This window comes from Musca vetustissima, unplaced genomic scaffold, assembly GCF_032173495.1.
Source record: "Musca vetustissima isolate MV318-11 ecotype Yass unplaced genomic scaffold, APGP_CSIRO_Mvet_v1 utg5393, whole genome shotgun sequence".
Lineage (NCBI taxonomy): Eukaryota > Metazoa > Arthropoda > Insecta > Diptera > Muscidae > Musca > Musca vetustissima.
Window position 1 is genome coordinate 91655 of NW_026882147.1, and position 72089 is coordinate 163743.

General features: G+C 33.0%; 7 protein-coding genes across 7 annotated transcripts; 2 read left to right on the forward strand and 5 right to left on the reverse strand.

Moving 5' to 3' along the window:
* Positions 1-14715: 14715 nt before the first annotated feature.
* LOC133328350 (uncharacterized) lies at positions 14716-17083 on the reverse strand. Its single transcript, XM_061536920.1, has 4 exons — positions 16982-17083; positions 16658-16929; positions 15907-16595; positions 14716-14912 (listed from the first exon to the last, which is right to left on the reverse strand). The coding sequence occupies exons 1-4, from the start codon at positions 17081-17083 to the stop codon at positions 14716-14718; spliced, it is 1260 nt and encodes a 419-aa protein (XP_061392904.1).
* Positions 17084-18560: 1477 nt separating this feature from the next.
* On the reverse strand, positions 18561-34940 carry LOC133328351 (uncharacterized). Its single transcript, XM_061536921.1, has 4 exons — positions 34839-34940; positions 34388-34662; positions 33538-34232; positions 18561-18757 (listed from the first exon to the last, which is right to left on the reverse strand). The coding sequence occupies exons 1-4, from the start codon at positions 34938-34940 to the stop codon at positions 18561-18563; spliced, it is 1269 nt and encodes a 422-aa protein (XP_061392905.1).
* LOC133328360 (uncharacterized) lies at positions 31017-33404 on the reverse strand. Its single transcript, XM_061536932.1, has 3 exons — positions 33358-33404; positions 31291-31982; positions 31017-31213 (listed from the first exon to the last, which is right to left on the reverse strand). Exons 1-3 carry the CDS (start codon positions 33402-33404, stop codon positions 31017-31019), a joined length of 936 nt encoding a protein of 311 aa, XP_061392916.1.
* A 3288-nt stretch (positions 34941-38228) lies between the features above and the next one.
* Positions 38229-41062, reverse strand: LOC133328361 (protein unc-45 homolog B). Its single transcript, XM_061536933.1, has one exon. The coding sequence runs from the start codon at positions 41022-41024 to the stop codon at positions 38229-38231; it is 2796 nt and encodes a 931-aa protein (XP_061392917.1). The 5' UTR covers positions 41025-41062.
* Positions 41063-43302: 2240 nt separating this feature from the next.
* Positions 43303-45165, forward strand: LOC133328359 (zinc transporter 7-A). Its single transcript, XM_061536930.1, has 3 exons — positions 43303-43493; positions 43612-44046; positions 44637-45165. Exons 1-3 carry the CDS (start codon positions 43307-43309, stop codon positions 45134-45136), a joined length of 1122 nt encoding a protein of 373 aa, XP_061392914.1. The 5' UTR covers positions 43303-43306; the 3' UTR covers positions 45137-45165.
* Positions 45166-48694: 3529 nt separating this feature from the next.
* Positions 48695-49462, reverse strand: LOC133328362 (translationally-controlled tumor protein homolog). Its single transcript, XM_061536934.1, has one exon. It carries the CDS (start codon positions 49303-49305, stop codon positions 48787-48789), a length of 519 nt encoding a protein of 172 aa, XP_061392918.1. The 5' UTR covers positions 49306-49462; the 3' UTR covers positions 48695-48786.
* Positions 49463-51883: 2421 nt separating this feature from the next.
* LOC133328352 (succinate dehydrogenase cytochrome b560 subunit, mitochondrial) lies at positions 51884-52433 on the forward strand (the record flags this gene model as incomplete). Its single annotated transcript, XM_061536922.1, has 1 exon — positions 51884-52433. A coding segment is annotated over one exon (543 nt), but the record flags the coding sequence as incomplete, so codon positions are not given.
* Positions 52434-72089: the final 19656 nt, after the last annotated feature.

The window sequence follows — 72089 nt, forward strand, 5'->3', positions numbered from 1 at the left end:
ACGCATGTGCGTATTATGGCAAATCAATCATTTCATGATCGGTGTGAATTTGATCGATCTTCCCACTCCATCCATACACCCATCCATTGGCCAGCATCGTCATCTTCCGCAGCCTCAGCACCATCTTACATAAGAGTCAACCATGAAACATAGGTATTTAAGTAGTTTATGCCTGAAAATAATTTGCGTATTTCTTCTTCGAATATGGCCTTATGGAGGAATGTAACAATCGTCAAAAATTATTTTTGCAATTACCATTTAAGTAACAATGGGGAACAACAATAACAACATGAAGATGAAGTTGGTCGGATATGGTCAAACAACTTTCTAAATACAAACAGATCGTATTTTTCGAGATTTAAACAATGATATACATATAATTGAATATTGACCAGCCCCATTCTCATCATCATCTTCATCGAGCGAAGCATCACCACCACCACCACTGGTATGATGATTCAAATTTGTATTGCGCTATCATCTACAAAATGGCAATTGTTTTAAGTTTGAGGTACTATGTTGAGTATGACAGAGAGGTATGATGAGATTGTCAAAGTGTTTGCAAACACCATAGAAGAGCTGGAGGTATTCTTCATAGAAGCACTGGAGGTCTTCTTTATAGAAGAGGTGGAGGTATTCATCATAGAAGAACTGGAGGTCTTCTTTATAAAAGAGGTGGTGGAGGTATTCTTCATAGAAAAGCAGGAAGTTTTATTCTGCATAAAAGAGCTGAAGGTCCTCTTCTTGATAGAAGAGCTGAAGGTCCTTTTCTTCATAGAAGAGCTGAAGGTCTTCTTCTTCATAGAAGAACTGAAGGTCTTCTTCTTCATAGAAGAGCTGAAGGTCTTCTTCTTCATAGAAGAGCTGAAGGTCTTCTTCTTCATAGAAGAGCTGAAGGTATCCTTCTTTATAAAAGAGCTGAAGGTCTCCTTCTTCATAGAAGAGCTGAAAGAGGTCTTCTTCTTCATAGAAGAGCTGAAGGTCTCCTTCTTCATAGAAGAGCTGAAGGTTTTCTTCTTCATAGAAGAGCTGAAGGTCTCCTTCTTCATAGAAGAGCTGAAGGTCTTCTTCTTCATAGAAGAGCTGAAGGTCTTGAATTTAAAATATTGTTGGAACACCAGAAGAAGGCCTTTGTTATAGAAGATCGTATTGAAATGCGAAGGTCTCTTCATAAAATAGGGTCTTCATTGAAGACCAGAAGATGATATGATTAATAGAAGACCAGTTCGGCCCAATATTGTCGTGGGACTAAAATCTTCTTCATTGTCGATTTCAAAGTCGCATAAAAAACATTTAGTGTCTTTCTTGTATATCTTCTTTTTTTATTATATGGTAACAAAAAGTCGACGAACTTCTTTTCAAAATAAATGTTGATGATTTTTTTTTCTTCCCATGCCTCAGAAGTTTTTGTACATTTTCAAAACTAATCACTTGTTGCCACCTAATGTCAAACACTGCTGTGCTGCTAGGGTGTAATTAACCATTCAATTGTAAATATTTGCTAGCTTATGACCAGTAGAGTCTCTATGATGATGACTTATGTCGGCAAGTGTAGTAATTATGTCAAGGATGTGTGAGTCTGAAAAGACTACATTTATGTTTTCAATAACCACCACCATATTCACTTCCACTACCACACATTATTATTATTCCATCAATATTCAATTGAATTCAATTTTGAGTTGAAGTTTAGAGCAGCTACGTGTTTGCAATATTTGAAAATTCAAAATAATGTGGCTAATCGGATGATGGCTTTTGACCGGTTGCTATTTTTTCGCTGTTTCGGTTGTTCGTTTATTTATTCAGCCTGTCTTGGGCACTTGCAATGCGGAAATCTTTTTTTATTCGTACATATGGTTATCATCTTTTGATGTTGTCGTTGTGGTGGCTATAATCGAATTGGTAATTTGTCAAGTTCCGTAGCATTTTGTATTTTATTTATTTTTTGCTTTTGTTGTTGTTGGCTTGATTTCCTAGTCAACGACTGCAGTCCAGTTGTTTCTTGACCATGACAATGGTTATCGGGATTTTCTGGTTTCAGTTGCAAGTTTGTATGCGGCAACCATTCATTTGTAAATCGCTTAAAATGTTGCAGTTGGCTGAATGGTTGGAAAGAGAGAACGAGAGGGGGAGTGGAGTGTAAGCATCAACATTTTATTAATATTGTCTGTTGTTGTTTCTGTTGCCCAATCCGGCTGTGGTAATGATATCAAGATTCCTGCTTTGGACCGCCTTATGTGATTTTTGATCGATGTAATAATTAATGGTCATGCTTTTTTACCAGTTACGAGGGGGGAGAGAGAGATAGGTGATATGTTGCAGGATATATAGGTAATGAATCGAAAAATTGATAAGGAAGATCGTCTATCTTCTTTGAGGAAGAGACTTTGAGTTTTGAGAAGGTCTCATTTAGCTCTTCTTTAGGGAGGAAGATAATCTACTCTTCTATGAGGAAGAAAAATACTTCCTGTTTTTAAATGGGTAAGAAGAAATTCAGCTCTTACCTTCATCTGTTATATGAGAAAGACAATTTTTCAAAAATTCTTCAACGAAGAAGACCTTCGGATCCTCTATGAGGAGAAGTCCTTTAGGTTTCCATGTCTTCTTCTTTTCTATAAAGAAGGCCTTCATCTCCTCTATGAAAAAGAAGTACTTCAGTTTTCTATGAGGAAGAAGACTTTCAGCTCCTCTATGCAAAATGAGACCTTCTATGAAGAAGACCGTCAACACTTGTTTGACTAAAATCTTCAGTTTTTCCATGACGAAGAAGAACCCCAGTTCGTCTGTGAAGAAGACCTTCAGCTCTTCTATGACCTTCCGATCTTTTATGAAGAAGAAAAACTTCAGCTTTTCTTTTCTAAGGAAGAAGTAGACCTTCAACTCTTCATTCTATAAGGAAGAAGAATGCCTTCAACTCGTCTATAATGAAAAAGAAGACCTTCAGCTGTTCTATAAAGAAAATCTTTAGCTCTTCTATGAAGAAAACCTTCATCTCTTCTATAAGGAAGAAGAAGACCTTTACTCTTGTATGGACCTTTACTCTTGTATGGGGAAGAAGAAGACTTTCAGCTCTTCTGTGAGAAAGATGAAGACGTTCAGCTCTTCTATGAGGAAGAAGAAGAGCTTCAGGTCTTCTTTAGACCTCCTTCAGATCTTCTCTGACGAAAAAAATGTCTTCTATGGCGAAGAATATGACCTTCTGCATTTTTCTGACGAAAACCACTTCAGCTCTTCTATAAAGAAGAAAAAGGCCTTCAGCTCTGTTGTGATGAAAATCTCCCGCTCTCCTATGAGTAGGAAAACCTTCTACTGCTTTTTCTTCTTATTTCTGCATTTTTCTTTATAGATATCCCTCCCAAAAGCACTCCACATATGGTATTGTCTCTAACATACCAACAAAAATAATAGAACCGTATCTTCATTCTAAGGCTGGATTTTTGTTAACTTTTAACTGTTACACTGACATTAAATTGATTGCTGTTATGTTAAGGACCGTAATGCAATAATGCTGACGAGGATGGCGATGATGCAAACAAGCCGCATCCAGCCAGGACTGGAAACATTGATAATAGGCAGATGAGTGAAATATGTTTGCGTTGCTACATCTGGCTGCCGTCGTCATCGTTGCGATGCCGTGATGAAAAGCACATTGACAAATTGTTAAATCAAAGATTTTGCCACACACACACCCCGACATACACATCACAACATACAGTAGCTCTTCTATTGGCCTGTCAGTTTAAAGGTAAGAAATGGCAAAACAGTTGACTTAGGCCACATGGGATGAGATGGGCCACATTTCCAAGGAAACTGTCTCCAAAGATTTGGTTGTAGTTTTCTTTTTTCCCTACCCAGCCAAGGCAATTTACATGAAGGTGGCACTTGACATATGCTTTCCGTCATTTGTTCGGCTTGTAAAAGGACACATTTGTCTGCATGTCTGTCGTCTCTATTGAACCATGGTTTATGTGAGAAATCATTGAAATCGTTGTTGGGATAACACGCCATCTGACAACGGCAATAACGACAACAACAATGACAGAGGTTAAATAAATCACACATTTGTCTTTTTCCAGGAAAACGAAACAAACAGACAGACAGACATACGCTCACACACATGACAAAAAAATAAGGTAACTGATTTGCATAGACAAATATTTTTTTATTTTTTTCGTTTGCGGGTGCATTTTCCAACCCAAACAGTAAGTTTACAGTTATTGTCAACATGACAGAGGATATCAAGTGTAACAGCTACACATACACACATTACCATCCTTTATATAAATAAACACATATTACTATTTCTAAGTGTGTGTGTGAGGGTATATGTTTTCCATTGTGGTCATGTTGTTATCCTGCCTCGATTTAATGCCTTTGCTTGGGATGTTTTGCGGTGATAGCGTCGAAATGAGAAAGTTCGTTGCCTAAGTCTTTTGTTTTGTGGTGTGTCATTTTTCTGTTTTTATTTTGGCAAATGATATAAGTTTTATGCTAAAGCCACTAAACAGGTGGTACTGTGAAGGGTCATTGGCTAGCAGTATGGGGAATATATCGTTTAATTTATAAAACAAAACTAGGACCAAAAAATTGAACTCTATAGCGTGAATTATTTATATTCGACCTGTTGGACTTCTGTAGGAAGACTTGAATTCTTTCATGAAAAAACTAAGTCTAATTTTAAAGAAGGACTCATTCTATAAAAAGGTCTGTTATTTTTCGAATAAGAAGACTTTTTTGGCTATTATTAGAAGACCTAATGATACTCTTTGGAGTTCTTCTTCTATAGTATTCGGTATTCTTAGAGAAGAAGATGAATTTCAGCTATTCTATTGAGAAAATAGTCTTCCTCGAGAAAGAAGACCTTCTACTGTTCTATAAATAATAATGAGACCTTTAACGCTTCTTTGAAAAACATCTTCAGGACAAGAAAGATGTTCCTTGATGAATAAAATGAGGAAGCTCTTCTATGAGAAAAAACTTTGAGCTCTTTTTTGAGGAAGCCATTGAGCTCTTCCATGGGGAAAATTTAACCTCTTCTAGCAGGAAGAAAACATCCGACTTTTCTGTGAGATGCCATCAACTCTTCAATAAGGAAGAATACTTCAACTTTTCTTTAAAAAAAGGAGGAAGAAGTCCTTCTTCTCATCTATGAAGAAGAAGTCCTTCTGCTGCTACACGAGGTAGACCTTTAGCTCTTGTATGACGAGGTCTGCAGCTGTTCCATGAGGAAGACCTTCGGAATAAAATCTTCAGCTCTTCTTTGAGATAGAATACCGCCAACTCTTCAATGAGGAAGAGTACTTCAGCTTTTCTATGAAAAGAAAATCTTTTGCTCATGAATGAGGAAAAAGACCTTCAACTTTTCAATGAGAAATAAGACCTTCTGCTCAGCAATGAATAAGAAGACCTTTAGTTTTATCTATGAGGATGAAATCCCTCAGCTCTTCTATTAGGAAGACTTTTTGACTTTCGTCATATAGGAGACGGAGACCTTCAGCTATTCCATGAGGAAGACCTACATCACTTCTTTGAAGAGGAAGGTCTTCATGACGAAGACCTTCAGCTACCCCAATGACATTATACATTAAATACAGAATATATTTAGCTCTCTTATTAGAAAGAAGAATACCTCTTGTGAAGAAGTAGAAGACCTTCAGCTCTTCTCTCAAGCAGAAGAAGAAGAACTTCAATTATTTTATTGGGAAGACGAATATTTTCTGCTCCTCGGTAAATAGTATAACCTTCAGTCCTTAAGCTCTGATGTGAAAAATTTCTTTCAGCACTTTTATGAAGGGTCTTCTTTGAGAAGACCTAATGATCCTCTATGAGGGAAACTAACAAAATCTATTGGTTTCTTATGAAAAGTCCCCATCGATATTTTATTAAATTATAGCAAGTACTACTTTTACTACAACATTTTTTTCAGATGTTTTTAACAATTCCATTAATCATTTATTGAAAATTTCATCTCACAAATTTTCCATTGTCTATATGCATCCTCGGGTTATTAAACTCGCATAAAGTTCATTTATTATAGTTTTTGTTGTTCCGTACATATCATCTTCATCGCCATCATCATCACTTGTGAAGATTTTCATTCAATGAACTTTTTAACCTCAGTCTGTCAAGCGGTCTTTTCTTCCATAAGTTTGTCTGTCTGTCTATTATTTAAGTTGATTATAAAGCTACGGCTATGGTTTGGTGGGCCTATGCAATTGCAATTATGATTATTTTACCGCACATGCATACTCGCGCACACACACATTTACACCAAATTTCACTTTCTATTTGCATGCAATAGTGAAGAGCCCCACAAACCGTGTGCATATCTCAAACCTAGCCAACGACGTTGTGGTTTTCCTCACGTTTCTCACTTTTTGGGGGAAGATGATGCTTCTTCTTTTTTCCATTATTATTTAGTTGGTTTTATTTTCCCTCAACTTTTACCAGAAATAAAAATTACATTACTGTGGAGCTTTATTCACTTTTAAACAGCCACAATACTTGGATAGCGAAAAATCGCCCCAAAGCAATGGGTACGCGTGCCCATGCATCCAATCCATTTCTCAATTTTTTTCCAATCATTTGAAATGTGTTAGAAATTGAAATGAGTTATTGGTTTTTCTGAACACACGCGCATGTGCAGCTACATTTGCATATGAAATACAAAAAACGGGCAGCAACATGAAATAATTATTTTCTTCTATTTCTATTTCAATTGATGATTACATATACACTCGTCGCCTGTCTACGCCGGTGATCCACATGTCAGTCAGTCTGCCTGTTTGTCAGTTTGCAAAATCACTATTTGTCTAGGCAAAATAGTTTTTATTGTTGTTGTGGGAAAACAATGAAACGTAACAAACTAAATTCCTAAAATTGCATGCATAGTTGGATGGACGGATGACTGGCTGGATAACTCATCAGGTAATTCAACAAAAGATAGATATCTGATCTGATCAAATGTAAGATACGAATTTATGTAATTGTGTTGTTGGAAACGCAATGGGTATTGGGTTTATAGACAAACTGCTGATTAAAAGTGGACTTTGATGATGACATAATTACGAAATGATAATAATTTTTGCACACGAGGAATTTGTTACACAAAATGAAAGCTTTTTGATGTTATGCAAATTTATTTGGTTGCTAACGTTTATTTTTCTATTGGACAACAGCTGGTAATATTACTCATAATGTATATACAATCGAAATCGTGAAGGGATCGACAAATTGGTCACATTAAGCCATAGTTATTATAGACCCTAATATTAAGCTCATAACCATCCGCCGCTTTTTAGGCATGCTAACGTTTCTAACTAATTATTCGTAGCGAAATTACTACAATTTTCCATTTCGTTTTAAAGGATAAAATACTTTAATTTCAAGGATCCGATAAATGGTTTTAAAAAAGCTCGTATATAAGGGCTGAAAGGGTGGAAGATCAGAAGTTAAAAAAAAAACATACTCCATTATATTTTTATTTACTACAAGCATATGCCTGCTACTTCGTTGGCGAACGTGGGAATTATTTAAAAATGTCTAAATACAATATTTTGTTTTCACAGAGAAATGCATAATCAGAATAGCTTATCTCCCTCTACACAAATATTGACCATAATTAAAATTTTAGGACCATTTAGTTCCTTTGTTCTCTTACAGTACGTACTTCCAAAACCAATACTGACTGCAACAGTAATCTAGTGCTATATTATTTTTGGTACCATTTATTATATATCGTACTCTTGAAGTATTTATTTCCAAAACTAATTCAAAATTTCATGATTCGAGCTCTTTAGATTAACCCCAATCTTAATTTTACCAAATTTAGTAGCTTTTAGTGCACATATTTCCCAATTCCAGGATTGCAGCCCGATCGCGTCATCCAAATATAATTGTACCAAATTTAGTATCATTTAAAACACATTAGTATGAATTTTCAAACATCATATATACTACAATTCTACACCCCAACAATTGTCCTAACTCCAAATTTTAGGATTCCAGCGCTCTATCGGTTAACCCAAAATTTGGTACACATTAGTATGAACTTCCAAAAATTCATACATAGCCCAATCGTGAACCCAAAGAGTGATCCTAACATTAAATTTTGAAATTTCGCCTCTATCGGTACACCAAAATCCACATTGGTAACATTTAGTGCACACTAGTACAATTTTGCAAAACTTCCCACATATCCCAATCCTACACACCAACAGTGATCTTAACTCCAAATTTCAGCAATCTAGTTCTATCAGTTCACACAAAATTTAAATTGTACCAAATTTTGTACCATAACCATAATTATGAAATTTCCAAAACTACATCCACAACCATATCCTACACTCCAAAAGTAATATTATTTCCTAAATCTAATTTAAAATTTCAGGATTTCTGCTCTATTCGTTTACATGCAACTAAATTGTACCAAATTTAGTACATTTCAGTACTTTTGGGATACTTTTAGTTCGAATTTCCAAAACCCTTTGGTATATCTGTCCTACACTTTATCATTGACCCTCAATTAATACGATTCGTCAAATACAACTAATACCACAATTAGTACTTATCGTTACGTTCTAGTACGAATTTCCAAAAACCCAACCTTATCTGTCACCTTTGGACCAAATTTTAGCTCCAGCCTTTTCGTCTGGGCGTTGATGACATTTTATTATTTAATTAGTATAGCTGTCGGTTTTCTTGTTTAAGATCTGAAGGTACACTTTTATTCCTCATAAAAGACCAGGATATGTTCATAGAAGACCTGTGTTCTTCTTCACAAACGAACTAAACGGGTTTAGTCCTCATAGCAGAGCTGATGACTTGGAAATTAAGACCATCAGCTCTTCTATGAATAAGCCGAACTTCACAAAAAAAAGCTTAGGGTCTTATTTTTCTTCATAGAAAACCTTTATCTTCTCCACAGAGGAGCTGAATGTCTTATTTTTCATACAAAATATTCATAGAAAAGCGGGAGAAAAAATAAGGATCAGACTTTCAAATGAATACTCTTATTTGTAGGAAAAAATCTAAGGAATATCTCTTGGAAATACGGGTTTCTATAGGAAAAAATCGAACTATGAATGGTTTTCTATAGAAAGTAAATTATTTATTTATCTATTTATTTTTTTTTACTGATGAATACTTTTTTCTATATGAAAAACGAATCATCGAGCGATGAATACTTCATTCATTTTTGATAGGAAAAAATCACCGGGTTATGACTTTTTTTGCGAAAGAACTGTCTTGCGATGAATACTTATTTCTGTCAACTATTTTTTATTCCTTCTTTCTATTCTTTAAAGAAAAAATCTTAATTTTTTCTATAGGAAAAACGAATCTTCAAGCGATTAATACTTCATTCATTTTTGATAGGAAAAAATCACCGGGCTATTGTTTTTTTTTTTTTTTTTTTTGCGAAAGAACTAACTTGCGATGAATACTTATTTCTGTCATCTAATTTTTATTCATTCATTCTATTCTTTAAGGAAAAAATCTTAAATTTATCTTTTAGGAAACATTTTTTAGAAAATTTTTCGTAAAGCAAAATATGACATTGCATTATGATTTCGTTTTTTTTTCCAATGACATATGATCACATTTTCCATAGTTTCAAAATGCCCACCACCTTTTGCATTGACAGCTGTGTGTGGTGTGGGATTGTTGATGAGATCTGCTGATGAACAACTTAATTTGGCATCTTCGGAAAATTGCTTTCTAAGAATGTTGTCCATAAAGTTATTTGACTGCGGCAATGGACCTGAATGATGCATCGGCTAATAGAGCTTCTTGTGTTTTGATAGAGTGCAAATAAACATGCAATGTACAGTGGTTAGGAAGGCAAACATTTCTGCATGAAAATAGGCTCATTGAAAATCTCTCTCCTATCAAAAGTTCTTCACTACAACTTTTGATAGGAGAGAGATTTTCCATTCTACACAGATGGGTATATCTCAATTTTTGGTTTAGAATCTTCCAAAATTCATAAATTTTTAATTAAATTACGTTCCATCCACTGTTCACCGCATGTAATTTTGTGTATATTGAAGTTTATGGTGAAAAATTGTAAGCCGTTAATTAAGGGCTCAAATGCCTCAATGAATGAATGAAATGACTGGCTGGTTGACTAACAGTCGGACAAACCGCCTCACTGATTGAATGCAAAATTGCATTCAACACAAAATATGACCATAGTACACTGACACCAGCAGAACATTCATCATTCAAATCATGCCATACAAAAATCAGTTGGCTAGGCGACGGCGGCGGCTTCTTTGGTTACTTTAACGCGAGGTGAGGCCAACTAAGAATCTGCAAGGCAACTAATGTGCCTTAATTGCCGGTCATAACAATAAATGTTGGCATAAAAATGCACAGCAGACCTTTTGCATAATAAAGAAGAAGCTTTCACTTGGCCAGCGAAGAATTCTTCGTTACACTTCAAAGTCTTTGTGGAAGATGTCCAGCCAAGAATTTTTCCAATCAGATGATGTTCATCGTGTTGTGAAAAGGGCCAATGCGGATGTGAATACCCCTCCTCTTGGGTACATACCTAACCTACCTATGTGGTATTAGAATAATAACCATTAATTTTATGCCAATTTACTTTATAGTTGTAGTTTTTTCTGTTGTTTCCTAGAACCCCATGCATAAAATTGGATGTTCAGTCATTAGATTAATACCGGAATTAGTTATGGCTGGTTGATCAGCGACTAGAGCGAATGGAGGATTTAAAATTCTAATAAGATTTATTGTTTTTGTTCATTTCTTGGATTAATTTTTATCTTCCTCAAACGCTAATGAAACAAATTGCAAGGTGAGAGCTCAGCGAAATTAGATACGTTTTGTCGTTCGGGAAAGGGCATATGTGGTGGCATGTTTAAGGGCAATTCGGAAAATGAAATGCAGGCTACAGCTACAGTGAGAGATGTCAATAAAATTTAATGACATCTGCAAATGTTATGGGAATGAACAAAAAAATGGGAAGGGTCTCACAATCATTCTAATGAATAGCAATTTGTATACAGTGGCTCAAATGGAGGCATGATGTAGAAAAGATCATCACACGATTAGTAATCTTGGCCACTTGGAGAACTTATTTCTATCTGAAAAAAAACTTCCATAGGCCAATGACTTTCTTCTGGGGAAAAAGTCTATCGATTTATAAATTAGTTTATATAGAAAAAAATGTATCTCTCGATGAATTTTTTCCTATAGAAAAATTCAGCGAACGCTCAATGAATTATTTGATATTATTATCTCAAAGATTTTTTTCTATAGAAAAAATTAATCTTCGATCGATGAATGTTATCCTAAATGGTATAGAACCGAAAAAAAGTATTCATTGTTCGATGGAAGTCCCCGATGATCGGTAAATTTTTTTCTATAGAAAATAGACTCCATCGATCGATGAAAAATTTTCCTATAGAAAAAAGTCTTCGTCGATCGATGATTTTTTTTCCTATAGAAAAAAGTCTCTATAGACCGAAAAAAATTTTCCGTATAGAAAAAAGTCTTCGTCGATCAATACATTTTTTTTCCATTAATGGATTTTTTAAAAAATTTCTATCTGTAGAGGGACTTTTGAAGGCCTTTTGTGTATGAAACTTATTGTTCATACCGCATACAATTTAAATTTGTTCACAATTTTTCCCATAACAACCATCCCTGCCCATTTTCTTCTCTAATTCAATAAATTCCATGAAACCCCCTTTATAATTTTTCCGATATTTTTATTTCTTATTAGTTATGAAGATGATGGTCATGTCAATAATTGCCCAGATGTAGATGATAATGATGATTGGAGTTCTCCTCCCATAACTTCACTCAATAGCCCCATACATGGGCTACTCTAGAAGTTTGCCAACCATTTGATTAGGTAATTTGAAGGCACACCACATTGTTCGAGTGACTGATTATTGTCAAACGTCATCTGCCGTTCCATGTCCATCATCATCAGCATTGGAACATCCAAATGGAATTTAAATAAAGTGCCGACGCTTTTAACAAGCTGCCATAATGAGAGTTTTGCCGATGACGTTGATTCGCACCATTTCAAATGCCGTTGGTCGGCCTCAATGCAGACCGAAATATGCTAACCATTCGAAAAAGGTGTTGATGGTGATCAACACGTAAAGGCCGCAGCTAGGGTTGCGATGATGTGATGTCCAATTTATGACAGAATAATGACGATGATGTTTAATGTTTTATTATATAATAAATTGTTATTACAATATATTAAAATGATTTAACTTGGCGGGCACGATATGAAAGAAGGGAAAATATTTTAAATATTTTTCTTTGAGAAAAAAAAAACATCTTTTGATTAGAAATTGTGGTGGGAAATGGGTAAGAAATGTTCATACATCGATGGTTTAACGATTGATGAACTTTTTTAGAAATCGTGTTCGACAATGTTTTCACAGAGAAGTATTTTAATAGAGTTTTCATTGAAAGTAGCCAACTTTTCTATATAAAAAACATTTATGCACATTATATATGGATACATATATTGTTCGTATTAATTTTTATAGAAAATTTTAACCAATCATTTTCTTCTTTACAAAAGTCCATTCTAGATTTTTTTCCTTAAAATATACATTTTTGCCACTTTTCAATTCAAAAACGTAAAAAAAATGATACCAACAAAAATACCCACCAACTGCTCAGCTCACTTCACACCACCTAGCCAGCAGCAAATCGGGTTCCTCTCATGGTATTACCAAAAGATTTACTGGTGTTAACACCGATATTTATGGCAAATAAATAAATAAAAAATAAGCAACAAAATCGAAAGCTAATCAATGTAGTCATTTTTTCCAGTATCCTTATGGTGGTGGCCACCATGTTGTCGTTGTCCAACAACTTGCCTCAATAGTATCTGTTGTTGTCATCATCAGAGCCTGAAAAATCTGAATCTGAACCAAAATCTCACAACTCATAGTTTGTGTAACTGGTAGTGGTAGTTTTTAACTTGACCGGTATGGACACATTGCAAAGTGTGAGTTCGTCTGTCTGTCTGTAACTTGTCCAGGTTGTATGCAACACCAAACAAATGAGAGCGAAAGCTGTCTGACTTAACAACAAGTATGCAAATGTTTTAATGGTGTTACCAGTAACAGAGGGAGGGCAGTGATGAGAGATCAAGAAACTTTTATAATTTTGGAAAAAAGAAAGAAGAATATTTTTGTTTGTATGGAAAAACCTTTCATTCACAAAATAATGAAAATTGAAATATAGAAAAAGCATTCATCCATAGAATGACATTTTTTTCCAAAGAGAAAAACATTCATCCATAGATGAATGAAATTTTTTTTCTATAAAGAAACAACATTCATCCATAAATGAATGAACATTTTTCTATGGAAAAAAATTCATCCATAGATCAATGAAATTTTTTTCTACAGAAAAAACATTCTTCCATAGATGAAAGATTTTTTCCATAGAAAAAAACATTCTTCCATAGATGAAAGAATTTTTTTCTATGAATGATTTTTTTCCAATAGGAAAAACATTCATCAATTGATGATTGGATTTATTTTCTATAGAAAAAACTACAGAATAAAATCCATTTTTTGACCCGTGGCTGTATTGCAGCAAACCTTTTTTCCCGCACCGCGCAAAACAAAATGACCAGACTTGTTTCTCATCCCGTTATTGATATCTGTTATGATTCTTTGAAGCACGTTTTCTTGCACTTGCTGCTACATACATTGACAAATTATCCAGCTTCGGTGGACCAGACGCACCAACCATCACCACAACCACAGTCAAATGGTGATGGCGGTGATGATGGAAATTGCAAAACATATTGAAAGTGCAAGTAAAAGTCAGTGAAACAGTAAATCTTGTTGGAAGCGAGAGTAGACAAAAAATTATGATGATGATGATGAAATATTTCAAGTTGTATTATGAATCAATCAAAACGATTTTAATGCAACCCACATCTCACTCCCCCACAAATACAGTAGACAAACAAAAGACTTAAGAAACAAACTTGCAGGTTGTCTTTTGAAGTTTTGGTTTTTGGGATTTTTAGTTTTTTGTTACCATTTCCAATTATTGTTTTCCATGACCCAAATATGTCTCAGTAATCTATAAAATACCAACAAATAATAATTGCATTTATGCCGTTTTACTTTCTTCAAAAAAAAGGAAAATATTTTTTTTTTCTTTTAATGTGTCAACATTCACCTGAACCAATCATCATCAGGTTAATGTGATTTTTGTTTTTATCTTTTTTCTGTTTTTTTATTCTCTTTTCTTAACATTACCTTTTCTTCTTCTTAACTTTCATCACCTGTCAGTCATTGTGGTGGAGATAGTTCGGCTGCACTCTGTGGTGCTCTGGTGTTATTGTTATTTGTCAGCCAACCACTAACCAAGCGAACGACCAAAAAATGAAATGAAATTAAACGACATGGCCTTTTTAGCTGTTGTTGTTGCATTTTTTGATTTTGTTCTGCTGCAGCTGTTGCAAGTAGGTTTTATTTTTGGCCGACATATGCATGCCTCAGTTTTCTGTTTGAAGGGCAAAATCACTTTAACCTAGTTTAAGGCCTGTCACTAATTTCAATGTGAAACAGTTCACTGGCAATAAATACCTTCAAAAGATAATATCTTGGGCCGTTGAGCTGATCAAAGGCTTACATTTCAATTTATATTGTATAATTATTTTAATTATAAAAAAATTAAAAGAATTTTTTTTCAAATCTTCTAATCAAAATATCCTTCGTCCAACAATATTGGCAAGAATGTGCGCATTTCTTCCACAAATTCAGGCCTATTGTAATTGGCCGCAATCAGATCCGGATTTTCAACCATTTCAGTTGTATTTGTATCCTTTAATTCCTCAACCGATTTATCCCAGAATCCGGCAACCAAGGGATATATAACCACAAGAACATAAATACCTGTAAATAAATCATTCATTGATCAATGCATATTTTTTCTATAGAAAAAAAAATCATGTAGGAAGAATGTTTTTTTTCTGTAGAAAAAAAAATCTTTCATCTATGGAAGAATATTTTTTCTATAGGAAAAAAATTCTTTCGTCTATGGAAGAATATTTTTTCTATAGGAAAAAAATTCTTTCATCTATGGAAGAATATTTTTTCAATAGAAAAAAATTCTTTCATCTATGGAAGAATATTTTTTCAATAGAAAAAAATTCTTTCATCTATGGAAGAATATTTTTTCAATAGAAAAAAATTCTTTCATCTATGGAAGAATATTTTTTCAATAGAAAAAAATGCTTTCATCTATGGAAGAATATTTTTTCAATAGAAAAAAATTCTTTCATCTATGGAAGAATATTTTTTCAATAGAAAAAAAATCTTTCATCTATGGAAGAATATTTTTTCAATAGAAAAAAATTCTTTCATCTATGGAAGAATATTTTTTCAATAGAATACAATTCTTTCATCAATGGAAGAATATTGTTTCTATAGGAAAAAAATTCTTTCATCTATGGAAGAATATTTTTTCTATAGGAAAAAAATTCTTTCATCAATGGAAGAATATTTTTTCTATAGGAAAAAAATTCTTTCATCAATGGAAGAATATTTTTTCTATAGGAAAAAAATTCTTTCATCAATGGAAGAATATTTTTTCTATAGGAAAAAAATTCTTTCATCTATGGAACAATATTTTTTCTATAGAAAAAATTTATTTCATCTATAGAAAAAAAACTTTCATCTATGGAAGACTATTTTTTCTATAGAACAAATTCTTTCATCTATGGAATTTTTTCTATTGAAAAAAATTCTTTCGCCTATGGAAGACTATTTTTTGTAGAAAAATTTCTTTCATCTATGAAGGTATATTTTGTTATAGAAAAAAATTCGTTCATTTATGGAGGAATATTTTTCCTATAGAATTGGTAATTGGTAATTTGTTTTTACTTACAAAAATGTCGATATTTCAAACAGTCCATTTGAAATTCTGAATATTTCGGCATGTCTCCATTAAATTTGATTTTCTTTAAAATCCGACAAAATTCCACAAAATAATGACGCATAAATTCTTTGCGTTTCATTCGCAATTCAGGACTCAGCAATAAAAATTGTGAATACAACAAATCAATATTGGAAGGAGCAAAACAGCTAGCCTGATAATCCAATAAAATAACATCCTCCATTTCTCCCGAATTTCGATCCCATTTAAACATTAAATTTTTCATATGAAAATCACCATGATTTAACACGAATATGCCCTTCTCTCCATTGACATAGGAATTGAATAAATTCTTACACGATGGGAGCACATACTTTTGCATTTCCGTTAGTTTTTGATGATAAATTTCAAATTCAGGATATGATGCCAATAATTGTATGAAATTTCGGAAACCATTGTCCATGTAATCACTGAGTGCTGGAATACTAATGCTCATAAAGCCATCTTGGAATTTTGTAACCACTTTATGGTCTTCACTTTGACCCAATGCAAATGAAACGGCATGTAGTTTGGCCAATTTCGTATAGACAGCTTTAACTTCTTGGACATTTAAATGGCGACCACGTATCGCGTCATAACCCAATTCACAAAGGTCCTCCAGAATTATAATTTTGTGGGGTGTCAATGAGTGATAAATTATTCTGAAAGGGCATTCAAAATTAGCTTCACAATTTTTACTGGTGATACAAAGCCAACAACTTACCCTGCTGTTAACAAAGTTTCCTCACCATGTTCTTTCAAAATCTGACAAATCTTGGGCAATGCCTCGGTGTACATGCCAATTTCCGTTTCAAATACTTTGGTTTTCTTTAGAATTTCTTGTTTCATACCCTCAGCACTGGGTATGGTTTTCATTATCAGAGATTTGTTTAGCAATGTCGTGGCATTTAGGCGATATTCCACTTTACAACGAAACATAACACTGGCATAATGATCACCTTTCATACTTGCCGGACTAAGTTCGAATTTCACAATCTAAAATCGATTTATTAGTTTGGAATAGATTAAAGGAACCTTGAGTACCTACCTCAACTGCAACATTGTTATGGTATTCCTTTAAAACCTTTTCCAAAAATTCTTTATTTATCCAATCGGGTGCAGCCAGCTCATCGTCATTGTAATAACTCATTGTAAACTATTTGTTTTCCGATAATGACCGTTTGGGTTGAAAAATTATTTTACACTAAATAGTAAAATCTATTGTTTATATAATATATATATATATATATATATTGGGACGAAATATCTCAAGAGTTTAACAATTGATAAAATTTTACTGATAAGATATAGTTGGCGATTTTTTTTATTATAGTGATAAAAAAGACACTAATGTTTTGAGTGTTCTTCCGAATACAATTATTAAAAAATTAGAAACAAAATATTCTTTAAACATCCACGCCTATATGGGTCTCGAAAAAAGATATTCTCTAAAAATCCAGGCATGTATGGGTCTCCAAAAAACCACGCCTATATGGGTCTCGAAAAAAGATATTCTCTAAAAATCCAGGCATGAATCGGTCTCCCAAAAGACACGCATATATGGGTCTCGAAAAAAGATATTCTCTAAAAATCCAGGCATGAATGGGTCTCCAAAAAAAATCCACGCCTATTTGGGTCTCGAAAAAAAATATTCTTTAAGAAAATCCACGCCTATATGGGTCTCGAAAAAAATATTCTTTAAGAAAATCCACGCCTATATGGGTCTCGGAAAAAATATTCTTTAAGAAAATCCACGCCTATATGGGTCTCGGAAAAAATATTCTTTAAGAAAATCCACGCCTATATGGGTCTCGAAGAAAATATTCTTTAAGAAAATCCACGCCTATATGGGTCTCGAAAAAAATATTCTTTAATAAATCCACGCCTATTACGATCTTGAAAAAAATATTCATTAAAAAATCCAGGACTATTAGGATCTTGAAAAATATTACATTAAAAAATTCACGCCTATTAGGATCTTCAAAAATATTATTTAAAAAATCAATAAATCCAGGCCTTTATGGGTTTCAACAATTATTCATTAAATCTACGCCTATATGGGTCTCCAAAAAATTATTTATTAAAAAAATCAAAGCGTATATGAGTCGCAAAAAATGTATTATTTAAAAAAGATGTATTCTTTAAAAAATGCACATCTATATGGATCTTCCAAAAAATATTCTCTAAAAAATCCACGCCTCTATAGGTCTAACAAAAAATTTTCCTAAAAAATCTTTTTCGATATAGGTCTGTCCTCGACAGTTTGGGTCTCGAAAAAAATACTTTAAAAAATCCACGCCTCTATAGGTCTAAGAAAATATATTCCTAAAAAATCTACGCCGATATAGGTCTGTATCCGACAGTTTGGGTCTCGAAAAAAATACTTAAAAAAATCCACGCCTAAATGGTTGATGATAAAATAATTTTATTCAAAAACCGCGCCCAAATGGTTGATGAAAGAAATATTTTTTTTTAAATCCATGTCTCTGTAGAAAAAATGTTTTTTTTTTTAAATCCACGCCTCTGTGGATGTTGAAAAAATATTTTTTTAAAAAAATCCACTGCTTTGTTATTATTGACATGCTTTGTTTATTTATTTACAAAATTAATTTACAATAACCCAACTTCTAATCCAAATATCCTTCATTTAATAATATTGGCAAAAATCTCTTCAGTTCCGCAACATAGGCGGGTTGTTTATAATTTGAAGCAGCAACTTCGGGATTTTCAACCATTTCATTGAAGTCGCTGTCCTTTAATTCCTCCACAGTTTTGCCCATAAAATCAATGACCATGGGTAACATGACGGCCACTAAAAAGATGACTGCAGAACAAAAACAATAAAAATTAAATAAAAACTATAAAAAAAAAAACAACAAATTTTAATACTCACCAAAATGTCTATATTTCAATGAAGAAATTTGAAATTCTGAATATTTTGGCATTTTTCCTTGATAATTAATTTTTTTCAGAATCCTTGTGAATTCACTAAAATAATACTGCATAAATTCATTACGTCTCGAGCGCATTTCCGTATCCAAGAGCATAAATTGTGAATACATCAAATCAATAATCGATGGCGCGTAGCAACTAAGTTGAAAATCAACCATTATCAAATTCTCCATTTTATTAGCACCATCAAATTTGAACATTAAATTTTTCATATGGAAATCTCCATGATTCAGTACGAAAATATCTCCTTGTCCATTATTTAGGCGATAGGCATTGTAGAGATCTTTACAGGCTGGATCAATTTCATTTTCTAATGCTTTTACTTTATCCGCATAAATTGCCAGGTCATCGTGGGAGGACAGTAGATTTATGAAATTTTTCAAACCATTCGTTAGCAATTCCTTCATCACGGGCAAACTAACAGTTAGAAGTCCATCTTGATATTTAGAGACAACTTCGTGGCTTTCACTGTGTCCCAACATAAAGGAAACAGCATGTAGCTTGGCCAATTTGCTATAGACACCTTTCACTTCGTCTTCGGTTAGATAGCGACCTCGAACCGTATCGAAACCCAATTCACAAAGGTCTTCGAAAATTATGACTTTGTTGGGGCTCAAGGAATGATAGATGATTCTGAAAAATAGAGAAATATAATTTTTTAAGCATATTTATCTAAAAAAAATTAAACTACATGAAGTGGCCGTAGTGCGTAGTTTAATTTTTTTCTTTTCAACAGAGATTTGGATTAAAAAAAATAATTTTTTTCACATCCTCTGAAGCGCGTTTTTTTAACATCCATAGAACACCCACAGAGGCCTTTGTTTTTAAAACACACATTTTTTCAACATACATAGAGGCTTGGGTTTAAATATATATCTATTTTTAAACCATTCACAGAGTGTTGGAGTTAAAAAAATAGCATCTATGGATGTTAATATTTGTATATTTGTTGAGATTTTTTGGCACTCAAATATTAAACAATATTCATTCCTTTTTTAATTATTTGTCCTTGGAGAAAATTCAACTTACTCTGCTGATAATTTGGTTGGCTCCCCACATTGTGCCAAGATTTTCGAAATCTTTGGAATGGCTTCGGTAAACATTTGTATTTCGGTTTCAAATACCTTTGATTCCATCAACATTTCACGTTTCATACACTCAGTAGCTGGTAGAGTTTTTATGACCAAGGAACGTTTATGGATTTTGGAACTGGCCTTATCATTTACGAAACGATATTCAGTTTTGCAACGAAACATGGCACTGGCATAATGGTCACCCTTCATGCTGGCTGGACTTATATCAAATTTAATAATCTAAAAACAATTCAACAAACTATTAATATCTTTTAAAAATATAAAACATTTGCGTTTTACCTCAACTGGTCCATTATGTTCATAGTTCGTTAAAACTTCTGCCAAAAACTCTTTATTAATCCAATCGGGTGCTGTTAATTCATCATCGTTATAGACGCTCATTTTGTTCTTCGTTTTTGGTAGTTTTATTCCGCGCGCACGTTCTCCGTTCTAAAATGAAATGAATACGAAAAGTTTGCTACGCCTTAAGTTGTCGTTTATATACTCGCAAATTGATATCCGTGGGTTCTTGTTTTTGTTTATTAACTATTTCATTTGACTCTTTAAAAAAATTCGTTCTCCAATTGATAAGATTTTCATCAATGACGTATAGATTTGTTTGTCTCCCTAGCGAGTTCTTAGAAATCGAGCCAAACTGATTATAGTTTAAATTTAAGTTCTACATATAGGAGCTATCAGAGAAAACGATGAGAGCAGAACCAGCTTAATTAATTTATAATCAGTCATAATTTTGCTTTGTCATGCTATTAAAGTTAAGTGTGGCACACGTACATATAGAAGCGACATTTGAATTATTAAACTGAGATAAAAAAAAACATTTTGTTTGGTGGAGTAGAACCTCTTAGGGGGGATCATTTTGTTCTCCTATTTGTAAATTACTCTCTTACTCTTATTGCTATTTGCTTCTTTTACGAAAATATTATTTTATTTAAACAACTGTATACACACTGTTTTATTAATAATTATTTAATTTTATAATTTATTCAACAATAGCACAGATCTACATGTATCGAAACCGCGTCCACTATTCACTCTGCTGAAAATTTTCTCTCAAATCAAAGTATTTGTAACAATTAGTATAGCACACTGAATATTTGCACACGAAGAAATTATACATGGTTCTATAATATATTCCAAAAAATATTCTTTAACAATTCTACATCTATATGGATGCATAAGAAAAATGTTGAACAAATTTCGTGGTTCTAAAGAATATATGTTTTAAAATTCACTATTCCATATTTGATATATCCACGCCTCTTTGGATGTTGAAAAACATTTTCTTAAAAAAATCCACGCCCCTTTGGATATGAAAAAAATATCCTATAAAAAATCCAAGCCTCTGTGGATGTTAAAAAATATTCTTAAAAAAATGTACGCTTCTTTGGATGTTGAAAACTTATTTTCTAAAAAATCCACACCCCTGAAGATTTTGAAAAACATGTTTAAAGAATTCAGGCCTCTGTGTATGTTTTACTTTTAAAAAATGCCATGTCTTTGTGGATTTAAATTTTTTTAATGCACGCATCTGAGGATACTAAAAAATATATATAAAAGATAAAAAATGTAAAATCTTAAAAAAAATTTTTGAGATTTAGTTTTTAACCAAAAATATCACACACTTTGAAAATTTCGTGCTCGCATTTATTAGCTTGTAATCCCAAACTAATTTTTCATTAAGTTTTCCACAAAAATTAGAAAGTAATTTCACTTTTATTACCTCAATAATCAATCCGAAAATCGAAAGTAGTTTTTGTTTTAATACCATTGTTCTTTTCACGATGCCATTGTGTACTAATTAATAAAATTAACAACTACCGCTGTGACATGCAGTTCTTTTTCCACAGCTAAGAAAAATTTTAACATTTTCAAAAAAACAAAAAAAAACTTGTTCTTAAAAAAAATATCATCTTTGTGGACGAATTTGGAAACAATTTGTTGACAAAAATCACCAAAAACAGAAACCCATTTGTCATGGCTAAAGTCTAGAGTTTTGTTAATTGTGCAGTGGACATAAAACAAAAACTACAACACAAACAATGAAAAAAAAAATGCTACTGTCATCAACATACCACCATCATCGTCGTCATCAGTAACGCCATGATGGACTACATGGCAAGTCATGTTAAATGTCCACTTAGTCGTCTTTAACACACTGACTCGGTCCGGTATCCGTCCGCTTGCCACACACTTAACACCCCAACCTATCAATAATGACGGCTAACATCGACAGATTTTGGCCACTCGTTTTTCCGTTAACATGCCACTATTGTAATTTTTGGCAAATACCAGGCGTTGTTTTGCGTGTGTGTGTGTTTTTTATTTTCAAATCGAAGGAGTTAACCGTATGTTGGAGTGTGTTTCAAATCGGCAGCTTGTAATTGCGTACAAACATAATACAAAATTTTCAAAATGCCCATAAATGTGTTGGTCGGTTTGACACACAAAATCATATTGGTCAAGTAGTTTTTGCTGCTGGTAACTAATTTCAAAAAAAATCGCAATGTTGAAATGTCATTTCATTTATCAAACTGTGATTTTTTCTAACTGCAATTCAAATCAAAAACAAACAAAACAAAAAGTGATGAAATCTTTTTTACAACTCGAATAGGCATATTCAAGTCAATTAAAATTCTGATAATATTTGCAAACTTGATATTGGAAAAAATTAGAAGTGTTAATTGATGCTACGCACGTTGTAAAAATCAAAACGATTCGCAGACTTAAAAAAATATATTTTTTAATAGATCCACGCTTATAGAGAGGTTGAAAAAATATTAAAAAAATCCATCCATCTATATATATATATATATATATAAATATTAATTTCGATAAGTAATATTTTTTATTTAAAAAAATTTTGAAAAAAATATTTTTTAAAAAAAAATCCAGGACAGAACGGGATTTGAAAAGATTTTTTTTCTTTTTTACAACTTGTATAGGCATATTTAAGCCAATTAAAATTATGATAATATTTTCATACTTGATATTGGAAAGCATAAGAAGTGTTAATTGATGTTACACACGTTTAAAAAAAGACTGATCTGTCCACAGATCCACCCTGTGTAAAAATTCAGACCTTTATGGAAAAATATTTTTTTAATTTCAATAAAAAATATATATATTTTTAATCTATATGAATTTTAAAAAAAAAATTATATATACATATATATATATATATTTAATCCACTGAAATTGAGCGTTGAAAAAATAGGATTTTTTGGGTAGTACAAAATGAAAAAATTCGCTGTTGCAAACATAAATTTACTGTGAAAAAAATTCATTAAGGGGGGGGGTCCCCCAGGGCTCCCCCCCTGCGTACGTCCCTAGTACAGGGTATTATGTCTTTGTACATATGTTTGTAACAGGCAGAACGAATCGATATAGATCTATGGTTCCTTTTGAGAATATGCATAGAATAATTTGCATGTACTTTTGTGAGCAAAGTACAGGTCGCATTTATGATCCGATTTGGATGAAATTTGGCACAGGTCACTTATTTGACCCAAGGCCTAACCCTATTGAAATTGGAGAAAATTTGTTCAGATTTATATATAGCACCCATATATAGTTTCGTCCGATTTTATGTAAATGATGTACCAAACTCCCAATATATGTTCCGATAGAGACAAAACTTTGTACAGCGTACTTAATTAGGTCCAGATTGATGTATGCGAAGTTGTGTTGGAATCAATTCAGATCTAGATATAGCTCCCATATATAGTTTCTTCCGATTTTATGGTATGTGTATGGGTTGTTTCAATTTAGTTCAAATAACTGTTTACTTCACACAATTAATTTCGTCCGATTCCAAAGATGCTATGTCTATTCTATCTACAGGATATTGTTCCTATGAGCATCTCTTGTATGTAACCAAAGTGGTTAAGGGTATCGTTTTGCCGGCCAGTCCAACTTTTGAACTTTCCTTACTGTTTTTTTTTTTTAATTCTAAGTCAACATTTTTTTGATTTAAAATTTCATGTGAAAATCTCAAGAACTCTTGAAGATATAGCCGATTAATTGTGTCAGCATCAAATAACGGCTAAAGAGCTTTTCAAACTTTAAACGCGTTTTTGTATTTTGCGAATGGCGTGCACGATAACTCAAAAACTAATAACCCAATCGATTCCAAATTTTTACACGTTTCTTTGTGAGTGTATAGCTATCGTATGAACTAGGATAAAGCCAATCGGTGAAGATCTTCCTTATTTTTTAACTTTGGTTTTGGTAAAAAATTGAAGATTTTCAAAAAATATTTTTTCAAAGGTCCACCATTTTGTTAATTTTAGAGCGAAGTCAATAATCCTAGTTTTTCTAACACCGTTGGAAATTTCGGATTCCGACGTTCCAGTGAGGAGTTATCATGCCCGCCATCAAAAATAAGGACTTCTCTTTAATTACAAAAAACAACAACAAAACAATTACAATATTTTTTTGTAAATTATTTTTCTTCTCTTTTAAATCTTCAAATATATATGTGCAAGTTACAAACCTTAACAAGCATTGGTATTGATTTACCAACTCATTGAAAATCTTGAAAAAATAAAATCGAGAATGGGGGGTTCCCTTAATTAAAAAAAAAATTTATGTGAAAATATTAAAATACGCAACAATTGATATATTTTTTTTAAATAATAATTGCCATTGTTTTGTATTATAATTGTCGTAATATAAAACAATTTGTTTGTGTACTCAGTCAATACAATACTTGTGAAGCATGTACTTTGGCGCCCAATCTAAAATTTATCATCATCAATTGTGAGTGCTGCACACAAAAATGTATTTGTTCAATTAATGAAACACCGTGGAACAAAATAATTTTTGTTTGACATTTAAATGTGCTGATCGTAAAAATAACCTAAGTCATAATATATAAATATTATAAATACGTATATGGATTTCCTTATTTTGTAAATTATTTTTGAATACCTCTCCACAAATTAATTGTTTCTGTAGCATGAAATTTATAAATAAAACTTATAAACTCAACGGTTGTAGGCCTAAAAGTATGCAACACACTTCTACAGTTGTCAACATTACCAGCTGACCGATTCTAAATAAAATGAAGTTTCTCCGAAGAGAATACGATTTTTTCCCTTCCCTTAACATTTCAAATTTCAAACTCAGAAAATCAAAAATAATTCAGGCTGATTTCTTTGTTATTAGTAGATTTGTATTTACAATTGTCTATATAAAGTTATATGTACATAAATATTTTTTCACTGTTATCGTGCTATATTGACAGCGCTGCAAGAAAATTGTTATAAAACTTTAAATAATTATCATTTGATTAACATTTACTAAACACTCCACACTTTCTGTTATCTGTGCTACTAAAATTAAAAATAAAACTTCTCCAACTAATCAAGATAACCTTCATTCAAAAGTATGGGCATAAAATTACGAATTTCTTCAATGACATCGGCACTAAAATACAAATATGCATTCATATCGGGATTTTCTGGTAATTTTGTGGCGTCAATATCTTTTAATTCCTCAGTGGGTTTTGCTAAGAATCCCAAGACCAATGGCAGCAAGACTCCAAAGCAATACATGACTGGAAAAAATTTAACAAAATTTTAATTTAGTTTTAACATGAAAAAATTAAGAATCTTACCAAAATGCCTATATTTCAGTGTGGATCTCTGGAACAGAGAATATTTTGGCAAATCTCCCTCAAAATTCAGCTTGTTTAGAATCCTTAAAAATTCCGTAAAATAATAAAACATAAAGCGATGACGTTGTAATCTTAATTCCGAACTCATGATCATAAATTGTGAATAAATCAAATCAATACAGGATGGAGCATAACAACTTATTTGATAGTCGACCATCATCATATCTTCTATGCGAGCATTCTCCTCCTTGTCATTAAATTTAAACATCATATTACGCATATGAAAATCACCATGATTTAAAACAAATATTTGCTCCGATCCATCATTTAATTTATAGGCATTGAAGAGATCCTTACACGACGTTTCCAAGTCATCGAATATCTTCTGGACTTTATCCACATAAATTGAAAATTCTTCCTTGGATTTTAACACTTCCATAAAATGTTTCATACCATATGACATCATATCTTTCATCATTGGTCCACTTATGCTCATAAAACCATCTTGATATTCAGCGACGGATTCGTGCTCCTCTTTGCTTTGACCCAACATATATGAGACAGCATGTAATTTTGCTAATTTTGTATATACGATTTTTATTTCATCTTCGGTCAAGTAACGTCCACGCAGGGTGTTATAACCCAATTCACATAGATCTTCCATAATAAGGATTTTATGGGGCTCCAAGGCGTGATAGAATAAACTGTAATGGAAAGGGGGAAACATTTACATGCATTACGTCATTTGAATAGTACTAGCCTAAAAGTATGCACTACACATAATTAAAAATATTTTTTCCCAATTAATTGTTTTTGTTTTCCATAGATAAAATAGAGGTTTTGGAGAGTGATAGAGCAAATTGAAATGGTAAGGTATATTGGACATAAATTGAAGAGTTTGCTTGATTTGAATATTGTTGGTCTAAAAGTATGCACTGCACATCAACTATTATTTTACGATTTTTGTTTTCTATAGATAATGACGGTTTTTATTATTTTCAGCAGACAGAAGAGAGGCAATTGCAGGTAATGCTTTCTGCTTTCTATAGGCTGAAGGACTTCTACTAAATTATAAAAATTAATCTTAAATAATAAATTGAGAAGGAGTCTGCCAATGTGGGTCTGGCAGTATACGGCGAGAAGTCCAAGCTGATGGTATCAACGCGCAAGTCGTCCAGTAGACTCGGACTATTTGTGGAACTTGAGAACTACAGCTTCGAGGAAGTCAACGATTTTATATACCTTGTCACCGTCATAAATAAAACTAATGGCATAAGTTTTGAAATTCGGAGAAAGTTAGTGATGGCCAACAGATGCTACTATGGTCTAAGTAACCAGTTTAGAAACATGGTCACCTCCCGCCAGATCAAACTCACACTCTACAAAACGCTGATACTACTCTTATTGTTATATGGATCTGAAGCATGGGTATTTACGCAAGCAGATGAGGACGATGCTTTGATGGTGAATATCGCCGGCTATTCTCGGACATCGGCATTGTTAAACGTATCGAGCTGCATCGAATGGATGAATGTTGTGAGAATGGATGAAGATGCCCCAGCCCAAAAGGCATATAAAAGCGAACCAGCTAATGGTTCACGTAGAAAGGGGGGCCACGAATTAGATGGAGTGATCAAGTGGAAGACAACATTACCGAACATGGTCTTTCAAATTGGAAATCTTTTTTAAGCTCGACTTATGGAACGAGGAGAAGTTTCGATTTAAAGATTTTTATTAAAGCCTCATGGTCTTATAAAGGAATATTGAAATACCTTATAAAGAAAACTGAAAGGTCTTCTTTAGAAGACGAAAACAATCCTCGAATGGAGTACTTACAGGTCCTCTAAAGGACGACTAAAAATCGCCTAAAGTAATTTACAGAATATGCAATTTATACTCATTTTCTTTTCTAAATAATTTGCCTAAAAGTTTGCATCACTCACTGAACCTTAATATATTCGGAGATAACCGTAGATGTAATCTATAGAAGGCGAAAAAATCCTCGAATGGAATACTCACAGGTCTCCTAAAGGACAACTGAAAATCGTCAAAGAGTAATTAACCGAATATTCAATTTATAGTCCTTCTCCTTCTTAAAAAACTCCTAAAAGTATGCATCACTCACTGTATCCCACTATACTCGATATTAATCATACATCCACTCTATAATCTTAATCACCTTCTGTTCTATTTCCATTCCATGATCTTGTCTTTGAATTGGTATTTACACATCGTCATGTATTTTCCACGCTTTGTATCACACACAACAATTAATAAATAAATATATATTGAAATTGTGGTTTGTCTTACCTTGCCGATAGTTTTGTTGGTTCACCACATTCAGCTAAGATTTTCTCTAATTTCCGTAATGTCTCCGAATACATTTTAATTTCGGTTTCAAATAATTTTGAATCCATTAGTAGTTCACGTTTTTTACTATCCTCTTCGACGGGTAATGTTTTCAGAATTAGAGAGCGTTTTTTCAGGCTTCCACTCAGGCGATATTCCACTTTACAACGAAACATAATACTGGCATAATGATCACCCTTCATGCTGGCCGGACTCATTTCGTAAGTAATTAACTGGAAATGAAAGGTTGAATTTTAGGAAATAAAAAATATTTTTAACAGCAATTTCAATATCTAATTTCCTGGAAGGTGACAAAATTCCCCTGTAGACGCTTAAAAATGTGTATTCAATTTCTAATTGTTTATATTTACTTTTTTTATAGTTCCATTAGTCCAACTTACCTCCAGATCGTTGACCTTTTCGTATTTTGCCAAAACCATTTGTAAAAAATTTCGATCTATCCATGCGGGGGGTGTCAATTCATCTTCGTTGTATAAACTCATTGTGAGATGGCGTCTATTAATATTTATTGTCTCGCCCAAGAGATGTTGTCACATAGAAATGAAAATAGTAAATAGAAAATTATTATTCTATATTCTGACTGAACCTAACAAACTAGTCGTCTGAGTGGCACACGTCTTCGCTCGATAGTAGCTATATAAGCTATATAAAAAAACAAAACAAATGTTTATCAATTTGATTACACCGATTGCCGAACAGTGCTACGATCCAACGAACGAACAACGAAACTAAATTGATGCTTATTCTACTACACGTTACAAACGAATGGGTTCAGCAATTGAATTGTTTTTTGTTTATACGCCGTTCTAAATTAAAATGAGATAACTCATGATACAAATATTTGTTGGGTACAATAAAAAAATAAATGTAAATACAGTCGAATTCGCTTATAGACATGGTGAATTCATCATGCGATATAAGCAATATTAAAAAATGGCAACCTTTTTTTACACTTATGGGTGTAAACGATTCCGACATGTTACACCATGCTAAGCCAAATATAGATGTTTTTTTTTTTATTTAAAAAAGACTTAATCATATTTGTCATGTAACAAGCATTTCTAAGTTTACGCTTCGTTTAGTATAATAATAACTAATAAATTATAATAAATAGCTAGTCAACTCTTAATGAAAAAAATACACTGAGAAAATAATTGTGAACTGGTAGTAATATCGTTAAGTCCTGCGGGACCGACATTTTTTGATTTGCCTATATTGAAATTTTTTCGATACTTTCCTCCCTCCCAGAACTCGTAATGCTAAAATTGCAACCACTTCAAGTGATGTGCATTAAAAATTCCTTAAATCAGTCGGGATCTTTATATGAGGGCGAGAGTCATTGAGTCATCATAGGGATTTTGTTAAAACATGGACCCATACCGAAACCTATAATGCCAAATTACAGTCACTTCGTTAAGAAAATGTGATTTTACCTTCTAAAATGGGGCGGAACCTTTCAATGAGGGCTTCAAAAATCATAGGCCTATATCGAAAATTTTCTGCGAAGATACTTTTCAATGATTTTCACCTTCTCAGAGCCCGAAATGCCATTCAAAATTTCTTAAACCAGTCGAGATAATTGTTTATGTACTGAGAATAATACCAAAGACTCTGATCAAGAATTACAATTTACCGAAAATGTTGCAGGATTTTTGCATGGGGATTAAGGTTAAAACCTTCAAATAACTTTTATATAGGGGTTTTATAAAAAAGTGGACCCATATAGAAAAATATTTGTTGTATCTTTCAAAACCTGGAATGCCAATTTAACTTTCAAATACTAAAAATAGGGCGTAAACTTTATATGAGGGCTTCTAAAAAATAATGGACCTGTATAGAAAATGTGCGAAGAATTTTTTTGGATGCTTTTCTCTCTCTCGCAGAACATGAAATGCCAAAGTTGCAAACACTTCATTGGGCTGCTACCTTCAAAATACCGAAATTGATGCGGGGTTATGAAAAAATTGATATCGGGGTTATGACAAAGCGAAGACCTATATCTATACCCACTAATAACGTAGAATGCCAAATCACATATTGTCATATTTTCAGCAAATCTAGATCACGTCCGAAAATGGAACCCATCGATCCACACAGTTACCTCCTCACAAAGGGTGAAGATTTTTTGAACTTATTACTCTTCGTCAGGACCATAAAAACCCTTTAAAATTGAGTGGATCCTTTATATGGGGGGATCATTTTTCTGATCATACACATTGAAAATTTCCTCAAAAATGTTTATCAACCTCGAAGAAACCGAAATGCTAATTTACAGCCACTTCGATCTTTATATAGACAATGCCCGGAAATCAAAATTACAGCCACTTTGGTGTAAAAATTCGTCAGTAAAAAAACGGAATAATACTATTTTGTCCTTTATACCATCCTTTTAAAATCACATCTGGTGGGATCAATTGGTACAAACTAACCCTAAAATCAGTTTTCCAATTTTTTAACGTTTAGGCTGATTTTCGAGTTTTGGTACATTCTGATGTTTATAGTAAAACGTTATGGCGAACATTTTTGTAGAATATTCGGACCTGTTACAATCCCATTTTGATTGAGTTTTCAATCATTTCTGGAAAAGGGGACAGCGCCCGCCTGAGTATTTTATTCGGTTCAAGAAGAAGAATAACTTATAGGGTCCGGAGAATATTTCGATGTGTCCAAAAAGGCGGAGTATATAAAAAATGGATGGGGAATAGTGAATCTGGTTTTGTCTAAATTGGAAACATACAAATATTAATTCGAAACATAGATTTATTTCAAATATAAGTTATATTACTACATTTCCTCTGTTTCATATCCCCCACAAACCATCACAAATTTGAGAAATCATAATCTTACATATGCCATCGGATGAGGATATGTATTTGGTATATTCCCAACTAATTTAAAATCGCACAAATAATCGATATAATACGTATATCCGAATGTGGTGAAATTCAAACGTCTGTTCCATCCGCTTTATTGTTTACATTAATATTTAATTTGATTATTTAGTAATAACGGTATTTTAAAATGTATATTTTTATCATTTTCCTTAAAAGCTAATCCAGATAACCTTCCCTCAATAAAATCGGCAACAATTTGCGATATTCTTCAACAACAACCGGAAGATCATATAATTGGACTTTGGCTGCTGGATCTTCCAACAATTTTGCCAAATCAATAGTATGTTGTTCTTCGGCTGGGATCCCTGCAATAACCTGCACCATTGGTAGGAATGAAGCAATCAAAAATAGAACTAGAGAAAAACAAGAGAAACACAAAAATATAAATCGTCTTCAAAGAAGTACTTCACAAAAATAAACCTGCACTTACCAAAATGGCGATATTTCAAATTGGCAATTTGGAAATCCGAATACAATGGCAATTCGCCTTTGAATTGTATTTTCTTTAATATCCTTAGAAATTCTTCGAAATAATACAGCATATATTCATTGCGTTCCATACGCATTTCCGAACTCATCATCATTATTTGGGAATACAACAAATCAATATTCGCCGGGGCATAACAGCTACCTTGGAAATCCACCATAATCAAATCTGCCATTTGATTCTTTTTATTGAATTTAAACATCATATTTTTCAAATGAAAATCGCCATGTATTATAACGAAAATATCGCCCACACCCTTATTGAGCGTATACGAACGATACAGTTCTTTACACTTGCGGTCTAAGTCACTTTTCATGGCAGAGATTTTCTCATAATATAACGCAAATTCTTCATGCTTTGAAAGCATTTCAATTAAATTATTAATACCATCTGAAATCATTTGATTTACCATCGGTAAGCTGGTACTTAAAAACCCCTCTTGATATTTTGTAACCATTTCGGATTCATCACTGTGTCCCAGCATAAAGGAGACAGCATGGAGGCGGGCGATTTTACGATAAACCGCTTTAATTTCTTCATCGGTGAGGAAACGATCACGAATTGTATTGTATCCTAATTCGCAAAGATCCTCGAAGATAATTACTTTATGCGGGTCGAGAGAATGATAAATGAGACTGGAAAGAGAGAGAGAGTGAGAGAAAAATTTGGTACATTAGAAAGTGATGCATACTTTTAGGTATAATATAAGAAAACCCGCTTAAATGTGAATGAAAATATATTCGTATATATCAGACTGTAAATAATTATTTCCTATTTACTTACTCTGCACACAATTTTGTTGCTTCACCACAATTTTTTCATGGCCTCATCATAAGGCGTGGATTTTTTAAAGAATATTTTTCATGGCCTCATCATAAGACGTGGATTTTTTAAAGAATATTTGTTCATGGCCTCATCATAAGGCGTGGATTTTTTAAAGAATATTTTTTCATGGCCTCATCATAAGGCGTGGATTTTTTAAAGAATATTTTTTCATGGCCTCATCATAAGGCGTGGATTTTTTAAAGAATATTTTTTCATGGCCTCATCATAAGGCGTGGATTTTTTAAAGAATATTTTTTCATGGCCTCATCATAAGGCGTGGATTTTTTAAAGAATATTTTTCATCGCCTCATCATAAGGCGTGGATTTTTTAAAGAATATTTTTTCATGGCCTCATCATAAGGCGTGGATTTTTTCATGGCCTCATCATAAGGCGTGGATTTTTTAAAGAATATTTTTTCATGGCCTCATTATATGGCGTGGATTTTTTTTTTTAAGGATTTTTAAAGAATTTTTTTTCATGGCCTCATCATAAGGCGTGGATTTTTAAAGAATTTTTTTTCATGGCCTCATCATAAGGCGTGGATTTTTAAAGAATTTTTTTCATGGCCTCATCATAAGGCGTGGATTTTTAAAGAATTTTTTTTCATGGCCTCATCATAAGGCGTGGATTTTTAAAGAATTTTTTTTTTTTTCATGGCCTCATCATAAGGCGTGGATTTTTAAAGAATTTTTTTTCATGGCCTCATCATAAGGCGTGGATTTTTAAAGAATTTTTTTTCATGGCCTCATCATAAGGCGTGGATTTTTAAAGAATTTTTTTTCATGGCCTCATCATAAGGCGTGGATTTTTTAAAGAATATTTTTTCATGGCCTCATCATAAGGCGTGGATTTTTTAAAAATATTTTTTCATGGCCTCATCATAAGGCGTGGATTTTTTAAAGAATATTTTTTCATGGCCTCATCATAAGGCGTGGATTTTTAAAGAATTTTTTTTCATGGCCTCATCATAAGGCGTGGATTTTTAAAGAATTTTTTTTCATGGCCTCATCATAAGGCGTGGATTTTTAAAGAATTTTTTTTCATGGCCTCATCATAAGGCGTGGATTTTTAAAGAATTTTTTTTCATGGCCTCATCATAAGGCGCTTCAATCCAGATAACCTTCTCTTAATAAAATTGGCATAAATCTGCGAATTTCTTGAACGAAATCAGGCGTGCGATATACCATCGACAGCATATCAGGATTTTCAAATTGTTTGTTGGTATCGACATTTTTCAATTCCTCAGCCGATTTGCCAATAAAAGAAACAATCAGGGGCAAGAAAGTGGACATTAAAAAGATTGCTATAGAAAAAACGAAATATTAATAAATATGTATTTTATAAATTCCATCAAAATTACTTACTAAAATGACGATATTTTAATCCCGAAATTTGAAAATCCGAATATAGTGGCAGCTCCCCTTGATATTTAATTTTCTTTAGAATCCTTATGAATTCCGTAAAATAATACTGCATAAATTCATGGCGTCGCATTCTCAACTCCGGACTCAGCATCATAATTTGTGAATACACCAAATCTACGTTCGACGGAGCATAACAACTAATTTGATAGTCCACCATAATACAATCTTCCATTTGATCCTTTTTATTGAAACGGAACATGATATTTTTCATATGAAAGTCACCATGGTTAAGAACGAAAATATCTCCGCTATTGCCCTGCCCCTGTTGATGGGCTCTATATAGATTTTTACTATTCTGATTGATTTTATCCTTCATGGCTTTAATTTTCTCAAAATATACATCGAACTCATCGTAGCATGATAGCGTATCAATAAAGTTACGCAAACCATTTTCCATTAATAGTTCCATTTGTGGGCTATCCACACTGAGAATGCCATATTGATATTTTGTTACCAACTCGTGTTGTTCACTGTGAGCCAACATATAGGAGACAGCATGTAGTTTAGCCAGTTTGGTGTAGACCGCTTTGATTTCATCTTCGTTGAGTAATCGGGACCGTATGGTGTCATAGCCCGAACTGCAGAGATCTTCAAAAATGATAACTTTTTGTGGTTCCAATGCATGATAGATGAGTCTGAAAAACAAACAGACGAATATTAAGGATTTTTTAAATTTTAAAGCCTACAAGGCTTTAAAATTTAAAATTTATTTTTTAAATATTTTTTTCAAGGCCTAGAAAGGCGTGGATTTTTTCTTAAACTATACTTTGAGAATAAATATTTTACTTACTCTGCTGATAATTTCGTTGGTTCTCCACACTCGGCCAAGATCTTTTCAATTTTTGGCAGTGTCTCAGAATACATACTGATTTCTGTTTCAAACAAACACGATTCCATTAACATTTCACGTTTGGGTCCCTCTTCCATGGGTAAAGTTTTTATAATCATTGATTTCTCTTTGACGCTGGCATTTCTATCGAAACGATATTGAACCTTGCAACGGAACATAATACTGGCATAATGATCACCTTTCATGCTGGCTGGACTCAATGTAAATTCGACGACCTGTAATGACAGAAAATATAACAACAACAACACAGGATTAAATCTGACTTCTTTGCAACAAAATTATTCCCAAACAATTTCAAAAAATAAAATGCCGAAAATTCTATTTGAAAATATTTAATTTTATCTCCATTATTTTTATGAATCATTTTGTTGTTGTTGTTTTCAAAACCTACCTCAGCATCAACATTATTTTCATACTGAGTTAAAACTTTTTCCAAAAATTCTTTGTTAATCCATGGTGGGGGTACCAGTTCATCGGTATTGTAGATACTCATTTTGATGTCGGACTAATAAAAATTAAACTCCGTTCTCTACAAACGCTTATTTTGTTATGAAAATCTTCCTGGCGTAGTTACGACCTTTTATTGGAACATTAGCAGATAAGGCTCCCTTCTAAAAATCTAAGTGTCACTTATAAATAGTTAATGATAAGAAATCATTCACATAACATACACCCTCTACCAATAACTATGGAAAGCGATTGTATTTCGCTTTATCGATAAACCATCGATGGCAAAATTTAATGCAATACTTCTCTTACTAAAATGATACCCTTTCTCTTTGGAGATTCAAAACAACTCCCATCTGGGAATCCTACCATAAAAAGTCGATTTCCTCAATCGTATCCACAGATCAACGTCACTAACCTTTGTTACCTTATAGATAAGATATCGTTAACATTCCCATTTCCTACCGAATCATGCCCGATACTACGTCAATAATTACTCGCTTTTTCACAAAGAAAAAAATATTTGTCTTTGTAAATTTTAAATTTTGTTCTTGATAAACAAAATGGCCTACCATGTGGCGTCGAATTCAATTTGATATACCTGCCACCTGCCATTATCCAAAAGTGGACAACTTTATTATTGATAGCAACAATTCTTAAGATTAAGTGATTGCAGCTGTAAACTTTTAAAGTATCGCAATTTATGAACATGATTCTGCAATTTTCAGCCTTAACATGTTTTAAAATTTTGAATTGATTTTTGGTCGCATGCCAAATAACATCACATGTTCTAATCATTTGAGATAACAACAAATGGTGGGAACTTAACATTCGTACCTCCTAGAAACCCATAAACATCATATTAGCAACGAACTTAATCTATATACGAAACGGCGACGAAACAGCTAAAGCTAGAAACTTGAAATTTGGCATGTAGGTCCGGTTTGGTGCGTAGGCGTGTGATAACGCTGGGTTTTGGGAAAATCGTACTAAAAGGGAATGGTTAGACGTGAAAGTCTGAAATTTGGTACGTAGCTTTGTATACGACGAGCGAAGTGGAATGAGTAAAAACGAAATTGAACTTTAGTACTACACTAAGAGGTACTAAACATTATATTTGAATGGAATCGGTAGAGATACACGTATGAAACTTGATATGGAGCTCAAGCTATTACAATTAGAATGATGTGCAAAACTATTTTTTACAAATTAGTACTAAATGGTAATGCAGTTTACGCCGGAACGGTTGGAACTACAACTCTGAAATTTCGTATGTAGATTTGTCAATAATAAGCAAATCAGAATGTTTGAACAAATTTTAGAAATTAGTACTAAAGTACTAAATATTATACTACGATGAAACAGGTAGGGATAGATATCTGAAATTTGGTATGTAGCTTAAGCTATAACAAATAGAATGATATGCAAAAATATTCTTTGGAAATTAGTACTAAAATGGTGAAATTTTTTATGCAGCTTGATGAACAAATCAGAATATTCGAAGCAATTTTTGGAAATTTGTACTAAAAAGTACTAAATATTTTACTACGATGGAATAGTTAGGGATAGATATCTGAAATTTGGTATCTAACTTATTACAAATATAATGATGGGCAAATATATATATATATATATTTTTTTTTTTGAAATTGGTGGTGATAAAAAGTACTAAATAATGAAATACAATGGAACTGGTAGAAATAGAAATCTGAAATTTAGTATGTAGCTTAATCTATTGCAAATATAATGATAATCATAATTGTTTTGAAATTAATACTAAATACTGTAGAATAATGGAATAATGGAAGAAATAGACATCTGAAAAGCGGTACATAGATTTAACTATTACAAATACTATGCTATACAGTAATATATTTTTGAAATTAGTACTAATTAGAACGACAGAAAGAGTAGAGGTAAAGTCCTAAAATTTTTTATGTATATTTAGCTATAAAAAATTAAAAGAACGTTTTTTTTCTTTTTTGAAAATTTGTAGTATAAAGTACGAAATAGGAAAGGTTAGAGACAGATATCCGAATTTTAGTATTGATCTTCCCTATAAAGGCAGGTCTCTGCATAATAAATGATGCGATGTGCAAAATATTATATTACAAATTAACCTTTCTTTTCGAAAGAAATGCGGAGTAAGATCTGAGATTTTCTTAATAAAGGTATAAAACCTATTATTAAAATATTTCAAATTTATACTTAATCGTAAAGTATATTTTGTAGCTAAATTAATGTTTATTAATTTATTTCAACTATAAAAAGACTCGCTAGCAACGTAGCGGGGCTATGCTAGTATTAATTAATCAATGAGTTCTACAAATAGCACACATACAAAATTATTCGCTTATTATTATTATTATTGGTCGGGTACTTTTTATGGCAATTATGTCAAATGAAATGGCGACTATGTTGGAAAATGCTCATAGGACAATCGATATGTCAAAATTGGGCGATGGCTTAATACAGGAGGAATGCCAAAACATAGGCCTATATATCTGCAAATATATTTTCACGTTCTAAAAATCCGGAATACTAAATTGCAATTGAAGAACGCGTCTAGGACCCTCGCAATACCCGGCAGATATATTTTCACCTTTCAAATGTCAAATTACAGGCACGCCGTTTAAAAATTCGGCTCACTTCGATTGGAAATGCGCTTAAAAAAATAACCGTTTAAATTTTCCTAATATCAAAAGTTATTTCAACTTTTCCAATACCTTGATTTTCTGGGTCCATTTGACCCGCTAAATATTGACCGATTATCATGAAAAGATACATGCTTTTTCCTTGGTCAGATCCCTTTAGCGATCAGAAAAACAGACAAAAATAAAGTTATGGGTCATTCACTACTAACAACAATAGGGGCCTTCTTTGATCCGAACGGAACCTACATGCAAAATTTCGTGAGAATTGGTCCATAACTGTGGCATGTACGATGTTTACAAATTCCTCAAAACCTCAAGAGTTTGAAACGCCGCTAAATACCCTTACACCACAGTTGTGTAGAATAAAATAAAAAAACACACAACAAATTATATTTTAGTATGAAAACATTTATAAAAATATTTATTTTTTTTTACTTTTTCTTGTAAAAAAAATTAATGAAGAAATACAGTGAATATGAAACAATTCACTAATTTAAGTACATAGTAATAAACATACAATTATTGTCAGATTTTATGAAAATAGCAAAAAATAGTAATATGGATATGCAAAATACATAAATTTATAAATTATATAAATAAAAAAATTAAAAAAAAATAATATGATGAAATAAAAATAATTTGTGATTTTAAAATCTCATTAATTGCAGAAATCACCAATTCTATTCAGCTTTTGCAATAAGATTATAACGTTCAGCCGCCTTTAGGCATTCAGCTGCCAATTCTCTTGCTTTGGCACGTTCATCATCGGGTAGCTGCGACAAGCCACTTAACAGTTCCATAATATCCGTTTGCAAAAGTTCTTTAGCAATATCTTCACCAGCATTAATCATATTCAATATCAAGGCGACACCACGATGTTGTACCGCCGGGCTGGGATTGGCAATGAGAACATGTAAAATTTCAAGCCAATTTTTAATTTGGAATATTTTCTTAATGCATTTCTTCGAACTGGAACTTAGGATGGCCAAGGCACCCGAACAGGCTTTAACAGTTTCTTCATCTTCCAATTCGCAGAGTAAAGCTAAGAATTTCACACGATCATTGTCGCCTTCAAATCGCTTAATTGCCTCATCAGACATAACCATATTGCACAGACATTGGGCAGCAGCTCTAGTCAACAGTTCATGATCTTCCATAAGATAGAATTCAATTTTCGTCAGACCTTGTTCTTCCAGGATACGTTGTCGAACACTTTCGTTCATAGCAGCCAAATTTGTAAGGGCCATAAGAGCTTCGAAATTTTCCAGAGCTGTACACTCCTGTGGCAATAAATTCAACAGTGGTCTGATGACATCCAAACTTCTTTGTCCAGCAAAGGCTACTTCAGGGTTTATGGTAATACCAATACGTGCCAGGGCCTGGGAGGCATGACGTTTACCTTTATCAGTACCCTCCAAAGCCAATTTGAGCAGACACTTCACACCACCATCCTGAACCACTTTGCCGCGTAACTCTTGCAAACTGCAAACAGCATTGAGTACCCGAGCAATCAATTCACGGGAATTGTTACTCTCCGTTTTGGACAAAGCCACAAGGGCGGTGGTGATGCCCTCGTTGGCCAAAACTGCAATACGCTTTTGAACGAAGTCGTGATCATCCAAATCATGTTCCTCGGGTATATGAACCTTGGCAAACTTGGCCAGTTCAATCATTTCGGGTAAGATTTCCTGTTTCTCGTAGGCATTGCACAGATTCACAAAAGTCGTGACCACACCATACAAACACGACTGATCTCCGGTGCGGGCCAAATCGATGAGGGCATGAATGGCAGCCTTATCCTCAATTAATTTCTCCTTGACCTCGGCATCTAATGTCAAATAGGCCAAACCATCGGCAGCCCAACGGCGAATATCCTTATCCTTGCCAGGTTTAATGAGGAAGCGGCGACAAGCTTCGGCCAATTTTAGATTGGCACCATCAGCGAATGGGCGAATGCCGGCATCTTCACCACCATAACTGCCAATTTTGCAAAGGCCCACCAAGGCACGCACACGAATACCATCATCCTTAGAGTGATAAAGTTTCTTGAGAATATCAACACCTCCGGTACACAGGGCCTTTGCTTTGTCCTTCTTCGAGGCAGCAGCGTAGATACATTCGCAGGCAACTTTTTGTTGTAAAACATCATCGGTGGTGGCCATGGCCAAAATCATTTGCAAAATGCCATCTCTGCCAATGATTTGATTACCAACATCCAAAGGACCCAAGAGTAGAGATGTAATGGCGACAGTTACTCTCACCTTGGACTCTAATTCAGGATCCAATAGCTTATCCTTAATATATTCATCAATTTGTTCCATAAAGCGGGCACGAGCCTTATCGTGATACATGTTTTCATAGATGCGCGCCAAGCAGACAGCTGCAATGGTACGCGAAGAGGGTGTGATATCCATGGCACTTTCATATTTGTATTCCTCCAATTCAGAACAGACATCTAGCAAACGGCAAAGACCTCTAAGTTCTACTAGACGTTCAGCCCATTCCAGAGCAGTATAGTGGACATTACGTGTTAACAATTCGATGACAGCATCACGTGCAGGTCCTGAAATTGTGCGATCTGTAACACTGTACAAGAGGCATGACAACATGGTATCGATTTCCTTTTGATTCGCCTGAACCAATTCCTTATTTGGTTTACTGTCGGGTTTTATGTCCATGCCGGAAAGGGCGTTTAGGATTGTCTGTAAGCAGTATTGTGCCGCAGACACACGTTCCTCATGCTTGTGATCGAGAACACGCATAAACCATGGTACACCCAGTTCTGTTAGTACACCCTTCGTGCGTTCCACTGAATTGTTACACAATTCCGCCACAACACGAACGAAATTTACATAAATATCAGCATTTTTTTCGACTTTTGTAATTGAAGCTATTTTCTGTACACAGCCTGCCTTGTACAGCATATCAGCACCAACTTCATCTTTAGCCAAAACTAAGAGGTTATTTACCGCCGAACGACGCTTATCAATTGGTGTTGCCATTTCGAAACCCAATTCCATCATTTGTTGCACTTTATTCGAAGTCTTGGCATTTTCGGCAGCCTTCTCTTGTACAATCAAATGAAGACGTTTCAGCATAGGCTGTACCGATTGGTTACCGGGGTCAGCTTTAAATAAATCTGTAGCATCTTTGTAAGCTTCAGGATATTTTTTCAATCCTTCATAGGCTTGAGCTCTTCTGAACAGCGCCTTTGGATCTTTGGGTGCCAATTTCAGTGATTCATTACAATCAGCCAATGCCTCTTCCCATTTGGATTCCTTCAAATAGGCCTGTGCACGATTTTTATAGAATATCGGCAACTCCTTGTGTTTGTCGCCCTTCTTTATGGCCTGTGTATAGAATTTAATGGCCTCCTCGTATTTGCCATCTTTGAATGCCTGATTACCTTTGTCTTTATAGGTTAGAGCCTCCGCCCCTTGCTGCTGCTGATCATCTGTTGCATTTGAACTCGTCATTACGTTGGATTTTCAATATTTTTCACTTTTCGTCAATTCTACAAAAACAAAAATACTGTAAATATCTTATTTTCGTTACAATTTGTGATTTTATTATCTTTATGAGTCACGAATTTCGTAGTTATTACCAAATGTGATTGCTGCAATTGTACCTTTTATAGATTTTCCTCGTCGCACACACAAAATACACTTTTCTTGTCGTTGTGACCCGAATTTTCTCGATCTCCCACGATCTTTTCAGAACAATTGAATTGCATGTAAGAATGAGTAAAGGAAGAATCGAACCGAACCGATCGGAGGAATTTTCAAAATTCTATTTTTAAACAACAGATGTGAAAAACTTTTACGTTTTTGTTTTGATTGCTTTCTTCGCAATGCTTTCACTGCATTGACAGTTGTCTTTATTTCTCTTTTGTTATTTGTTAGGGTTGCCAATGTCGATCAGGAATTAATAACATGTTTAAATGTTTGTGTGGTAAATTGGGCTTTATAAGAAACACATTTTAAATCAAATACTTTATAAAAATGTTTGTAGGATCTCAAATAATTATGTTCTACAATGTTTTTATATATTCTATATTATATAATTGTGTGAAATATCCTTTTTTCTTGCTCTATCGTGATTGCACTTATATTAATTGTTATAAATTTTATTTTTACTTTATATTGTTTAGATTTGAAATGAGGTAACAATGTTTTTTTTACAATTATTATTACTGAAAACATAATTTAAAATGTACAGGCCAACACTGGCAATGGCATGTGGATAGTGCCATCTATTTAATGACATGATTGAATATCGCTAAGCAAGGGCTGAAAAGTCCCGGACCTCTCATGCCTTAAAATATAAAAATGTTTTCATAATATACGGGGATAGAAATTAATTGTGTAGAATTTATATAATTCCAATGAATTTTTTTTCCCAAATTTGTTCAATATACAATCGTATCGCATATCAGTTATAAATAAGAATCACGAAAGTCTCGAAAAAATTGTGTAATTAAATTATGTATGTCCTTTGATTATATAGCCCTTAGTTTAAGAAACAACGTCTCCATTCTGCACAAATTTAAACTAATTTATAGTACGATTACATTTAACCGGATTTCGTTAACCCAGTGGGTTTCAATTGTCAATTCCTTTGCATATATGTCAAATAAATCCTCATAAAGTAGGTTAACCCGGAAAACTAATGTAAAGAAATAGAAACCTAGGGCAAGATCTGGAGAATACGGTGGACGAAAAAGTAATAGAAGTCGTATTTACGAATTAGCCATCATTTTCTGCGCAAAATTATACCCCTTGAACATTCATTACAGATCTGAGAACAAGAAATAATCGCTGGAGCAATATCTGGAGAATATGGTGGATGCGTAAGTAATTGGAAGTCATATTTATGGATTATTTGCAACGGTTGACTTCTGACACGACAGTGCATTGGCTTGGTAATGCAGAAATAAGCATAACAATTTAAAAATCCACAAACATATATATTTGTACTAATTTATATATTTGTAATAAATTTATTTTGAAAACGAGTATATGTTGAGGTTGCACCACCATTAGAAAACTGCCGGAGCTGCGAAGAAAAATAAAAATGTATACTAAATGTATTAATGTAAGTGTAAATTTAAATATTATGATTGCACTATAATATAGGATAGATAAAAAACATAGTAAAAACAATTATATGAGACCCAAAACATAATATAAATTATAGATTATATGTTATTTTTTAGAAAATCTCATAATCATATCTCAATCTCATCACTCATAAATTTCAATAGATAGTGCCATTCACACGTCTATGCCAGTGTTGCCATTGTACACAAAACAAATAACCGATTACTCAACCAAAATAATCTCGCAACTTGGCAACTCTTTTTGTGTGAAGTGTAATCAAAACGTCAATAAGATTGATTCTCACATATATATTTTTGTATTTTACCTTTGATTAACCTGATTTTTTGTGTGAAACTTTAAGAAAATGTTGATTCTTTAAATAAAATACCAATTAAAAAAGAAGGTCTCCCGAGACCATTGAGAAGCAGTTAGCTATCAACAAACCATACAAACAATTAAGTTAGTTGCCTGCTAAGAAAACGTAACGTTCTAACAGCCCAACTAGCCAAGAGACAACAAAAAAACTACGGACAAACACGGGTAAGAGAGAATCGAATGTAAACACCACGTATGCAAAAGAAGATTTCCGTACACCAGAATGTGTTCCTAAATAACGATTAAACCCCTAATTGTTTTATAATTACAGTTATTAAAAAGCCATGACCATGCTTCCACTAACACATAGAGATCGCGGAAGTTTCGTCTACCGCATTAAAGAGACACTGAACAGTTGGAAACGTTTAATATTCTCGGATAAAAATTCTAGGAACTTATTTCTGTTCCTTATGTTAAATTTAAGTTTTGCATTTGTTGAACTGTTCTACGGCATATTGACCAATAGTTTGGGTAAGTTGTGTGTGGCTCAGAGTCAGATAACATAATCACAATCTTATGTGTAGTTACACTTCTAATTTGTCATGATTATTTATTGATAAGCTAATATATTTTACTTTGATTTTCATAGGTCTTATATCGGATTCATTTCACATGTTCTTTGACTGTACGGGCTTGTTGGCGGGTCTGGCAGCATCAGTGATTACCAAATGGAAGGCTAATGAACGTTTCTCTTATGGCTATGTGAGAGCAGAAGTATTGGCTGGTTTTGTTAATAGCCTGTTTCTAATATTTGTAGCATTCTTTATATTGTCCGAGGGCGTAGAACGTCTGATAGAACCACCAGAAGTTAAGCATGAACGTCTGTTTGTGGTATCTGTATTGGGCTTATTAGTCAATTTGGTTGGCATTTACGCCTTCAATCATGGCGGTGGCCATGGACACTCTCATGGTGGTGGTGGCCATGGGCATTCGCATGGTGGCGGTGGTCATGGACATTCTCATGGTGGCAGTAGTAGTCATTTATTGGATTCAAATGGTCATCATGCTATATCAATGGATGATGGTAAGAAAGAAAATGAAATTTGTTTCAGTATTATATGTATTTTTTGGAGTGGTATACACTCAATATGACTCGAGAAGGCCTAAAGATCTACTCTATACGATATTAGAAAGTTATTTTAGAACTCCGAATGAACATTAGACCTCATAAAATGTATACTTTTGGAAGACTTATAGGCGAACAGAATTACGTATTGCAAAAGAAAAGGACATTTTTTAGAAGAATTTCACTTATAAAAACCAGTAGGCTTCCTTATAGACGAAAATACGACAATAGGAAACCATAAAATTATATTTATAGGGAATCTAGAAAGTCTTCCAGTAGGAATTTATATATTTTTTTCCTATGTTCATCTCATAGATGATAGGCCATCGTCAAAATGAGGAATTTATGTTTTTTTATTAGGGGTAGTTTCATTTATATAAGACCCCAAAATCTTAACAAAGAATCTATACAATACCGCTCTTTTATAAAATCCACATATTCTTATTTTTATGTAACCCTTTCTACTGAATGAACAAGGAAATGACAATGTTACGAATTTCATTACATTTTTTTGAACATTTTCTAAATATCTACTTCTTTTGTTACAGGACATGGCCACTCACATTCCCATGGTCATTCACATGGCGATGACCTATCCGGAAATGGCAGTAATTCACAAATTATGCGTGGTGTCTTCCTACACATTTTAGCTGATACGCTCGGTTCCGTTGGTGTCATTATATCGGCAGTATTAATGCATTTATTCGGTTGGATGATTGCCGATCCAATTTGTTCGATTTTCATTTCAGTGCTCATTGTATTGTCCGTGATGAGTCTGATTAAGGAATCAATATATGTGCTAATGCAACGTCAACCGGTTGCCTTAGATCGTCTACTACCTCAGTGCTACCAAAAGGTTACCGGCTTGGCTGGCGTGTATGCGGTGCAAGAACCACACTTTTGGACGTTATGCTCCGATACTTATGTTGGAGCTATAAAATTAGAAGTATCTAAAAATATTGATCCCAAATATGTTGTTACACATGCTCGTATGATTTTCGAATCAATCGGTGTTAAACAGGTCTACATACAACTAGATTTTGTGTGATAATTTTCTATACCAATTTGTACATAAGCCCTAATTTAAAAGATATTTACAAAACCCTCCCCCCAAAACAGGAAGTTCTTCTGTTGTCTTGTCCATCCATCCTATTCACATAAAACACTTCCTATATGCCCCCAACTGCTGGAAATTAGTTTTTAAAAACTATCTCTAAGTGTAGGAAATACCTATGTTTAAACTTGGCTTACAAGCTACTTCCCTATATAGAAACGATATTGCAATGTTTCATTTTTTTATTTAGTTAAAAGTTTTTGTATTAAGTTTTTATTTACATGCCAGTAAGCCAATTAATATATTTAATTTTTGTTGTATATTTATTTGTTTTAACAAAACATTGCTACACTAAACAAAAAACTATTTTATCATTCCACACATTTCTCAAATAAAACTGAAACAAAACGTTATATAAATAAGTAACACCAATACAAAAAATACAAAACTTGTAACAGCATGTGCTAAATTAGAACAAAAAAAAAACGAAAACACAAAGATCTTAATGAAAAACAAAAATAGTAATCACTATCATGGACTGTCTAATTTTATTACTACAAACAATCTAATACATTCATACATATTTAGCAAAAACAAAAAACCAACCTGTATTGTTTTACAGATAGAATAACAAACAAAACAGTTCAACGAACAGTTGCCCAATTATACACATATTGCTATTATAAAACAATACATATTGTAAAAAAATTGAAATGAACGAAAACTGTAAATATATGCGAGTCCTTTTTATGTTATTTTGTGTTTTTTTTATAATATACTCCTAGAAGACTTAAAGGTCTTACCAAAAAAGGCCAAATATTTTTTCTTATAAAATGTTCCGACTTTTTAGCATAAAAGTGTAAGTGTAAAGAAAAGCTGAATATGTTATGTTGAATATGTTAGAAATTATTTTATACTTAACCAGTGTATCTTCTTATAGGTAATTTTCTCTTAAGTAACAGACTAGAGGGTCTTCTCATAGAAGTCCAAAGGTTTTCTTGTAGAAGACCAGACATTCTTCTCATAGAAGGCTAGAAGGTATTCTCAGATGTTTTAAAACAAGCGAGAAGGTAATATCAATGAATACCGTGTGAATTTCTTATTGAAGATTAGGATATATTTTCATTAATGTTTTTTTATTACTTTGAAGCATATGAAAGTCTTCTTATATAAGATCAGAAGGTTTTATCATATCATACCAGAAAGTATTCGCATGTAAGAAGGTCTTCTTATAGAATTTCTGTTATTCTATTTTGGATGATCTTGTAAAAGAACAGAAAATTTGTTTAACAAGATAATTAGCTCTTATTCGAGGACACCGAAAGGGCTGTTTATAGAAGTCTAAAAAAATTACGTATAGAAGAACATAAGGCCTTCTTATAGAATACTAGAAAAGCTTATATAAGACTGAGATTTTCGTATCTAAAATAAAAGTTCTTCGTATATTTGACAAGATTTTTTTATTACTTTATATAGTACATATAAAAATTCTCTTTATAGATAATCGGACGGGTTTGTTATAAAAATCCAGAAGATTTACTTTTTTTTTTTTATTGAAGACGGAATGTTTTGTTATGGAATAAAAACCAAAAGATCTTCACATAGAAGATTACAAGTTCTTCGTATAGAATACCAGAGGCACTTTTTATAGAAAACTGAAGGTTTCCTTATAGAAGATTAATATGTATTCTAATCATATAACCTAACATAAGTACTAAAGTTAATATCTTCGAAAGTATATTCAATTGGCCTATCCATGAGACTCTGCGAAAGTTAGAAGTCTATATATCGGCATTTCGCCGTCATTGGGGGCTCCAAGTACCACATTTGTTAACAATTTGACCTGGCCTTAACTAGACTCAAGCCGATGATTTTTGGTGCGGGGATTTAAGACTTTCGCCAATAAACAGATAACAGCTCCTACGCGACTGAATCTCCCTTTAATTAGAAGAGTATTTAAGACTTTCGAAGAATATCCATTAAAAAAATATTGTGCATTATTTTTTATTTTTTCAATATTTTACTTGAATTACATAGAATCTGTATGCAAATTCAAACTCAAATTTACAGCTGTCCATGCTTTAAAAGCCACAAAAAGCGACTGAATCTCCCTTTAATTAGAAGAGTATTTAAGACTTTCGAAGAATATCCAATAAAAATATATTGTGCATTATTGTCCCTTAAAAACTATACCCATATTGTCTTGGCCAATAAAAAATATGAAAAATACTTAACGAATTTCACAGGAAGTATGATAAGGTTAATAAGATAGTTACATTTTTGCAATTCTCACTTCAGTCGCCCTTATTTGATACCCTTATTGCTTTAGAGAATTCTAAAAATTTACTCAGGAAATGTCGACTCCTTCGGTCTTAAGCTAAATTTAAGCCGAAGATTGTTGATATTTTTGACAAATCTATTACCAACATAGACACTATCATATTGTGATAAAAAAAATTATGAATTAAAAATATGTTTGATATCGCAATCTACATTCGAATGTATACCCTCCTCCATAACATAGATTCACCAACATATCAAGAAGGAGATATGACGATAACGATTCTACTAATATGGTTACTTCTTAACGGTCATCGTATAATTTTCCAACACTTTGGTTTAGAACAACAACCACGTCTAATTATTTTTTTAAACGTCGTCACACGATGGCCATCCACCTTTATCTACGAACACACGCACTCACACCCATGTTGTTTGTCCTCCAACAACAGGTAATCATGATTGTTCATTGTTGTTTGTGCCATTTCACAAACCCAAAAATTTCGCAAAAACAACAACCCACTCTAATGTCGTCTTTACAAAATTTTTGAGGTTATGTCTAGCTTGGCGAAAAAGAAATTGCAAAGAAAAATGCCCGAGAAACTGCATTAAAAAGAATGCAAGAAAATAGGTTATCTGTTTCGCCTTAACCTAAATCTTTTTTTAGAATACACAACAACACGTTTTGGGCGTAAGGTAAAGGTTCAACAAATCTTAGCTGACATGTCGAGAAAAGCAACATACCACATTTTCTCGCAGACACACACACAGTGACACTAACAAAAAGAAAAAATGACTCATCAAAAGTTAATTGATTTTTTCGTTCTTTATTTGCAAATGCGATTTTTTTCTTTTTTTCAATATTTTACTTGAATTACATAGAATTTGTTTGCCAATTCAAACTCAAATTTACAGCTGTCCATGCTTTAAAAGCCACAAAAAAGGTGAATTCATATATGGAAGTTTAGTGGGGGCATGGTACATTGTGCACCACATTCCAACAATATGTCCTCTGCCCCATCATCCACCACAAGATATAAAAGTTTTAGGTTGTCTTTTTTTGTTTTCCATATTGTTACTTGTTTTAAATACATAATTTTATTATAGTTTTTTAATCTTAAATATCATTTTTTGTTTTACATGTAAATTGAGTCTTATATTTTTTTCTTATTTTTCTCTGGTTTAAACAAATTAGGCAAACAAACAATTGTATCCAAAGAAAACATGGTCGTCCGGTTGTTGGTTGGTTGGCGTACTTAAATTATAAATATATATATATAAAATTGAAACTATAATTTAATGCGACTGTATAAAAAAAGAGATGTGATAGGCTGGCTGGCTGAACATTGTTGTTGAATTTCTTCTTAGCACTTCTCTTCTTCCAAACCATGTTTGAAGAACATCAAGACGGGCACACTTTCACCGTTGATGTCACGGTATTCGCACAAGGCAACCATACCGTCACAGTCCATGGATTCGCCGGTGAAGAATTGCAAATCCTTGAAGCGGCCCAAAATGTCTTTCATGACTTTGTTCATGTTGGTCTTGAAGACCTCGACTTGATCGGGGGATTTCTCTTCCAATTTGGCCAAGACCTTCTTCATGTAGTCCTTCAAGTAGATGGTGTAGCTTTTCTTGTCGCCGAAGGCAAAGCATTCTTGCAAGCGGTGGTTCATGACAACATCGACACCAGTTTCAACGGTGGTCTCAGTGCCTTCGTCAGCTTCTTCGGCCGATGGATTGAAGCCCTCAATTTGAATATCGCCCTCGGAGCGGGAGACAACTTTGCCGTACACCTCATACATGACTTCATCGATCAATTTCATTTTGTAGGTATCGGCGAACATCTCGTCACCGGTGATGATATCCTTGTAGATTCTCATGTTGGAGGTGTTTGGTTTTGTTTTTTTGTTTCAGTAGTAGAAAGGTAGAAAAATAAAAATTCGTTTACGGGTCGCACCGAGAGGACAAAAATTTGGGAATCCGGACCGACGTTTGCCACGCGCTAAATTCAACAGCGAAAAGAAAGAAAAATGCCTCCACATGCTTGAATGGTGTCAAATGCTTGAACGATAGGGGTGTAGTGTTGCCAATCACCTTGGCGAAAAGGTAGTAGATGAGAGGATAACACGAGGTCATATGAAATTAAATGACGAGTAAATGTGGATGAAATACGGGTTTCGGTAAAGGGTAAAGATTGTTATGTGTCACTAATAAAACAATTTTATTGAGAGGTGAATACTTATTTAGTTTAGTTCGATTAAATAATCTGGGTTAATACAACTGTGCCATTTGCCAACCGCATAAACTCTCCACGTTTGGTCATCAAGCATATTTGTAATAGATTGTATGGGAAACTGTGTTGTCAATAATTGAAATAATTTATATACATTGCACAATAAGAGTAGTGTATATTGAATTTGGTAGCTTGCCTATGGTACATGAATATAAGATAGGGCAACTTGAAATGAAAAACGAAAAAGCAACTATGTAGATAGAGTCTTATTCTGTCAAATATAAAATAAAAATACGCAACAACTGATTGTGTTTATTTCAAAATTTTCAACAAATAAATAGAAACGTGAAAATGAATGGAACGTTATGAATTCTTCCCAAAATCCGGTAGGAAATACCATGCAATGTTTATTCATCCATAACAAAGTAATTCCAGACAAACGGGGTAAAAATTGTTTTCATTTCAATTAATGGTCTCTTCCCGTACTGCAAGAATCTACAACACTTTACTACGATAACAAATGTTCCTTTATGATCATGGTATAATAATAGAAGGTAACAGCAAGTGTTGTTGTACCACAAACGATACAACAACCACATGGAAATATGTTGTTGTAAGTTATACTAGTGTCAACGTCATTTGACAGAAAAATGTAAACAAACAAAATAAATATCAATAAATTATATTTAAAAACATGAATGAAAATCTATAAAATTTATATTTCTATCGCTTCCACATATTTCCTATAATTGAGCCATTGCCACTTATATGTGTAACACATATGAAAATGCAGATAATTGCGAGTTATCCCATGAAGAAAGATTTGCTTCCTCAAACTTTCCCAGCAGGCAGATTGAGTACATTGAATACATTAGCACATTTAATAATGAAAAATTATAATTAGAAAAATTAGAAATAGTATGCGTTCCCAATTTTCCTGTTGGGTGATTTTTAAAAACATAATTTGTCAAATTCATATGGACACTAGTATTACGTTAGAATCAAATCAGCTGGGATTTGCTGTTACCTTTTATAATTGTACCATGCTTTATGATATTGAAAAACTAGTAGATTCTTGCAGGCCAAGGTTTATATAAGGCCAGCCAGTAAGCGAACTCATAGAGAAAACTTAAGTTTAACGTCAATTTTTTTGCCGAGGCGAAAACTAATTGTTTCGCATTAAAAAAAAAAAAACAATCCAAAACACAACTCAATTTATAAATTGTAGGATAATTTAGTTGAAAATCTTCTTTAAACTTTTGAAATAGTCCAAATGTTCTTCACAAAGACGATATGAATTGAAATTGAACTGGACGACCTTATTTCATTTGAATTTATTTGACATGCATTCAAAACAATACACACAAAATATGTATTTGGATTTATAAAATCAAGCCACCTTTAGAAAAAATTGTATTCAAATGTTAGCTATGCCCCACCTTGTTATAATTATATCATGGTTATGCCCTACCTTGCAATAATTATACCATCGATAGACTCACATTTTGTTGTTGTTATATAAAATAATATCGGTTCTGAGACGGTTTATGTATGATCATCTGTTTCTCCATACATATTTGTGAACAAAGTACAGGTTTCAAATTTTTACCAATTGCGATGAAACTCATTTTTTATCCCAATTGAAATCGGTTATATTTAGATATATGCATGGTATAATTATTACAAGGTAGGGCACGGCTACCAACTGATTACAATTTTTTCTCATGGTGGCTTGTTCCATCAAATCAAAATACATATTTTGTGAATGTGTGTGTATTGTTTTGAATACTATGTCAAATAAATTCAAAATAAATTGAAATATATTCAAATTTAATAGAAATGAAAATTATGTTACAACAATTTAAACGAAAGTATTTAAATTGTCATATTTGATATAAATATACTCTGGAAATAGTTCTATCATTATTTATTTCACGTATAACATCCAAAAATGTCACATTTCAATAATAAATAAAATAACCGCCCTTCACACAATTTAAGTCACGTTACGTCCATAACTAATTAACCCAACAATGTTATAATCATATTGTAATAGATTACTCTTAGAACAATTCTCTATTCAGTGACAACACAAACACATTTGACACATAACCGCTTAATAAGAAGAAGAGACAGTCTTCAGGTATTTTTCTATCGTAAATATTTTTCTGTTGTGCTGAACAAAATGTAAGTTTTTTTTTTATACAATTCAAAATAAAATTATAAATAATAATGCAATTTCGTTTAGGTACGCTATCACACGTTCCTTGGTTCGTTCACCAGCCCTTCGCCAAGGCCTCCAAATGGCCCAGGCTCAAAATCTTAGAGAAGTTTCGATGAAAGTGGTACCTGCTGCCTCAACAGTCAAAAATGAAACTTTCTTCGATAAGAACAATCGCCTGCAACGTGAAATGTCTCCCCATTTGACAATTTACAAGCCCCAATTGACCTCCATGTTGTCCATTACCCACCGTGGTACTGGTATCGCTCTTACAGCTGGTGTTTGGGCTTTGGGTTTGGCTGCTCTTACCTCACCCCAAGACATTGCCAACTATGCTTCGGTCATCGAAGGCTTGCAATTGAGCGCTGGCACTTTGACTGCCTTGAAATTTGTGATTGCCTATCCCTTGGCCTTCCACACAGTTAACGGTGTCCGCCATTTGTTGTGGGATACTGGCCGTTTCTTGAAGATCAAAGAAGTTTATTCCACTGGTTATGCAATGGTTGGTGTTTCATTCGCTTTGGCTGCCATTTTGGCCATGCTGTAAACGAGCGAGAACAGTGTAGAACAAATTTATACAACAGACAAAACACAGAAAACATGCAATGTGGCATCTTAAACGATAAATAAATGTTAAGTTATAAAGTTTTTTTCCTATTTAAAAAACATGAAACTTTGTTTTGATTTTTTTCTTGTTTCCTTTCGAGTGGTTTTTCATTTGATTATGCAATCATTGATATGTGATTAAATTGTTGTTGTGCGGGCTTTTGTTTACAAACCGAATGTTTGTAGATATAATTGATGTCTGATGTTGTTTTGGATTGTTTGGGAATACATTTTTGTGTGGTTTTTTAGATGTATTAGATACATGCCAGGTAGTTGAAACTAATTTGATTGTTGTAATACTGTAGTTTTAAATGCATTTTTTTGATTTTATACATGCCTAGTTACAACTGTACAATTTAGTTTTACTATAACTAGTTATGTCAGCCTTAAGATAAATTAAATTTGAATATCTAGATAATTCCTTTGACAGTGATTCGGGCAATTTGGGAACTGAGTATATAGTGCTGCGATCTTTATTTATCCATGTTGAAATTATATGGTATTTTAGTTGTATTAGAAATTGTTTAAATTTAAGATTTTTAGATCTGATAGCTCTGGAAAATTGGTTATTCATTGAAAATCCATGGGCGATATACTCTGTACAATTTTTTCTAAATTTATTTCAGACCGTTATGCTAAATTTGTTTGTATTCTATAAAAATCCACGTCTATTTGTGATTAAAGTTCCACGCTTTTAGGTCTGAAAGTCTATAAGAAAAAATATTCTTTAAAAATCCATAAAAAAGTATTCTTAAAATCAATACGGCAAAACTAAACAAATAAATATATTTTGTTAAAATCTTCACAAAATCTATGCTTTGATTGTTAAAATGCTTTTAAAAAATATAGTATTAATGAAATATTCCTTAAAATTGAATCAGATCTTAAAAAAACTTATATCAGTGTCCGTTTTATGTCCGTTCTTATATTTCTGATATTTGTTTTTTTAAAATAGTAGTCCTATTTTAAAAACAAATAAAATCCTATTAAAATGTAAATTTTTAGCTCTGTACTGGAATTTTTTTTTCTTTCATTAAGTTATATTTAGTCTTTAAGAATGCTACAACATACTACCAGGGAGGATTTGAGAACAGTCAGATAAGTAGCATTCGGCAGCTTCATAGATTGCCTTCATTAATTAAATTTTTCTTCTTTTCAAGAGAAGCAGCTCATTATGCTAAATAAATAGATATCAACTTCATCATTAGCAGACACTTTCTTATCAACGGCCGGTTGCGTTAACCTTTCAAAGTGCGTAACACATGGATGTAAATCACACTGTTCCCCTCCTACTTTTGTTGTTTATTCATCCTTGACCCCTTCCACTATTAGTCAACCAAGAGAAACTTAAGCCTTCCATCGTTACTAACACAGTTATGAAGAACACTGTTTCATTTGTAGGTGTCGGTGCCTACACATATTTCGAAAATGAATGTCCATTGAACTGAAGCCGTGTTACAATTTACCTTCTACGAAATAAAAAAGGAAAAAAGAATTTTTGGCTTATAGCCATCGTGTAGTAGTTAGTCCCCGAAGTCCTTACCTTAATAGAGTGCAAACAATGGTGTATTATAAATCTTAACACTTCATCCTTGTTGTCTTTGTTGGTGTTTATGTATATTTGTTGGTGTATGGGTTTTTTATTCCTTTTGGAACAATGCCTTTCACTTCCTACTTTAACTCGGTATGAGATTTACCTTTGTCTAGCCTTATTGTTTTCATGAATGGTGAAAAGATACTCGGCGTGTATCACATCCATGATCACGGAAACCATTGTCTGTTGTATCGTCACATATTTTAACATCACCCAATTTCCAAAGACACAACAGAAATACAGACAGACAAACAGAAAAAAGAAAACGTAACGAAAAAGAAGAGATGAAGTGAGCAAAACTTCAAACTTTGTTTTCCTTAAGTTTTAATAAATAAATAAGAGGATAAAAACAATGCTGAAGGGAACTGAGAAAATGCCACTTACGTTCGGGTATTGTTATATTTTGTTACTGGAAGACAGTGGGAAATACAAAATATGTACGCAATTCGGGGAAATGAAAAATTAGTATATGCTTTCTGATAATTTAATTCCAGAATAATCTTTTGGAGCACATTATATCTGAAAAACAAATTTATGAAATTGCCATCCCGGTTTTTTCTTTCATTTTACACCGATTTTACTTAATTTAATGTGAATTGCCGTATCTTGGCTTCACTGTACCACATTGTCGCAAATATTTTATTATCATTTTATCCACCATATTTTTATCTACGAAGGATAATACAAAAAGCACAGTTTTTAATTAGCTGTAGTAGTCTGAATAAATAATAAAAAGGAGTTTAAGGCGGATGTGGCACATTATTATTGTTGTTGTTGTTATTATTGGTATTGTTATAATACTTGTTTCTGTCGTAGCTATTATTAGCTACTATTTTAAGTTTCTTGTAACGTAGGTACCTTAAAATTTATATAGAGGAGTTGGTTTTATTATCTATTGTCTTTTTCAGAATTGCAATGAAGACGTGCAACACTTGAATACCACAGGATGAAGAGAACAATGGCAGCACAATGAATCAACAGATTGCAGTTTTTTTGAATATTTTCTTTAGCCAAAGGGGGGCCATTCAACTTGGTTATTTCTTCAACAAGGAGATTTAAACGAGGGGGCAAATTTAAATTGGTAAGATTTCTTGAAAACCATATCATACATAGTTTTAATAAATACAGAGCAAGTATTGTGGATTTTTAAAAAATAATTTTTTAAGCCAAATAATATTTTTTGAGGGCCATTACAGCCATAAGCTTGGATTGAAACAAAGGACCAAATTAAATATTTGTATACACTTCACCACACAGTGGTACAGGGTATGATGTCATTGTGCATATGTTTGTAATATGCAAAAGGAAACGAGATAGACACATGGTTCCTTCTGAAAATATGCATAGAATCACTTTTTAAGTCGATTTATGCATGTCTGTCCGTCTGTCTCTCTGTCCATGTTAGATTGTAAACAAATTACAGGTCGCATTTTTGATTCGAATTGGATGAAATTTGGCACAGTTCATTTATTTGACACAAGGACGAATCCTATTGAAATTGGGAAAAATCGGTTCAGATTTATATAGCTCCCATATATATCCTTATATAGCGCCTTATATCCTTCGATTTGCACGAAATGTGGCATAGCGTACTGAATTAAGTTTAGAAAGATGCGTGTTAAATTTCGTGAAAATCGGTTCAGATTTAGACATAGCACCAATATATATTTTCGTCCGATTTTATGTAAACGGTGCACCAAAGTCCCTATTTATCATTCGATTTGCACGAAGTTTGGCATAGCGTACTAAATTAAGTTTAGAACGATATGTGTTAAATTTCGTGAGAATCGGTTCAGATTTATATATAGCTCCCATATATATTTTGGAAATTTTGAAATTTGGATTTATAATTAAATAAAGAATTCAGAATGTGGAGGAATGCACAAAACATACTGAAATGAGTGTAACCTAACATGTGACAGACAAGTTTCGATGAAATCGGTTTAGATTTCCGTATTTTGCTTTAAATTTATTTACATAATTTTGTCCCATTGTAAGAAGCAACTCTATATCTGAATAAAATTTAGTATAGGTTACAGAATGACATGTTTAATTTCATGTTAATGGTCCTTCAAAAATGCCATGTCTGTTAGGATTCCATCTGTTGAATATACCCAAAGTGGTGAAGGGTGTCATATGGTCGGCCCCGTCCGACTTTACTGCTTTCCTGCGAAGGGTGTGTTAGTTTTGAAATAAACCCCTTACTTTTTGCGGTTAAATAAACATTCTTTACCCAAAAAGGAATTTTGTCATCAATTATCAATGACCGTTGTTGTTATTGTTTGGTCATTCAAAATTAAAAAAAAAACTTTCTTAGCTTATAAAAAATTAGTTTTATTTTAATTTTAAAAACATTACAAGTCGCCATAACCCTTCTTCGTGGAAAAGTAAAACATTCAATTAAGGGAACTTAACTTTAGATCTTTTGTTGCGATTAGAAATGACTGGCAGGTAGAAATGTTTTTTTTTTACTTTTTCCCAAAAAGCCAATTAACCAATTTTCTAAAATAGGAACATTCTTGTTCGTTCGTTCGGTTCAATTCAGTTTTTGTTAAAAACAAAGGTGAAGCGTATTTTGTATGGCCTGGCCGGGTGATCGAAAGCCACAATGGACTACCACGATGAACAACAGCAACAACGACAACATCATAATAATGAAACAAAACAACAATGGATTGAGCAGCTTGTCGATGAATTACTTACTGGTGGTGCTGCTGCTCCTGAAGCTGTTCTTCTTGTTGTTGATGCCATTTGCTGAATGAATTGGCTGGGAAATGGAGAACGTAGAAAAAAGTCAACAGCAACAAAAACCCCACCAACAATGAAGTAAAAGGATTGTTCAATTTCTTTTGTCTCAGGGAAACTTCAAAAGTACCCTTCAAATCAACTTAAATGATGTTAAGTAGCTCTGGTCATGTTCATTCATTGGTACTTTTTGTTGATGTTGTTGTATTGTGTGGAACACAATCAACAACAACATCAATCCCTTCATTCCCAATATAGCCTTTCTTTTCAATGGTTGCTGTTCTCTTGGGAGGGTTTATTTTTTAAACATCACCCTTCGTTCGCTATATAAAAGCGATTTGATTAACTAGCTAAACAAATATGTCCGAAAGTTTGGGTACGGACTGAATACCAAGAATTTAATTTCAATTAACATCTTTCATTAAAAATGAAATAGACAAACAATTTGTGTAAACATTTTTTCAATATTAAAAATCGACCTATATGGCTATAAAAGACCTGAAAGACCTTCAAAAATTTTTTTTTTTAAAAATCCAAGCCTAGTGTTCTGGTAGTCCTTCAGTCCTTGCAGTTTTCCCTAGCCCTTAAGTAGTTCGGTTTTTTTTTATATTTTTTCCTTCTAAACTTTTAATTAAAAGTTGAATGACTTCTCATTTTTTGACAGTCACAGAAACACAATTTAAATCTGTCATTTTATATCATCAACAAATATTTTCTAATCCAAGTTGATTCATTATTAGTAATGTGTGTTATTGTTATTTTGGTTTTAAATTCTTTATTAAAAAACTTATTTAATTTCTACAATATTTGTGTGTAACCAAATTAAATTCCAATACCTTTGTAACAAATTTAAATTTCTTTATTAAAAAACTTATTTAATTTCTACAAGATTTTTGGTTTTTTTGGTAACCAAAGTCTACATAAATTCCAATACCTTTGCAACAAAAGAAAAGGTAACAAATAACTAACATACTGACTATAAACCCTGATGATAAATAGGTGGGAAGCAGGCAAACAAATACACACACACCAACATAAGAAAACAACTTAGAAACTTGTGAAAATTTTAACTAAGAACAATTTTCATTAACTTTTCATATACGTATGTATTTGGTTAACCAAAGTTAGTTCCTTTGTGTCAAAACACTGACAACAACAACATTCGTACAGTCACAACAACTACAATAAACTGTTACAAAATATTGGCAAAATGGTTTCAAAAAAAAGTAGCAATATATGGGAATAGTGTGTATGTATTCTGCTGATATGTGGGAGTGTGTGTTTCGTTTAACCAAAAATCAATCAAAAATCCTTAAGGATTCCTAAATAACATTTTGAAAAGTTCGTTTTCACTTTTTAGAAGTATTTTAATTTTCTTGTTGTATTGCCTTCATTTACCACCTGTGTATGTGTGAGTGTGCGTAATTTTTTTCTTACTTTTTCTTTTCAAGGAACTACAATGTTGGATGGATGAGGCCGACCTGAGCAAACAAGTGCATTTTTATAGAATATTTTGCAAGGATTTTTAAAGAAAAGTATATTCTTCAAAGTACTATAAGACCAATAAGCGTGGATTTTTATAGAACATTTTATCCAAGTACTATCAGAACAATAGACGTAGATTTTTTAAAAATATTTTTCCAAGGACTAACCGACAAATAAGCGTGGATTTTTAATGAATATTTTTCCAAGGACTAACCGACAAATAAGCGTGGATTTTTAAAGAATAACCGACAAATAAGCGTGGATTTTTAAAAAATAACCGACAAATAAGCGTGGATTTTTAAAGAATAACCGACAAATAAGCGTGGATTTTTAAAGAATAACCGACAAATAAGCGTGGATTTTTAAAGAATAACCGACAAATAAGCGTGGATTTTTAAAGAATAACCGACAAATACGCGTGGATTTTTAAAGAATATTTTTCCAAGGACTAACCGAAAAATAAGCGTGGATTTTTAAAGAATATTTTTCCAAGGACCAACCGACAAATTTTTGAAGAATATTTTTCCAAGGTCTGTCACATCAATAAGCCTGGACTTTTAAAGAATATTTTCTGAGGGACTATCAGATCAATAAACGTAGATTTTTAAAGATTATTTTCGGATGGAATATCAGATCAATATGAGTGCATTTTTAAAGAATATTTTTAAGGAATATCAGATCAATGAGCGTGGATTTCAAAGAAAATTTTTTTAAGGACTATCAGATCTATAAGCGTGGATTTACGAAGAATATTTTGTGAAGTGCTATGAGACCAATACAAAATATTTTCTGAAGGACTATGAGACCAATAATATTTTTACAAGGAATATCGGACTAATAAGCGTGGAGCTTTAAATAATATTTTTACAAGGACTATCGGAGTTTTAAGTAATATTTTTACAAGGATCGGATTAGTAAGCCTGGAGTTTTAAATAATATTTTCTGAAGAACTATTCGACTAATAAGCGAACATTAAAAAAACTACTATCAGAAAAATAAGAGCGGAATTTTAAAGAATAATTTCTTGATCAATACTCAGATCCTTAAAGGCGGATTTTAAAAATATATTTTCATGGATTATCAGGCCCTCGAGGTGGATTTTTAAAGAACATTTTATGCGTATGTTTTAAATAATATATTTTTTTGTGGATTATTTTTGTAGCAGATTGTTTTATTTTTATATGAAAGGACCACACAATTTTAACCTCCGTTCTTTGTTTTCTCTGTCAATCCCATTTAATAACTCACATTATTATGTACGCATTTAATTAACTTTAATGATCCTTGACACATTGTGTTGCATACTCGATTACTTCATTATCCTAAAAATTGCCGTGAACAAAAAAAAAATTTTTAAAGTAAATATCAATAAATTAAATAAAAATCTAGAGAAACAAAAACATTAAAATATTTTTTTCCCACCAAATTATTTAAATATTCTGCTAGCATAATTATTTGCATCACGTTTTTGCCCAATTCCAACTTCAGTCTTAATGGCACTTAAGGGCAGACAGCTCTTGCTCTGATTATTTGAAATGCAAACAATGGCATCAAGAGATGGCTGCTGATATGAAAAAACATTATTTTTTGTTTGCATTGTATAGACAAATTATTAATTAAAAGGGAATAAAACAAAAAAATTATTGTAGTAAAATTTTTATGGCCAATCGAAATGATTCATTATAATTAACGTGGCCGACAGACACAATTGCATTGAGGGGAAAACGATTCATGAATGAAAAAATATATGTATATTGTTGCAATGCTAACAATTAAATTAGTGAGCGGGAGTGTTCCTGGAATAACAATTTTTCTTTTATGTATTAAAATTGAGGCCAGAGAAAATTGTTATTTAAAAAATCCTTGCTTATGGGTTGGATAGTATTGAAAAATAATTAATTAAAAAATACAGGCTCAGAGTTAAAAATTAATGCTTAAAGGGCTGATAGTCCTTGAAAATTATTATTTAAAAGCCATCACTTATGGTGAACTTATAAGGCTGATATACCTTGAAACAATTCGCGCATATGGGATGGATAGTCCTTAAAAATATTATCTAAAAATATTCGTTAATAAGTCTGTAATATTTTAAAAATAAACGAGTATTGTGCTGATAGTCCTTAAAAATGCACACTCGTGGTTCTGATAGTCCCTGTGAAATATTTTATAAACAATTGAGATTGTAGAACAGGTAGTCCTTAAAAATAAATTTTCTTCTTAAATTGTATATTTGAGGCCAAATGTTCACCCAATAAATATCTTGACCTTGTATTGTAGACTGTAGTTCACCATCAGTCTAGCCACATTTTTTTGTATGAAAAAAATATGAAATGTTTTGTTGTATAAAAGAAAAAATATTTAAATAAATTTATGTTTCTTTTCTATTAAATTCAGTTTAATAACATAATTGCCACATGCGTCTTCTGTTGGGGTATATGGACCCATATCTACATCTACACAAACACACACACATATACACGATGATACATCCATATGCACATATTTCATAAAGTGTATTTAACAGCTTTTTAACAAAACAGAAAAAAAAATCCCAAGAAAAAAGGGGAGAAAACTTTTGCTGTTGCCACTACATAATGTTTTTGCCTTTCTTGTTGTTGCTTTTTTATTTTTTTCTTAACTGCTGTTTGTCTAAATACCAACTTTTTTTTGCCTTTAATATAGAGCATCATGCAATGCATTAAGAAGTTAATATGGACATACTTACGCACACTGTTATGAAGTCAAAAAGTGTACTTAACTTATTCGTAAACGAGCACATAACACCAAACGCACACATAGACAAACATATATGTATATATTTTTATATATAGAAATAACATATGTAGTATATTACAAACACCCTTTAATGTGTATGTGTGTGTGCGTGTGGAGGAGATATGGTTGGTTGTTTCTCATAATTGCACTTGTTGTTGCTGCTGATGCCGCTGTGAAAATCCTGACCCACATATAAACACCCGCATTATTCAAAGGAATAACAACAGCTAAAAATTCACATATACAAATATACGAATAACATACATACAAGAAAACATAACATTTATTATATTAGGATGTATATGACTATACGATTTATAAGCGTGGATTTTTATGGAATACATTTCTAACGACTGTAAGACCAATCAGTGTGGATTTTTATAGAATATTTTTTCAAGGAATATTGGAGCAATAAGCGTAGATTTTTAAACAATATTTTTTCAAGGACTATCGAATCAATAAGCGTGGATTTTTAAAGAATATTTTTTCAAGGACTATCGGAGCAATAAGCGTGGATTTTTAAAGAATATTTTTTCAAGGACTATCGGAGCAATAAGCGTGGATTTTTAAAGAATATTTTTTCAAGGACTATCGGAGCAATAAGCGTGGATTTTTAAAGAATATTTTTTCAAGGACTATCGGAGCAATAAGCGTGGATTTTTAAAGAATCTTTTTTCAAGGACTATCGGAGCAATAAGCGTGGATTTTTAAAGAATCTTTTTTCAAGGACTATCGGAGCAATAGGCATGGATTTTTAAAGAATATTTTTTCAATGACTATCGGAGCAATAAGCGTGGATTTTTAAAGAATAATTTTTCAAGGACTATCGGAGCAATAAGCGTGAATTTTTAAAGAATATTTTGTCAAGGACTATCGGAGCAATAAGCGTGGATTTTTAAAGAATAATTTTTCAAGGACTATCGGAGCAATAAGCGTGAATTTTTAAAGAATATTTTTTTCTAGGACCTATAGTCCTATATAGTCCATATTCTTATTGATTCAATAGACCTTGAAAAATATTCTATAAAAATCTAGGCTTATTGATTCAATAGACCTTGAAAAATATTATATAAAAATCTAGGCTTATTCATTCAATAGACCTTGAAAAATATTCTATAAAAATCTAGGCTTATTGATTCATAGACCTTGAAAAATATTCTATAAAAATCTAGGCTTATTGATTCAATAGTCATTGAAAAATATTCTGTATAGGTCCTAACAAAATATTCTTTAAAAATCCACGCCTGGTGTTGGTCCTTGAAAAAAGTATTCTTTACAAATACACGCCTGGTGTTGGTCCTTGAAAAAAGTATTCTTTAAAAATCCAAGCCTTGAAAAAATATTTTTTTGGGTCCTAGAAAAATATTCTTTGAAAAATTCACTCCATGAATGCATTCTTTAAAAAAACATCCAATCCTCCTTAATCCTTGAAAAGGATTTTCTTTAAAAACACCCCTTTATAAAATTTGCTGATCAGTTTTTTGGATTCATCCTAATAAACATCTAGGCCCATATGTTCACATACATACCTACATATTTTAATATGATGCATATTATCCTCATAGTTAAAGCCTTATGTGCCAAATATATTATGAATGTGTGTATTTGTGTGTGTGTGTGTTTTGCAAATTTATTTAGTTGTATGTGTGTGCTCGTGTGGGAGTTTTGAGGAATACCTTAAGATATGACATAGTTTTTGTTTTTCTTTTCTTTTTTGTGTTTCGTTTCATTTGTTTGCCATACATCTGGACACAAGCAGCGGCAAATTTCTCACTCTCTCTCCCGCACCGTGAGACTACACACTAACACATAGACAATGTATTTAATTTAGAAACAAAACGCATAAATTTGACAGTAAATAGGCAAAACAACAAGGATCTCAGGACATTAGACGAGAATGAGTGTTGTATGTAAAGTGGAAAATGAAATGAAAATAAAGAAGACACACACACACACGCACACAGTGAGACATACTCACACATTTCGGTGTTAATGTAGGAAATGCAAAAACAAACAAAACAATGGGCCAGTGGGCCCAAGGAGCTGAAGATGACGCCGACGATGATGGTGAAGATGGAGATGGAGAAAAGTTCAAGGATTCTTAGCACGTTTACATCTTTAACGCCATATGTTGGATTTTTAATACATTTTTCCAACTCCAGAACTTGTTGGGTTGATCTGGGTTGGTAGGTTGGTTGAACGGTCGAATAGATTTGCTATTGCCATCAATATGGGAGACCACACACACACCCGCACGCAAATATCCAATATAAATGGCTGCTAGTGTCCTATTTTGAACTGTTGGCTTTCACACATACATGCACATATATGAGAATGTGTCGAAGGAATACAAGAAACTGCCAAAGAACAGCAATGTATTAAAAAGAAAACATAAATGCTGTACGAGAATTTTTTTACTAAACGGATGGGTTGGCAGTTGAGGCGTCATAAGTTATTCAATATAAGAATGAATTTATATGTAAAAGTTAATATATGCCGTTTATCCTTTATCTAGATCACAACAGTTCGATTTGATGATATTGGTGGCGCACATACATATTTAAATATGCCTTACAGCATTGGCTAGTAATAAAATTTTTGGCAGTTTCCCGGAAAAACAAATATTATTTTAAATTAACCTATAAAGGGAATTATTTTAAAATTGTGTAGGTTTTTCTTGAAAAAATACTGAGTTTTAAAAATAATTAGAAGGGCATTTGTACCTGCACAATCGATCGGTTGTAACTCCTTAGCCACAAACTGTAACTCTTGGTTACCAACAGTCACACATTGCAAAATTTCTATTTTTATGTAATTTTTTTTGTCGGAGGCCTGCAGATGTTAGCAAGACAATACTTGCCTTTCCAGTAATCTATTTCAATTGTCTATTCGAAGGGAGAAGTTACGTTTTTTTTGGCAGCTAAACTAAACTATCGATGTATCCATTTTGCCTATTTTTTCTATGTGTTTTCTTTGCCTTAATAATAAAATATTATCAACAGGCCAAAAACTCAAATACCTATTGAATTTCCGACATAAGGACATGTGATGCTGCCAATGGGTGAAATAGGAATTGTTGTCACACAACAAAGATCGAATATTTTGAAATCATGTTGTTTTAGAATGATGAATGTTTTGACACATGACTGGTGGAAATATTTCAGCAATGTACAATATTCAAATTCCATTCTAAATTCCAGATTTCCATCATTTTAAGAAAAATAAAGTATATGTGGAAAATTAAGGAAAATAAAGTATAAGTTGTTTATTGTGACGGATACTTTATGTCACTACTTATACGTAATGGTGTTCGAGCAAAATTATGTTTTTTAAAGGCCAAACATAATCGTAGAATATTTTGTCAATACCAAACAGAACCGCTGCTTTTTTAAGTAACATTTCCAAAGAATCTTCGATTTTTAAAATATATTTTCTCAGGGCTAGAAGCGTGGATTTTTAAAATATATTTTCCCAAGGACTTTCAGGCCTAGAAGCGTGGTTTTGTAAAATATATTTGCTTAAGGACTTTCAGGCATTGAAGTGTGGATTTTTAAAATATATTTTCCCAAGAACTTTCAGACCTAGAAAATATATAAAATATATTTTCTCAATGAATTTCAGGCCTAGAAGCGTGGATATATATATATATATATATATATTCTCAAGGACTTTCAGGGCTAGAAGCGTGGATTTGTAAAATAAATTTTAACAAGGACTTTCAGGCCCAGAAGCGTGGATTTGTAAAATATATTTTCCCAAGGACTTTCAGGCCCAGAAGCGTGGATTTTTAAAATATATTTTCCCAAGAACTTTTAGGCCTAGAAGCGTGGATTTGTAAAATATATTTTCTTAAGGACTTTCAGGCATTAAAGTGTGGATTTTTAAAATATATTTTCTTAAGGACTTTCAGGCATTGAAGTGTGGATTTTTAAAATATATTTTCCCAAGGACTTTCAGGCCTAGAAAATATATAAAATATATTTTCTCAATGAATTTCAGGCCTAGAAGCGTGGATATATATATATATATATATATTCTCAAGGACTTTCAGGGCTAGAAGCGTGGATTTGTAAAATAAATTTTAACGAGGAATTTCAGTCATAGAAGCGTGGATTTGTAAAATATATTTTTTTTTAACTAACCAAGGCGTGGATTTGTAAAATATATTTTCTCAATGACTTTCAGGCCTTGAAGCATAGATTTTTAAAATATATATTCTCAAGGACCAACACAATTCTTAGATTTTTAAGAAAAGTTTATTCAAGGTTCAAAACAAGACATGGATTTCGATAGTATAAACATTCAAGGACCAAATCAAGACACGGATTTCTATAGTATAAATTTTCAGTATTTTTTCAAGGGACGGATTTTAATAGAATAATTTTTCAAGGACCAAAACAAGGCATGTATTTTGAAAGGCATTCTTTTTAATTTTTCCCATCTTAAGGACATCAGCCCTATATGGGCTTTTACGAAGCGTGGATTTCCATTACCGTTAGTGAGAATTATTTTCTCAATGATTTATTTCCCTTTCTATTTTCTCTCTTCAATAAAGGTGTATTTTTAAAGATCATTATTCCAGGAAAAATATATATATTTAATATCATAACCACATTGCAGTCAATAGCCAGTTAAATTATAAAATTAAAAAAATATATACATTTAAATTAACGAGCGTTAACTGCAAAATGATTTTCATGATGCTATTCCGACCACAAACAACATGACCGAGCAACCGACCACCAACCACTACAACAACAATATAGTTATAGATATTTTATAACATTGCAACAACGAACTGGCGGAGAGTGTCATAATGGCAAATCTTTATGATGACGGCCATGACGATGCGATGGCTGGTGATGGCAATGACGATGGCGATGCTAAGGATAAAATTACTAAAACTGATGTTGGTGGCTTGTTGGCGGCCGTGTTGATGATGACAATGGCGTTGCTTTGGATGTCATAACTTTAACTGCTGCTCATAAAGACCTCTCTAACTTCACCAGCTCCCTCTCTGTCTATGTGTTAAACTCTTCTAGCACGTTTTGTTGTCATCGTATTTTTGCTTTTGTGTTTTTTGCAGTTTTCTATCTCTTTCACCGAATCGGTTGAACGTGTTGTATTACGAGTCTGTTGCAACACGCTAATTAAAATCATAATAAAATCACAATTATAGTTAAAGTATAAACGCCTCAAGTTATGAAAACATAAAGAGAAGCACGAACAACAAAAACAACAAACGTACACAACAACACTAAACCATGGGATATTTTGTAGCTGAACAAGGACACAAGAAGGGTGAGTGAGAAAGAAACAGTAGCACACACACACACGAATGAAATATATACACATTTTGTGTAAGTATTTTTTATGATGTTATACGATGCATGCATGTATGTGTTTGTGTGTGTGTCGGTGTGCTGACAGACATGTGTGAAACTAACAAAAATCAACAGCAGCATCATCAGCATTAACATTTTTCATGGAAAATTGCATAAAAACGCTAAAAACAAAACAAAGCAAAACAAAAACTAAATTAGATACAAACACCAGCAGCACAAATACGACTACGTACAGATACATTCAGGCGCTCACACACAATTTTAATTTAGCAACATAATTTGCTATAAATTTCCTCTGCAGTAGTAGTTTACATGTTCAGTGAACACAATTGCTGATATATACATATATTCATACACACAGACATATAGATATATGTATATGCAGACTCTATTCATAAACAAACTAAGTCATAAAATGTTTCATTTCTTGCTAAACGATTCGGTTATTGGTTTAATGAAAATTAACAGCCCTGGGCTAATGAGTAGATCATTTACACTTTAATATAGAATAGCAGGAGACCCGCAGGAAGGCCAGAAGGTATTCCTATGGGAGACCACAAATTATTCCTATAGAAAATCTAAAGTTCATATGACAAGACTAGAATGTCTTCCGAGAGACTAGAAGACCTTCTGAGAGACCAGAAGATATTTTTATAGAATACCACAATGTAATTTCATAAAAGACAAGAAGGTAAAAGACAAGAAGTTCTTGCTATAAAATTTCATATAGAGACATCAAATGACAGAAGTGTTTTCTTATAGAGGACCAGAAGTTCAGATAAGAAAATTCAGAGGGTATTGAAGAAATCTAAAGGTTATTATGTTTAGAAGGATGTGTTCTCGACAAGAGGGTAATCTTAAAGAAAGCCAGAAGCCCAGAAGTATATTTATGGAAGACCAGAAGAAATATCATATTATAAACCAGTAAGGAAAGTTCAAAAGTCGGACGGGGCCGACTATATGATACCCTTCACCATTATGGGTACATACAAGAGGCGGTAATATATACAATATCCTGTAGATAGAATAGACATATCATCTTTGGATTTTTCCAATACTTACAATACAGTCAGTACTAGACTTAATTCAGTACGTTTTGCCCAATGTCGTGCCAATCGGAAAATATATGGTGGTTTTGGTGCATTATTTATATTAAATCGGTCGAAAGTATATATGTGAGCTATACAAAATCTAAACCGATTTTCACGAAACTTAGCACACATCATTCTAGACTTAATTAAATATACTGTGCCCAACTTCGTGGAAATCGAAAGGTATGTGGGTACTTTGGTGATCCATTAACATAAAATCGGAAGAAACTATATATGCGAGCTATATCTAAACCGATTTTGACGAAACTTAACACATATTAGTCTTGTCATAATTCAGTACGCAATGCCGAATTTCGTGGAAAGAATATATAGGGACTATGATGCACCATTTACTTAAAATTGGACGAAAATATATAGAGGAGCTATATCTAAATCAGAACCGATTTGCACGAAACTTATTCGAAACAAATTTCGTGGAAATAGAAAGATATATAGGGACTTTGATGCACCATTTACTTAAAATCGGAAGAAAATATACATGGGAGCTATATCTAAATCTGAATCGATTTTCACGAAACTTAACACACATCATTCTAGACTCAAAAAAGTGTGCTGTGCCAAATTTCGTGCAAATCGAAAGATATATAAGGACATTGTTGCACCACTTACATAAAATCGGACGAAACTATATGTGCGAGCTATATTTAAATATGAACCGATTTTCTCTAATTTTAATAGAGTTGGTCCTTGGGCCAAAAACGTGACATGTGTCAAATTTCATCTAAATCGGATCATAAATGCGATCTGTACTTTGTTCACAAAAATACATGGACATACTTAAATCGAACCAGAAAGTTGTTCTATGCATATTCTCAAAAGGAACAATGTGTCTATCTGGATTTATTTTGCCTGTTACAAACATATGCGCAAAGACATAATACCCTGTATCACAGTGTGTTGAAGGGTATACTCGCCTTGTGTTGAGCTTTGAAAAAAAAAATCGTTAAAAAATATTAATTATAAAATCCACGTCATGTGTGGATCCTTAAAAAATTTCTTTAAAAAATCCACGTCATGTGTAGGTCCTTAAAAAATATTCTTTAAAAAATCCACGCCATGTGTAGGTCCCAAAAAAATATTCTTTAAAAAATCCACGCCTTGTGTTGATCCTTGAAAAAATATTCTTTAAAAAATCCACGCTTTTTGTTGATCCTTTAAAAAAATATTCTTTACAAATTCCACGACTTGTGTTGGATATTGAACAAATACTTTTTGGTTGTTGATAAAAAATCCACTCAATACTAATTCAAACACTATTTGCTGTATAAATGTAACTAATAATGTTTTGTTTCTGCTTCTTATTATTATTATTATTATTCCTGTCATCAACAGACATCATCAGCAACATCGTCGTCGTCGTCGTCGTCAACATCTACAGTCGTCATTCTCATCATCAAACGGCATTGAAGTTACAATTTTGTATTTTATTTGTTAATTAATATTTTGTTTTCTGCTACTGTCATTTTGGTGTTCAAACACTAACACATTTCCATGAAATCAACCAACACACTCAGACACTCTCATACATGCTCACAGCCTAAAGATATGCAATGAAATGTTGTGTTTTTATAACGCAACATCTGATGAGTTCAGGGTGCCACCATCATAAACACACTCACATATATGGAGTTGTATAGTTGGATGTATGTGTGGGTATGTCTGTTCATTGTTGTAATATAGGTGGAATATGTTCTTTGACAGCTTCATAATAAAAATGAACTGATTTTTGTCTTCCTCTCTACTTTGCCATGGACTATTATAGTTTGTTAACATGCCACATGCATTTTTTGAAGAAACAAAAAAACACAGAAGAGAAAATGAAAATCTTAACTTCAAATTTGAAGAAGAACACAAGGCTCGACATACACACAGCCTCACATCACATCTTCACATCTCAAACACTAAAAGTCAAAACTACGTTTTTTGTTGCTGCTACTGTCAAAAAATATCTTTGAAATTCTGACAGATTGTAGATGAAAATTTTAGTGGAAGTCTGTGTGAGTGTGTGTGTGTGCTTGTGTTGAAAGAAAGAAAAGTAGAAATTACAAATGCCTTAAGTGTTCTCTTCCTCTTTGTGGATAAATGTGTATGAGTGTGTGTGTGTTCTGTGTAATTTCCCTGACTGAACTTTTTCATTAAATGTTCGCACAACAACAAAAACAACAAAATGGCATTTGCAACAAAAAACCTCTAACTGCAGTGCATTGCTGATGGTAAATTGAGTTTTGTTCTCTTTTCGTTTCGAAGGCTCCAAGGAGTTGGGGCAAAAATTATATTTCTTCGCTAGATGATGATGATGTTTGGCAATATAATTGCAGCCTTCCCAGTTCTTCTCCCTCACCTACAGGAAGCTTCATTCAGCTTTCTTGAGTACTTCAGAAATGTTTTGTGTCTTTAACTTCTAATGTTGGCCTTTGTTCATCTCTCCGTGCGTGTGTGTGTATGTGTGTTGGTGAGTGCGTAATGCATTTAACATTACTTTTATCTCAGTTGAGTTGGCAGTGAGTAAATTTTTGTTACTCCCCCCACACCCCCCTAAAAAGAGGCATTTCTTGAAAATATGAATTTTCATTTCATAGCTTTTTGCCTTTGTTTGTTGCAACAGCAACAACAACTACATTAACCACAAAATTATGGCCACAAATGGATGCTGACTGCCGCTTCGGCTTGCCGAACAAATAAACTAGCTTTGTGCAACTCAGAATTGATCTAGGCTAAGTCAAATGGTATTATGAACTTCATTTACATATAAACTGAAGATGGAACTACTTTATGAGTTTTCTTCTAGTTGATGGTGTTGTTGTTGTTGCTGTAAATGCACTTAATAAGAATATAATAGGACATTTGGGGTAAAGCCAAAGTATACTACAAAGAACAAAACTTCCAAAATAAGGTTATAAGTTAAATATTAGCAAACAGAGATCTTAATCAAAGAGCTGCTGTTGGTTCGGAAGCCCATTGAGATGTTATTTTCACCGTACTGAAAGAGTTTCACGAGTTTAATTTGGATTACAAACAAATATTCCTAAAAATTATTATTCTTGAGAAAAATAGTCTTTAAGCCTAGATATAGGTCATGAAAACCCTAATTTTTTATGTATTAAATACATATGAGTAATGAATTAAAATGTACGACTACATACTGACCTTGTAAAAATATTATTTAAAAATCCACGCCTAGATATGGTTCATGAGAAAAATGTTATTAAAAAAGAAGACCTAAAGGGCTAGGAGACTAGAAGACCTTCTGAGAGACTAGAAGACCTTCTGAGAGACCAGCAGATATTTTTATAGAAGACCAGAATGTAATTTCATAGAAGACAAGAAGGAGTTATAATAGAAGACCAGAAGGTCTTCTTTTAAAAAAGAAGTAAAGAGAAGGAAGTTTCATTATGTTTTTTATAAAAGACCACAAGTTCTTGTTATAAAATGTCAAAGGGCAGAAGTGTTTCTTATAGAGTACCAGAAGTTCAACTAAGGAGTTTACGAGGACCTGAAAGAAGTCTAAAGGTTATTATTTTTAGAAGGATGTGTTCTTGGCAATATAGCATCCTTCCCTAGAGATAGGCCATGAAAAAATAATATTTAACCAGACCATATGATACCCTACACAACTTCCACGAAAATATAACTTTCTATGAGCTTGTGCAATATTTGCACCCTCTTGACCGACTAGATGTCAACAAATATTTCTAATATTCAGTAGACAAGCGCTGCACTTTTCCAGATTCTCTTTACCGTGGGTTATGTTGTGATGTTGGGCTTTCAATTGTGGCCTATAGATCGACTCAAAAAAAAAGATAAGTTTTCGTTCCACTTCATCCCAAAATTATTATCTGATCATCACCGAAAATTATAGGCGTTGTCCTTGACATTACTGGGAAATTTCAAAGCGATCAGAGCCCGTAAATATTTAAGTGTAACTCCCACATCTGTACTACACTTAAATATTTAAGTGTAACTACCACATCTGAGTACATACGACCATATAATTGGCATCAATTTAAAGGTCAACCACTCCTCTTGAACATACTATCAACATCTAGGGTTTAGGTCCTTCAGGGGCAAATATATACGTCATAGAATGTACATTTTGTCATTTTTCACACAAAAATCAGGGTCCATTTGACCCGCAAAATATTGACCAATCTTTATGAAAACAGGCATGCTTATTCTTTGGCTCGAGCGTCTTCTCCATGTAAAAATACGTGGTGTTTGGGTCACAATTGCGGCCTCTGGAGCGACCAGAAAAACAGACAAAAATTAAGTATTTGGTCCATTTCACCCCTTAAATATTCGCCGATCAACGATAGGGGTCTTCTTTGGCCAGAACCCATTCTACATGCAAAATTTCGTGAAAATTGGTCCATAATTGTGGCCTGTATCGTGTTTATAAATTATAATGGACAGACGGACGGACGGATGGACGGACACACATGTCTAGATCGATTCAGCTAATCGAGATATGGCGATCGGTATACTTAAAGGTGGGTCTAGGACCAATATTTCGCGGCGTTACAAACTCTTGGGCTGCACAAAGCTATAATA

Coding starts and splice junctions, on each gene's coding strand:
- LOC133328362 (XM_061536934.1), bottom strand. CDS start 49,305: ATGAGAATCTACAAGGATATCATCACCGGTGACGAGATGTTCGCCGAT.
- LOC133328350 (XM_061536920.1), bottom strand. CDS start 17,083: ATGAGTTATTACAATGACGATGAGCTGGCTGCACCCGATTGGATAAAT. Junction 16,930..16,981: donor ATAACAATGTTGCAGTTGAG/GTAGGTACTCAA, acceptor AATCGATTTTAG/ATTGTGAAATTCGAACTTAG. Junction 14,913..15,906: donor TTTGAAATATCGACATTTTT/GTAAGTAAAAAC, acceptor ATTTATTTACAG/GTATTTATGTTCTTGTGGTT.
- LOC133328359 (XM_061536930.1), top strand. CDS start 43,307: ATGACCATGCTTCCACTAACACATAGAGATCGCGGAAGTTTCGTCTAC. Junction 43,494..43,611: donor CATATTGACCAATAGTTTGG/GTAAGTTGTGTG, acceptor TGATTTTCATAG/GTCTTATATCGGATTCATTT. Junction 44,047..44,636: donor TGCTATATCAATGGATGATG/GTAAGAAAGAAA, acceptor CTTTTGTTACAG/GACATGGCCACTCACATTCC.
- LOC133328361 (XM_061536933.1), bottom strand. CDS start 41,024: ATGACGAGTTCAAATGCAACAGATGATCAGCAGCAGCAAGGGGCGGAG.
- LOC133328360 (XM_061536932.1), bottom strand. CDS start 33,404: ATGTCGATACCAACAAACAATTTGAAAATCCTGATATGCTGTCGATG. Junction 31,983..33,357: donor ATCCTGATATGCTGTCGATG/GTATATCGCACG, acceptor CTCTCTTTCCAG/TCTCATTTATCATTCTCTCG. Junction 31,214..31,290: donor TTTGAAATATCGCCATTTTG/GTAAGTGCAGGT, acceptor GTTTTTCTCTAG/TTCTATTTTTGATTGCTTCA.
- LOC133328351 (XM_061536921.1), bottom strand. CDS start 34,940: ATGAGTATCTACAATACCGATGAACTGGTACCCCCACCATGGATTAAC. Junction 34,663..34,838: donor AAAATAATGTTGATGCTGAG/GTAGGTTTTGAA, acceptor CTGTCATTACAG/GTCGTCGAATTTACATTGAG. Junction 18,758..33,537: donor ATTAAAATATCGTCATTTTA/GTAAGTAATTTT, acceptor TTTGTTCTGCAG/TCATCTTTTTAGTGGCCGTC.